The 72,089-nt window shown below is 48.9% G+C and overlaps 1 protein-coding gene and 1 long non-coding RNA gene across 2 annotated transcripts; both read right to left on the bottom strand.

The window, feature by feature from the left end:
- Positions 1-6,001: 6,001 nt before the first annotated feature.
- Positions 6,002-7,763, bottom strand: LOC149440984 (E3 ubiquitin/ISG15 ligase TRIM25-like). The gene has a single exon (XM_089657918.1). The coding sequence runs from the start codon at positions 7,706-7,708 to the stop codon at positions 6,284-6,286; it is 1,425 nt and encodes a 474-aa protein (XP_089514044.1). The 5' UTR covers positions 7,709-7,763; the 3' UTR covers positions 6,002-6,283.
- A 19,510-nt stretch (positions 7,764-27,273) lies between these two features.
- On the bottom strand, positions 27,274-69,925 carry LOC149440983 (uncharacterized). Its single transcript, XR_016307458.1, has 3 exons — positions 69,858-69,925; positions 69,605-69,724; positions 27,274-27,332 (listed from the first exon to the last, which is right to left on the bottom strand). It is a non-coding gene; the product is annotated as an uncharacterized LOC149440983 (long non-coding RNA).
- Positions 69,926-72,089: the final 2,164 nt, after the last annotated feature.

Raw genomic sequence — 72,089 nt, 5'->3', positions numbered from 1 at the left:
AAGAGTTGAAGCTGTTATAGCTGCAAAGGGGGGGCCAACTCAATATTGAACCCTACGGACTAAGACTGGGGGGCCATTAAAGGTCATGTGCGTGGAAAGGGCGGCCAACTCAATATTGAACCCTATGGACTAAGACTGGGATGCCATTAAAGTTCATGTGCGTGGAAAGGCCGGCTGACCAATACTTTTGGCAGTGCAGTATATATATATATATATATATATATATATATATATATATATATATATACACACATATATACAATTTTTTTTTTTTTTTAACATATCCAATTTTTGGTATAAAATTATACAAAATTTTTGGTAACAAAAAAAATGATACCCAATTTTTTTGCTAAAATATAAAAGCCTTAAAATGACAGCTATTCAAGCACAGATCATGCTTGAAAAGATGCATCCTTGACTACACTAGTCATAGAATTGCAGCTTTGACCCCAGAAGTGATGCACAACCAGGGGCAGACAGACAACTCATGGGGGCCCCCGGACAATAGGAAATCATGGGGCCCCTGTGTCCTTGCCCACACTCAAACCACATCCAAAAAAAGCCTATGAAAGTTACCAGGGGCATCTCATGGGGTTCCCTACTGACCCTGTGCCTTCAGGCAGTGCCTGATTGCCTAAATGGTCAGTCCACCCCTGTGCACAATGTCACTCCTGGGGTCATTAGTCACAGAAGGGATGGGGGGGAACAGATGTTCTCACTGCACGAGCATTCTCCTACAGTCCCAGGCTCCCAGGGAGAGCCCAGGAACCACCATGGGTGCCACTGGTGTGAGGGGGGGGGGGAAGTGTAGGGCCCCACAAACGTGATTGGGAAGCTTTAGAGCTGCCCTGATCACTTCTACCACCTTCTCAACCCATGGATCCAAACCTGGTGCTCAGCTATGCGGCTTCCGAAGCCTCTGCAAGACACAATCCACTAAAGAAAAAGTAGGCACTTGGGTAGGTCAATAAAATGTGGTCTTCCTTTAATAATTCACATGAATACAGATGTGGAACAGCCTGTTTTACAGCTACATTCATGTGATTTAATAAAAGACCACAATTTATTGACCTACCTGGGTGCCGACTTTTTTTTCTCAGGCTGTTATAGTTGGTTCTGGGCTCAAGCTAAGGTCTCTTTAGCCACTTACCCGTTTATAAATGTACCTTGGTAGACAAGTGGGGAAATAGCCGTATTCTGTACAACAGGATGACTGATGTAAGCTCAAGCTTTTCTGAAAACATTTTGGAGAGGGCAGAGAGCCAATTATAAAAGCCGGGGATGAGGATTTTGGGAGATCCTGAGCACAAGCAGAATACTCTGACAAATACTCTTAGGCTCCATGCCTACAAATCGCTGCTTCTACAGAGGTTTCGTGTTTTACCTGTTGAAGCAGCTCAGTGTGATCCTCTGTCTCTATCCTTTACCCTCCCTAGCGGGATGATTATGTCCATATTTCTGTGCTCAAAGCGGTACATTTTTTTGCATGGAAATATGTCTTTTTTTATTGTAGGCCTGTAATATTTAGGAATAACTCACTGAAATCTGTCCGAACAAGAGTCTAGTAAACATCCCGGGTATGAAAATTTGAAACACAAAATCATAAATTAATAAATAATCATAAAAAATAATAATAATAATAAATGTAATTCAATAATATAATCAAACCAAAAACACTGAAATGTGAAATAGAGCGCCAAGTTCGCACATCACTGAGCAAAGTCGCAGAATCGTTTTCAGTGTCTGATGATGAATTTCCCCCACGAATCATTATCACTCAATTCTGCAAGTGGTTCTGATTTACTATCGCTGTTCTCTAGCCGGTCTAAAACCGCTTTTGACCTAAAGGGACGCTTTTTGGACGCCATGGACGTTTCTCAGTTTCCAGGCAGAAAGAACAGTAAAAATGCAGGCAGGGCGCCGGACAAAGCACTCGGGACAAAATGTATGTGAAATGGTTTGATACAGGAATGTTATACTATGTGATTTTAGTGATTTTAGTGAATGTCACTTTTTGTCATTTTTAAATTTCCCGCCATTCCGTCCCCCGTACGTCCTGACGTCGCAGGGAACAGAACCCGGAAGACGGATGCCGGCATCGGCCGGAGGACATTACAGGGGACACTGCAGGGGGGACATCGCGGGAGCGCAGGACAAGTGAAGAAGAGATCCCGGAGCAACGCTGCAGTGTATTCCCGAGTGTAGCTCAGGGTTACCGCTTGTGCTGCTGAAAGTTAACCCCGAGCTACACTCTGGAATACCTCCAGGGGGGTTAAAATACACCTGTTCTAAAAATTACAGACCCTTCATTTCTTTGTAAGTGGGCAAACTTACAAAATCTGCAGGGAATCAAATAATTATTTTCCCCTCTGTATATAAATTAAACAAGATTCTAATGCAAAAAAATTACCAGCATGCTGGGCAATATCCACATGTGATAAACACCGATGCTGATCCCTCGATCTTGTGCCAGTACATTCATTCTCTTATTTCCATACAAGATGCTGCAACTTAGAAATGACTTTCAAAAGCCACCCATGTTTGTAGAAACCTCTCCACCCCAAACTGAGTTTTGTAAGGACAGGTGGAGTGTGTGTACAGATCCGACAGCTTCATCTGAGTGCTGAAAATTGAGAGGAAAATGCAGGCTGATTTTTTTTGTATAAATTTATTTTCATTAGATTTTCAGATTTCTGATCATGGTTATCAGCTCACACAATACAAGACGACTGAGCAATCTGTCATCCAATCAGAAGTCAGGAACAACATCTCATTGTGTAAATAAGACTTTGATAGCAATTCCCCAGCCATGTGAGAAGATATAATATATGAACCCAGTGCCTGACACCCTCACAGTGTGGCCAACTACACAACATCATGCTGACTGGCCGAGCTCATGCAGGAGCAGAGCAAGAGAAGATTATGATGCATTATGTCATTGCTTTGCTATGATCTTGTCTACATGCAAAAATTGTCCAGCACTCGATCCTGTTAGCCAGCAAAGGGATCCAATCACAGCCTTGTGCCTGATCATCTGCAAGGGCTAACATTGGTAGTCACAGGGCTGGTACTCAGGGCTAACATTGGTATTCAGAGGGCTGGTACTCAGGGCTAACATTGGTATTCACAGGGCTGGTACTCAGGGCTAACATTGGTATTCAGAGGGCTGGTACTCAGGGATAATATTGGTACTCCCAAGGCTAGTGCTCAGGACTAACATTGGTATTCCCAGTGCTGGTACTCAGGGTGAACATTGGTACCCAAGGCTAACATTGGTATCCCAGTGCTGGTACTCAGTGGCTAACATTGGTATTCCCATGGATGGTGCTCAGGGCTAACACTGGTATTCTCAGTGCTAGGACTCAGGGCCAACATTAGCATTCCCAGTGCTGATATTAAGGGCAAACATTGGTACTCCCACGGCTGGTATTCAGGACCATCATTGGTACTCCCAGAGCTGGTACTCAGGACTAACATTGGTATTCCTATGGCTGGTACTCAAGGCTAATATTACTACTCTCAGGGCTGGTACTCAAGGCTAATATTGGTACTCCCATTGCTGGTATTCAGGGCTAACATTGGTATTCCCATGGATGGTGCTCAGGCTAACTTTGATATTCCCAAGGCTAGTACTCAGGGCTAACATTGGTACTCTCAGTGCTAGTACTCAGGGCTAACATTGGTACTCGCAGTGCTGATACTAAGGGCTAACATTGGTCCTCCCAGAGCTGGTACTCAGGACTAACATTGGTATTCCTAGGGCTGGTACTCAAGGCTAACATTGGTACTCCCAGTGCTAGCACTTGCAGGGCTAACATTGGCAACAATGGTACTCAGACTATGAAAGGGGCACTTGGTGGGAACTTCTGGCAGCTGTTTAGAGCCCCCAACATCAGTCCGGCAGCTGGGCTGCAGCAATAACAGCAAACCTACCATTCAATGTGAAATCTACTAACCTGGATAAAGCGGATAATATGCCAGTGACCAAATGCAATGCTTTACATCCCCATATTATATTATGTCCAAATTTTGGTGACGTTATGCACTAACCCTCACCAGCCACCTCCTATTGGTCCCCGAGGTTGTCCATCAGTGATAAGCCAATAGCTAGTGCAGGAGATGGGGGAAGAGGATGGAGGTCAATTCCCATGAGGAGCCAGACTTTATATACAAATCCTGTAGCATGCATGTAGATGCCCCTTTGGGTGCCTTCATGTTATTCCTGTAGGCAATTTAGTAGCTTTCCAGAATGACAGGTTGCCTTTAATGCTGCTTCTGGTGCTGTAGCAGCCAGCCCCATTATTGGACCCAAGTGCAGGAGGAGCATTGGATGCTATTCCTCATCCAGCACCCTGGACACCTCAGAGATTGGAGACGCACCACTACATACTACATGCAAATGCCTGCAACGGAGACATCTGTGTTTAGTTTAGAGCCTTGCCTTCCCCTTTGGCAGCAATGACCTCTATATAAGGCACTCTCATGGAAGCACAAGGAACAGGACTGGATCTAGCCTGTCTGATGTGGGGGTGCAGTAAAATGTCAGGGGGGCAGAGGGGGCGAGGTTAGCAGGGCAATGTACAGTGGGTCAGCAGGGCAGAGGAGGTGAGGTCAGCAGGGCAGTGCATAGGAACCAGTAGGGCAATGTACAGTGGGTCAGCAGGGCAGAGGATAGGGTCATCAGTTTGTAGGGAAGCATACAGAAGCCATTAGTTTGTAGGTCAGTATACAATGGTTATCAAGGCAGTGTACAGGGTTTAGCAGGGCAGAGGACAGGGGGCAGCAGGGCATGGGGCAGCAGGGCAGTGTGCAGTGGGTCAGCAGGGCAGAAGACTGTGGTCAACAGAGAAGAGGACAGGGGGCAGCAGGGCAGTGTGCAGTGGGTCAGCAGGGCAGAAGACCGTGGTCAACAGAGAAGAGGACAGGGGGCAGCAGGGCAGTGTGCAGTGGGTCAGCAGGGCAGAAGACTGTGGTCAACAGAGAAGAGGACAGGGGGCAGCAGGGCAGTGTGCAGTGGGTCAGCAGGGCAGAAGACCGTGGTCAACAGAGAAGAGGACGGGGCAGCAGGGCAGAGAACAGGGGGCAGTGGGAAGTGGGTCAGCAGGGCAGAGGAAAGGGTCATTAGTTTGTGGGGAAGCATACAGAAGCCACTAGTTTGTAGGTCAGTATACAATGGTTATCAAGGCAGTGTACAGTTTTTAGCAGGGCAGAGAACAGGGGGCAGTGAGAAGTGGGTCAGCAGGGCAGAAGACCATGGTCAGAAGAGAAGAAGACAGGGTCACTGCTGGCAGAGCACTCAGCAGAGATCCTCCTCCCATCCCCGCAGTGAACACAGCCTGGGCACTCAGCCGATCTCCTCCTCCCCACACAGTACATAGCTGAGATCAGATTCCCGTACAGACACAACCTCAATCTGCACAGCGTGTAGCTAGCTATTGATACCAATCTGGGACATTCACAGGTCAGAACTGCAACATAGCAGTCAGCTATACACTGTGCAGATTGAGGCTGTGTCTGTACGGGAATCCGATCTCATCTATGTGCTTTATGCAGGAAGGAGGAGATCGGCTGAGTTCCCTTTGTGTAGTGCGGATAGTGCCAGGACAAGATCACCTAGCAGCTAGGGTGAGTATGACAAACTGCGACCCCGCCCCCTCCCCCCTCTACACTCGGTGAATGAGCGTCATGCCTCAGCACAAATCCCTTATCCCTTCCTCTAAAAAAAAAAACAAAACAAAAAAAGAACAACAATCAGCACGCTTACCCCCGTAGCATAAATTCCTTCTGCAAGCCAATATTCTCCTCAAACAAAAATGCAAAAATTCCTCCTTTCCAATTCAAATTCTCCATTCCAGCAGAAATCTTTCCCCCCCAAATCCCTTGTCCCAGCACAAATCCTCCTCCCTCTCATTTCCTTTATCCAGGACAAATTCTTACTTCCTAATCCCCCTACCCAGGACAAATCCCCCCCCCCCCCCCCCCAGCAGCACAAATCCCCTCTTTTAGCAAAAATCCTCTCCCCTCCCAAATGCACCTCTCCTGGCTCTCTTCTCACTGTCATCTTCATTGTGGACTTCACTGCGCCAGGCTGCTTTCCCCTTGTCCCAGCAATAAGTGCGGGAGTGGGGGAAGGCATTCTGCAGCCAGGCACAATGAGTACCAGCCAGGGGAGGAACAACTGAACTTTGGGGGTGGCACAGCACACCCCAGAACCCCCCTAGATCCAGTCATGACAAGGATGGTTGTGTTGGGTTACTGCTCTTTCTACTAAGAAAACAAAGGTCTAGGTTTCTAGATTGCCAACCCTCAACCAGCACCCTTCATTGCATAGCCAGTATCCAACCCCAAATACGACATGGAGGGGCTCAGTGAAGGTGGTGGTGAAGGTGTGGAGCTGTTGGATCGGGTCAGACAGCTCATAAAAGGAGATCTGTCCATCCTCATAATCCAAACATATTCTGAATCTATTAGAGGAGAACCGGTGGGGTGTGGTGGTGACTTTACCATCATGCATCACGGAATATTGGTTATTGTACAGTTTACGTAAACACCAGGATTTGCTGCTGTCCCCTATATAGGACTGATCACCCCATCTGTCCACACTTTGATAGGCCACCCCGATTCTCCAGTCCCCGGATTCACTGGTCTCCACATCCCAGGAGTGCTGTCCTGCAATGAAACTCTGGGAGCTCAAAACCTGATTATACTGGAACCTGGCCAGAGTTTCTGGGTGATTCTGGTACGCTGCCGACCACCTCAAGGTCTTCAAGTCAGGAGACACACAAACATTATTGGCGGCCGTGTTCAGGTCAAGTGAAATATCCGTGTCTTCACCCACACCATCCCTCTCAATGTCCTGAGTCTCTGAGATCAGACCCTCATACAGATCTTCTACAGCATCATTCTCCCCCTCTGCGTTACCCCAAACATCAGATTCATGATCCAGTAAGACGGTTAGAGAATCGGTCTCGACACACAACTCTGTGACATGGACTATTTTCCTGGTGATATCCATCTTCTTCAACTCCAGCTGCCGGATCAAGTCAGCCATCGCCAGTGAGGCCTGCTGTCCTTTGATGATCCTCATGTGTTCCCACAATTTGTGGATCTTCTTCTCATTCTCCTCCTTGTCCCAAGTCAGTTTCTGTAGGACATCTCTAAGTTTCTCCTTCTTCTTCTCAGAGGCCTCATCCAGCGACTCTACTTGGTGTCCCTGGTGGTCCCCATCCAGCCTGCAGGACACGCAGATACAGATAGAGTCCTGATTGCAGTAATACTTCAGGATTTCCTTGTGATCAGAACATTTCCTGTTCTCCAAGGAAGCCCTGGGTTCAGTTAAGACGTGTTCTGGTGCCGTGCTGTGGACTCGCAGATGATCTTCACACAGAGAAGCCTCACAGTGCAGACAGGATTTGATGGCGGGGGTGGTGGAGTGGAGACAGTAAGTACAGTAGACCCCGGGCACCTCTTTTCCTTGAAAAGATTTGAAATGCATTACCACATTACACAGAGTGATGTTCTTCTGGAGAGTGGGACGATGCTGGAAATGTGTTCTGCACTCGGGGCAGCTGTGAACTTCGAACTGCTGTGTGTTCAGGTAATGTTCAATACAAGCCCGGCAGAAGTTGTGTCCACACGGCAGAGTGACGGGGTCCGTGTACATCTCTAGGCAGATACAGCAGTTCAGCTCATCTCTCACAGACGCCATGGCTGCAAAGCCGGAAGTAATGAAACCGAAAGTGTTCTCTGCAAGCCAGCCAGACTGGTTAGTCCATTGCAGAGAGATGAGGAGGAGCTTTTACACAGAGATGAGGACGAGCTCAGCACAGAGAAGAGGAGAAGCCCAGCACAGAGATGAGGATGAGCCCAGCACAGAGATGAGGACGAGCTCAGCACAGAGAAGAGGAGAAGCCCAGCACAGAGATGAGGATGAGCCCAGCACAGAGATGAGGACGAGCTCAGCACAGAGAAGAGGAAAAGCCCAGCACAGAGATGAGGACGAGCCCAGCACAGAGATGAGGACGAGCCCAGCATAAAGACCAAGATGAGCCCAGCGCAGAGACCAAGATGAGCCCAGCGTAGGGACCAAGATGAGCCCAGTGCAGGGACCAAGATGAGTCCAGTGCAGGGACCAAGATGAGCCCTGCACAGAGAAGAGGAAAAGCCAAGCACAGAGACCAAGATGAGCCCAGCACAAGGACTAAGATGAGCCCAGCACAGAGAAGAGGAGAAGCCCAGCGCAGAGACCAAGATGAGCCAAGTGCAAGGACCAAGGTAAGCCCAGTGCAGGGACCAAGGTGAGCCCAGTGCAGGGACCAAGGTGAGCCCAGTGCAGGGACCAAGGTGAGCCTACAGCAGGGACCAAGATGAGCCCAGTGCGGGACCAAGATGAGCCCAGCACAGGGACCAAGATGAGCCCAGCACAGGAACCAAGATGAGCCCAGCACAGAGAAGAGGAGAAGCCCAGCGCATAGAGCAAGATGAACCCAGTGCAGACAAGATGAGCCCAGCGCAGGGACCAAGATGAGCCCAGTGCAGAGAACAAGTAGGAACCCAGCACAGAGAACAGAACAAGCTCAGAAAGGAGACAATGACAGGCCCAGAAAAGAGACCAAGACGAGCCCGACACGGAGACCAAGATGAGCCCAGCACGGAGACCAAGAGGAGCCCGACACGGAGACCAAGAGGAGCCCGGCACGGAGACCAAGAGGAGCCCGGCACGGAGACCAAGAGGAGCCCGGCACGGAGACCAAGAGGAGCCCGGCACGGAGACCAAGAGGAGCCCGGCACGGAGACCAAGAGGAGCCCGGCACGGAGACCAAGAGGAGCCCGGCACGGAGACCAAGACGAGCCCGGCACGGAGACCAAGACGAGCCCGACACGGAGACCAAGACGAGCCCGACACGGAGACCAAGACGAGCCCGACACGGAGACCAAGAGGAGCCCGGCACGGAGACCAAGAGGAGCCCGGCACGGAGACCAAAACGAACCCGGCACGGAGACCAAAACGAGCCCGGCACGGAGACCAAGATGAACCCAGCACAGAGACCAAGACGAGCCCAGGATGAGCCCTAGACGTGTGTTTGTTTCATTATGATTCGTTTTTGGATAAAATTACAATTTTTGGAAATTTGGATGTATACGAATCTCTAAATGGACATAATAATGAATGTCAATGAATCTGAAAAATTGTTATAACGAAATTAACAAATGCATTTGTTTCATTCGGATGACATCACAGGATGCAATAGTAGTCCGGGTCCATGGGGAAAAAAATTACATTTTCGAATTAGTTTGATAATTCAGATAACGAATGGATCCAAATTTCATTTAATTCATTAATTCGGATGCACATGTCGCCATTCGATATTGTCCAATCAGCTTATGCCATTTCTCTTGGCGAAAATATTGAATCATTCTGATTTGAACCTGGCCGATTTGATAATATGTCGAATATATAACAATCTTCCGGAAAAACTGCAAACTTTTTCAAATCCACCCGGACCAATGAATATATGAAAACAAATGCTGAAGATACAAAATGTATTGGATCAACATAACGGATATGAGGAAATTAAATTCTTCATTGAATGAATGCATCCAATATGAAACAAAATGAACATTGCCGGCGTGCACATGTCTAATGAGCCCAGTCCAGAGACCAGGAGAAGCCCGGCACAGAGACCGGGGTGAGCCCGGCACAGAGACCAGGAGGAGCCCGGCACAGAGACCAGGAGGAGCCCGGCACGGACACCAGGGGTAGCCCGGCACGGACACCAGGGGTAGCCCGGCATGGACACCAGGGTGAGCCCGGCACGGAGACCAGGGTGAGCCCGGCACGAACACAAGGGTGAGCCCTGCGTGGAGACCAGGGGTAGCCCAGAACGGAGACCAGGGGTAGCCCGGCACGGACACCAGGGTGAGTCCGGCACGGAGACCAGGGTGAGCCCGGCACGGAGACCAGGGTGAGCCCGGCACGGAGACCAGGAGGAGCCTGGCACAGAGACCAGGAGGAGCCCGGCACAAAGACCGGGAGAAGCTGAGTACATTCTGAAGCAAAGTATCAGGAAGGATTACTAATTTCCTTTAATACATAGCTCCATCTAGTGACCAAATGTGGTATTCTCTATGTAAAATCAATTAATTATATTCAAACAGCACATGATTTAGTCTGTTTTATGTTCTGTGCCCCCCATTTGCACAGAACAAATGTACATTCACACTCACTGGGAATATAACATAGCAAATACTTTATAAAATCAACCCCTTAAAAAATAATGTATCATCGATACACCCAACCCCCCACACACCCTCTAAATAATAAATATATATATATATTTTTTTTTTTTCCAGGCAAATTTCACCTAAGCAAGTTCAATCAGCAAAATTAAGTGAAACTTCCCTGATGGCAGAAATGTGATTTTATAGTAAAATTAGGAGGAGGCACCTCTGAATACAGTAGGAATAATCAGCAGCGTTTGGCTTCACATAAACAAAGCCATGTTATGCGCCACCATCAGACCCGGGGAGCGAAGGTCACAATCACAGACACCTCTCCTCCCCGCTGTCATTGCACATCAATCAGCACCCTCTCTGCATTTACAGCCAAGGCCGCGCTCTGAGGTTTATATAGCGGCAATCTACCATTCTAAGAGCTCCGTAAACAATTTCTCTGCTCGGTGTTTAAATTGGAATCTTCGCGCTCGGATGGAATCAATCTCTGCTCTATTTGCATTTCCCATTATTCCCAGAGAGCCAGAAAGTGATCACAGACTAAGAGAGCCGACATAAGATACGGCGCAAATTCCCACAGCGGCCAAGATCACAAATTCTCACTGCGTGTTCCCAAAATTCTATATAAATAGGTGACCTAAAGGATTTATCCACCCAAAACGGATTATTATTGTGGGTGGACAGCAGTGAGATGAGCAATGCTCTATCCAGGTTTTAGTACGCCTGATCTTTCTCTATCACATAGAATTAGCTGGAGAGACAAGCAGCTGGCTGGATATGGGGATCAGACTCTAAAATCTCAGAGAAATCAAGGATTCGGGTGCTTCTTGTCTGCATCCACCCATCATTGAAATACCAGATTTAGCTGGAAAACAACCCAAAGCCACTACGCTCATCCACCCGACAGCTTGCGTCTCGCCTCATTCCCGTCAGCCATTCATTTCAGGAGTTCTTCATATTTACAATTGGCTTCAGATAATAAATCTTCCAATTTTTTTAAATCTGAACATCGTGGGAGGCCTGAGAGCGAGAAAGAAAAATCATTATATATTGCAACCTCATTCACTGAGCCACTGAATATCAACACTGAGCCACAGGAGCTTACACTCTAATTTGCCCACCTTACTCACCAGGGCTTTTTTTCAGAGGGAATAAGGAACACAGTTTCGGCACCTCTAGCACTCCATGTATGTAATGGCAAGAGGTGCTGGAGTGTGCTGCCTGCTGGAGGATCTAGGGAGCTGGAGGGGATCTATTTTTGCATGGAGGGTCTATTGATATTAGCTGCTGGAGGATCTAGGGAGCTGGAGGGGATCTATTTTTGCATGGAGGGTCTATTGATATTAGCTGCTGGAGGATCTAGGGAGCTGGAGGGGATCTATTTTTCCATGGAGGGTCTATTGATATTAGCTGCTGGAGGATCTAGGGAGCTGGAGGGGATCTATTTTTGCATGGAGGGTCTATCGTGGTTGGGGAAGTCTATTGTTGCTGGTGGGGGATCTATGTTTGCTGGGAGCAGACCTTGGTGGATCTGCTGTTGAATGAAGAGTCTATTGTTGCTGGCTACTAGAGGGTCTATTCATGCTGGATGTCAGGAGTCTATTGTTGCTGAGGTGGATCTATTGTCGCTGGGGAGTCCATTGTTGCTGGGGGGACCTATTGTTGCTGGCTGTCGGAAGTCTATTGTTGCTGAGGTGGATTTATTGTCACCGAGGAGTCACTTGTTGCTGGGGAGGTTTATTGTTGCTGACTGCTGGGGGATCTATTATTACTGGAGAAAATCTATGTTGATAGAGAGATCGAGAGAGAGGGGTGGGTTTATTGTTGCTGGTGGGGGATTTATGTTTGCTGGGAGTGGACCTTGGTGGATCTGCTGTTGAATGAAGAGTCTATTGTTGCTGGCTAGTAGAGGGTCTATTTATGCTGGCTGTCAGGAGTCTATTGTTGCTGAGGTGGATCTATTGTCGCTGGGGAGTCCATTGTTGCTGGGGGGACCTATTGTTGCTGGCTGTTGGGAGTCTATTGCTGCTGAGGTGGATTTATTGTCACTGGGGAGTCATTTGTTGCTGGGGGGCCTATTGTTCCTCCTGGGTCTCCTACCATATTTCTGGGTCAACAGTGGGGTCCTCCTGGGTCTCCTGCTGGAGAGGTTTATTGTTGCTGACTGCTGGGGGATATATTATTACTGGAGAGAATCTATGTTGATAGAGAGATCGAGAGAGGGGTGGGTCTATTGTTGCTGGTGGGGGATCTATGTTTGCTGGGAGTGGACCTTGGTGGATCTGCTGTTGAATGAAGAGTCTATTGTTGCTGGCTAGTAGATGGTCTATTCATGCTGGCTGTCAGGAGTCTATTGTTGCTGAGGTGGATCTATTGTCGCTGGGGAGTCCATTGTTGCTGGGGGGACCTATTGTTGCTGGCTGTTGGGAGTCTATTACTGCTGAGGTGGATTTATTGTCACTGGGGAGTCACTTGTTGCTGGGGGGCCTATTGTTCCTCCTGGGTCTCCTAATATATTTCTGGGTCAGCAGTGGGGTCCTCCTTTGGTCTCCTACCCTATTTCTGAGTCAGCAGTGGGGTCCTCCTTTGGTCTCCTACCATATTTCTGAGTCAGCAGTGGGGTCCTCCTGGGTCTCCTACTATATTTCTGAGTCAGCAGTGGGGTCCTCCTGGGTCTCCTACCATATATGGCCAATATTTTTGACTGCATCTCAGAGCCATATACATGTATACTAATAATGTGTGAGTATCAGGGTTCACCAGGTACAGGAACACCCCCCCCGGGTATTCCTGCACCTATCCTCTCAGAAAAAAAGCCCTGATACTCACACAATATTTAATACATGTATATGGCTCTGAGATGCAGTCATGGCCAAAAATATTGGCACCCCTGCATTTCTATCTGATAACGCAACACCTAGCCCAGAAAATGTAATTACAAATTAAAAGTGCAATTACAAATGTTTCGCCATTCTCGTGTTTATTTCTTTTGTTTGTATTGGTATGACACAAAAAAGTGGAAAAACAAAAAGCTAAATCTGACACATTCCACCCAAAACTCCAAAAATGGACTGGACACAATTATTGGCATCTTCTCAAAATTATAAGAAATGATTGTATTCCAAGTGCAATTTGTAATTAAACTCACCTGTATCAATTAACAGGCAATATAAAAATCACAGCAGCAACCAGCTAAAAGGGTGAAAAATGGACTTCATCATGTTGTGTGTCTCTGTGTGCCACATGGAGCATGGAGAAGAGAAAGAGCAGCAAAGAATAAAAAAAAAAATAGTGAAAAACATGGATGATCTCAAGGTTACAAGTCCATCTCCAGAGATCTTAATGTTCCTGTGTCCACTGTGCGCAACATTGTCAAGAAGTTTCCAGTCCATGTTACTGTAACTAATCTCCGTGGATGAAAGAGAAAAAAATAACCAAAAATTACAATGAAGGATTGTTCTAATGGTGGCTAAAGAACCTCGATCAACTTCCAGGCAAATTCAAGCTGACCTTCAGGCACCGGGTACACCTGTGTCTGCTCGCACTATACATCACCATCTGAATGAAAAGGGACGCTATGGTAGGAGACCCAGGAAGACCCCACTGCTGACCCAGAAATATGGTAGGAGACCCAGGAGGACCCCACTGCTGACACAGTAATATGGTAGAAGACCCAGGAGGACCCCACTGCTGACACAGTAATATGGTAGAAGACCCAGGAGGACCCCACTGCTGACACAGTAATATGGTAGAAGACCCAGGAGGACACCATTGCTGACCCAGAAATATGGTAGGAGACCCAGGAAGACCCCACTGCTGACCCAGAAATATGGTAGGAGACCCAGGAGGACCCCACTGCTGTCACAGAAATATGGTAGGAGACCCAGAAGAACCCCACTGCTGACACAGTAATATGGTAGAAGACCCAGGAGGACACCATTGCTGACCCAGAAATATGGTAGGAGACCCAGGAGGACCCCACTGCTGACACAGAAATATGGTAGGAGACCCAGGAGAGCCCCACTGCTGACACAGAAATATGGTAGGAGACCCAGGAGGACCCCACTGCTGACCCAGAAATATGGTAGGAGACCCAGGAAGACCCCACTGCTGACCCAGAAATATGGTAGGAGACCCAGGAGGACCCCACTGCTGTCACAGAAATATGGTAGGAGACCCAGAAGGACCCCACTGCTGACACAGAAATATGGTAGGAGACCCAGGAGGACCCCACTGCTGACACAGAAATATGGAAGGAGACCCAGGAGGACCCCACTGCTGACACAGAAATTTGGTAGGAGACCCAGGAAGACCCCACTACTGATCCAAAAATATGGTAGGAGACCCAGGAGGACCCCACTGGTGACCCAGAAATATGGTAGGAGACCCAGGAGGACCCCGCTGCTGATCCAGAAATATGGTAGGAGACCCAGGAGGACCCCACTGCTGACTCAGAAATATGGTAGGAGACCCAGGAGGACCCCACTGCTGACACAGAAATATGGTAGGAGACCCAGGAGGACCCCACTGCTGAAACAGAAATATGGTAGGAGACCCAGGAGGACCCCACTGCTGACACAGAAATATGAAAGGAGACCCAGGAGGACCCCACTGCTGACACAAAAATATGGTAGGAGACCCAGGAAGACCCCACTATTGATCCAAAAATATGGTAGGAGACCCAGGAGGACCCCACTGATGACCCAGAAATATGGGAGGAGACCCAGGAGGACCCCGCTGCTGATCCAGAAATATGGTAGGAGACCCAGGAGGACCCCACTGCTGGCTCAGAAATATGGTAGGAGACCCAGGAGGACCCCACTGCTGAAACAGAAATATGGTAGGAGACCCAGGAGGACCCCACTGCTGAAACAGAAATATGGTAGGAGACCCAGGAGGACCCCACTGCTGACACAGAAATATGGAAGGAGACCCAGGAGGACCCCACTGCTGACACTGAAATATGGAAGGAGACCCAGGAGGACCCCACTGCTGACACTGAAATATGGAAGGAGACCCAGGAGGACCCCACTGCTGACACTGAAATATGGAAGGAGATCCAGGAGGACCCCACCGATGACATAAAAACATAAAAAAGTCAAATTGGAGTTTGCCAAAACTTACTTGAGGAAGCCAAAATCCTTTAGGGTTGGTTAGTAGGGGATCAAATACTTTTTTTACTCACTGAACTGCAACTCAATTTATAACATTTGTATCATGTGTTGTTTCTGGATTTTTTGGTTGATTTTATGTCTCTATCATTTAAAATACATCGATGATAAAAATGATAGACCCTTCATTTCTCTGTAAGTGGGCAAACTTACAAAATCTGTAGGGGATCAAATCATTATTTTTCCCACTGTATGTTGGTGGTTCTGCCAGATGCCTGAACAAAGATGGCGCTGAGCTTCTGGAGAGGAAAGCAGATGAAGGCATTGTCAGGGGGAGGGCTGTGATCTCTGTGAGAGGTAAGACATACCTGGAGGGGGTTACACTGATCTCTGCGTCCAATCACAGCTCCCATTCCCATAGTGGGCCTGACTATATTGGATACAAGAATAGTAAGAGGCGACCCCCCCATCCCCCAATGGAAAGAGACTGGAGTGTAATCACATTATATGCTGATGTCACGGCGTGCTGCTCCAGGTGGCTGTTCTCTAAAATATAAACTCTGAGCCGGGAAATCATTTTACTGAGATTTACAGGAGAGACAGGTGGCCGGGTAATCACCGCGATTATTCATCAGACACGGCGATGACTTCATCACTGCCAGAGAGAATACGCAAGACCGACGATGACAAGTCAAAGGAAATGTCTGCCGCACAGGCCATGGAGGTGTACAGTATATAGGAGTGACATCACCGCTCTCCAGATATAAGTTATATTATACGGGAGTGACATCACCGCCCTCCAGATATAAGATATATTATACGGGAGTGACATCACCGCCCTCCAGATATAAGATATATTATACGGGAGTGACATCACCGCCCTCCGGATATAAGATATATTATACGGGAGTGACATCACCGCCCTCCGGATGTAAGATATATTATACGGGAGTGACATCACCGCTCTCTGGATGTAAGATATATTATACGGGAGTGACATCACCGCCCTCCGGATGTAAGATATATTATACGGGAGTGACATCACCGCTCTCTGGATGTAAGATATATTATACGGGAGTGACATCACCGCTCTCCAGATATAAGATATATTATACGGGAGTGACATCACCGCTCTCCAGATATAAGATATATTGTACAGGAGTGACATCACCGCTCTCCAGATATAAGATATATTGTACAGGAGTGACATCACCGCTCTCCAGATATAAGATATATTATACAGGAGTGACATCACCGCTCTCCAGATATAAGATATATTATACAGGAGTGACATCACCGCCCTCCAGATATAAGATATATTATACAGGAGTGACATCACCGCTCTCCAGATATAAGATATATTATACAGGAGTGACATCACCGCTCTCCAGATATAAGATATATTATACAGGAGTGACATCACCGATCTCCAGATATAAGATATATTATACAGGAGTGACATCACCGCTCTCCAGATATAAGATATATTATACAGGAGTGACATCACCGCTCTCCAGATATAAGATATATTATACAGGAGTGACATCACCGCTCTCCAGATATAAGATATATTATACAGGAGTGACATCACCGCTCTCCAGATATAAGATATACAGGAGTGACATCACCGCTCTCCAGATATAAGTTATATTATACAGGAGTGACATCACCGCTCTCCAGATATAAGCTATATTATACAGGAGTGACATCACTACTCTCCAGATATAAGATATATTACACGCGAGTGACATCACGGCTCTCTGGATATAAGATCTATGATCCTTCTCTCTCTCTATTACATATAGAACACATCAGTAGACTCTGGGTTTGCGTCTTGCATGCTGATCAGCCTGCAATGAATTCCGGGTCCTTCATGCGGCGCGGACGGAGAGGTGGCGGTGATTGAGCGATGTGGCGGGAGGGCGCAGACTGAGGTTGGGCACAATGTCACCTCTCCGGAGGGCGGTGGTGGAGGGTGAAGGAGTCGGATCATTGGGAAGAGCTGAACATTGCCGTGGAGTGATTCTCTCTTCTGGAACACAAATCTCCGCAGAGACAGCAATTCACCAGAACCGGTGTCAGTGGGACGGGTGATGTGTTCAATGGAAACGTCTGAGATCTGAAGAAATACTGAGCAATGGTTTTTCACCTCCTTTGTTGGAGTGTGTGACCCCAAACTCAGGAATATCAGGATGGTGTCACTTACAATTCACTCACGGGAGTCAGTTCACCATTTTCACACAAATAGAGCTTTCTGTTGGTGGGATTTAATCACCGCTGGGTGTTTTATTTTTTGTGCTATAAATGAAAAAAAGAGCAAAAAGTTTGAGGAAATTATAACATTTTGCAAACAGGTCATTTTTATCCTTCACTGATGTGCGTTGATGAGGTTGCACTGATACACAGCACTGATGGGCACTGATGAGGCGGCACTGATGGGCACTGATGAGGCGGCACTGATGGACAACACTGACAGGCTGGACTGATGAGGTGACACTGATAGGCAGCACTGGTGGGCACTGATGATGCTGTACTGATATGAGGCACTGATGGGCACTGATAGGCAGCACTGACTGGCAGCACTGATGGGCATTGATAGGCTGCACTGATGAGGCGGCAATGGTGGGCATTGATGAGGGGGCACTGGTGATGCTGCACCGATATGAAGCAATGATGGGCACTGATAGGCAGCACTGATGGGCACTGTTAGACTGCACTGATGAGGCAGCACTGGTGGGCATTGATGAGGGGGCACTGATGATGCTGCACCGACATGCGGCAGTGATGGGCACTGATAGGCAGCACTAATGGGCACTGATAGACTGCACTGATGAGGTGGCACTGGTGGGCATTGATGAGGGGGCCCTAATGATGCTGCACCAATATGCGACACTGATGGGCACTGATAGGCAGCACTGACTGGCAGCACTGATGGGCATTGATAGGCGGCACTGGTGGGCAATGATGAGGGGGCACTGATGATGCTGCACCAATATGCAACAATGATGGGCACTAATGGACTGCACTGATCGGCAGCACTGATGGGCATTGATGAGGGGGCACTGGTGATGCTGCACCGATATGCAGCAATGATGGGCACTGATAGCCAGCACTGATGAGCATTGATAGGCTGCACTGATAAGGTGGCACTGGTGGGCATTGATGAGGGGGCACTGATGATGCTGCACCGATATGTGGCAATGATGGGCACTGACTGGCAGCACTGACTGGCATAGATTGGCAGCACTGATGGGCAGCACTTAAGAGGATACACAAAATGCTCCTGTCCTTCACTGTCCAATCACAGCCTGAGGGCGGGTCCTGGACCAAACTATATACAGTTGGCCGTCAGGGATCTGTTGGCATAGTCTGTCAGGATGATGTGACATCACAGGACTGGCTGAGCAGAATACAGGTCCTGTGGAAGGAAAACTCATACAGCTACATCACCCATGCACTGCGTGCCGCTATGTACTTGTGCTGGTATAAGGTGGAAGGAAATTAAATGGCCTTTTTGATTGTCTGTCACAAACATTTTCAAATGAAATATATCCAATTCCCAGGCGGTTGAATAATCCCGTCCTTCAGGGAGCCGGAGAGAAGTCCACCTTGGTATAAGGAAAATGTATAGCTGGGACTGGGAGTGATGCGGTACTACCCTGTAAATGCTCACAATGCTTCTCTATAGGAATCATCCAGCAATTGCCCTCTGCGATACAAGTTCCCACAATTTGTCATCCCTGTAATATCCACCCCCATTATTATCATAATCATTATTACTACACACATGGTGTTTATAGGAAGCCTTGAGGAAGAGGCATACGGGGACAGCCATTGCCGAACTTCTCCTGAAAATGCCAGTTTCCTGGCTTTATTTGATTTCCCTTCATTCTGAGTCACTGAACAGGAACAATCATGATGGAGGAAGTAGTGCGGGCTCAGTAATATGTAGAAAAGGAGACTATGTGTGTTTTGTCAGATAGTGGAGAAGGAAGCTATGTTTGATTGGTAAGCTGTACATAGGGTAACAGTGTTTGCCTTCTTAAAAAGTAGAGGAGGAAGCAGTGCTGGTCAGTAAGCTGTATATAAGGTGACAGTAGGTGTCTTGTCAATTTAGTTGGGGAGGAAGCAGCTCTTGACCATTATTCTGTATTTAAGCTGACAGTATACCTATAGTCATATAGTGGAGGAGGAAGCTGTGCTGGTCAGTAAGCTGTATATAAGGTGACAGTGTGTGTCTTGTCATATAGTGGAGGAGGAAGCAATGCTGGCTCAATATGTATATATGTATACAAGGTGACAATGTAACACTGGAGGAGGAAGTAGTGCTGAATCAGTAATTGTATATAAGCTGACAGTATGGGCTTTGTCAGATTGTGGAGGAGGAAGCAGTGCTGGACCAGTAATACGTAGAAAAGATGACAGTGGATGTCTTGTTGGATAGTGAAGGAGGAAGCATTGCAGAATTGGTAAGCTGTATAAAAAGGTGACAGCATAGACCCTGCTAGATAATAGAGGAGAAAGCAGTGCTAATATAGTGATAGTATAATCTAAAGTCCCTAACTCACATTCATATACTAGGGCCAATTTAGACAGGAGCCAATTAACCTACCAGCATGTCTTTGCAGTGTGGGAGGAAACCGGAGTACTCGGAGGAAACCCACGCAGGCACAGGGAGAACATGCAAACTCCAGGCAGGAGGTGCCATAGTTGGGATGTGTATAAAGAGGCTAGTGAGTATCTTGTTGGATAGTGGAGGAGGGAGTGGTGCTGGATCAGTAAGCGGTGTATAAGGTGACAGTGAGTGTCTTGTTGGATAGTGGAGGAGGAAACCATGCTGGATCAGTAAGCGGTGTATAAAAATGGCAGTGAATGTCTTGTTGGATAGTGGAGGAGGAAGCCATGCTAGATCAGTAAGCTGTGTACAAAGATGATGGTGATTGTCTTGTTGGATAGTGGAGAAGGAAGCCATGCTGGATCAGTAAGCTGTGTATAAAGCTGACGGTGATTGTCTTGTTGGATAGTGGAGGAGGAAGTTATGCTTGATCAGTAAGCTGTATATAAGATAACAGTGAGTGTCTTGTTGGATAGTGGAGGAGGAAGCCAGGCTGGATCAGTAAGCTGTGTATAAAGATGATGGTGATTGTCTTGTTGGATAGTGGAGAAGGAAGCCATGCTGGATCAATAAGCTGTGTATAAAGCTGACGGTGATTGTCTTGTTGCATAGTGGAGGAGGAAGTTATGCTTGATCAGTAAGCTGTATATAAGATGACAATGTGTGTCTTGTTGGATAGTGGAGGAGGAATCCATGGTGGATCAGTAAGCGGTGTATAAAGATGACGGCGATTGTCTTGTTGGATATTGGAGGAGGAAGTTGTGCTGGATCAGTAAGCTGCGTATAAAGATAACGGCGATTGTCTTGTTGGATAGTGGAGGGGGAAGCAGTATAAAAAGAAAAAGTGAGTGACTTGTCTGATATTGGAGTAGGAAGTAGTGCTGGTTCAGCAATCTGTACATAACATTGTGATGGATTTGGTAAAATGCCTATTTCGTTTCCTATTGAATATATATATATATACGCTATTTCTATAAGTTTTATAAATATTTACTTTTATACTTTAATACATATGTTGTGTGAATATTTTCTGCCTGCTGGGCTTTGTGGTACTTTAAGAAATCCTTGCTTAAGAAATATTTGCTCACAGGAACAGACCCCCTCCCATCGTGTGATTTGGAAGACAAAAGAATGTTTTTCTCTTTTTAAGATAAGACTGAAGAAGATCACACCTATACCATGACGGAGATTGTTTTCGTGTAAAGTGACCAATCAAAGACTAATATAATGCTTATGCTGTTATCACGTGATGTTCGCATCATTTTTCATATATAAGCTCACGGTTTCATTTCAGTAAATTAGAGAGAAGTTTTCACAGACCAAACGTGTCAGTGTGAGTTTCTTTATGTGCGCACATTCCAAAAGCTGGCCAGCGTCATAAATTTTGGACAGGAACAGATAAGCACTGGATGATTAAGTCCAAGACTAAAACAATTTGGTGCCAAGAAACCCGGGAACTGAATAATGAACCTGCAGCCAGCCGCCATGAAAAGGCGTTCGGTGTCAGTCAAACTGGACAGGCCGGAGAGCTTGATCACCTCTCGGAGCATGGTAAGATATATTTTGCTATCTTACCATTGCTTATCCTGTCTTTGTTGTTGATTCATACCTGTGCCTAGTACGGCTGCTAAAGGTCAATAAAGGCAGGTAACCTTGTATGCCCGGAGTTTATTTAAATATACCTGCATGTGCTTATCTGTTACCTGGGTCTCTGTTGTGTGTTTTTATGTATCAGTCTTGAGGTGGAAGAGGAGTGGACCTACTGAGGGTTTTGACACATAATTTCTCTGGGTGTGTGGTAACCTTGTGTGTTGACCACAACAGAGGAGGTGTCGGATATGCCTCACGGTAGTGTGACAGCGGGTGCCGTAACTGTTTGTGTGGGTTACGATGAGTTACTCAGTGGTCTGTACTCAGAGCCCACCAAGATAGACTGCTATGTTATGTCCTAAATGTGTGTCTGTAAGCTAATGTTTGCCATTCATAACAGAAGGTTGGGGTTTGTTAAGGGTTAAGGAAAGTCTGGACAGCAGCCTGTGAAGTGTCTTAGATTCCTGTTAGGAAGGACAGAGAAGGGGGGAGGAGATGGGTCAGATGCTGATAAGACCCCTAGAAAGGAATGTTAGCATGTGACCTGGTTGCAGAGAGAGAAAAGGAAAAGTATGTGGAATTAAAGATAAGGAGGTATGGCGGAAAAAAAAAAAAGAGAAGAAAGATGTCTTAGTTGACAAACATGTGCTTGAGGACAGCAAGAAGTTTGGTATAATGTAGCCGAAGTTATCCACAAAGAGTAATGGACAGAACAGGTATTGCTACAGGGGAAAAAAAAAAAAAATAAACTGTTTATGTGTACCATTAATGTGTTAAAATATTGAAAAGGATTACTGGCATGTCATATTGTGAAGGAAGTGAAGCAGTTAAAGTTATAGTAAGTAGCGAAAGTTTGTAAGCTGAAGGTCAGGACTGGCATAAATCATTGTAGGAACAGAGAGGAATGTTATGTGATAAAGGTTTGCTGAACGTGACAGACGTTTTGTACAGAACTGGAAAAGTGTTGTATAAAGAAGGATAGTTGGAAGAAATTCAAGAAAATGGCAATTGTATAATGTATTTGTATCACAAAATTGTAATTGGAAGTGTGTGCTAAAACCACCGCCCTATGTTGGAATGTGGGGTGGAGGAGGGGAGGGACAGCCCTGCCCTTTGTCTAACGCCTACTTTATGCCCACCACCCCAGCCCTGCCCAGCCCACTTCCTGAAGGCAGCCATCTTGCTGCTCCTGCTTTGTCCCTTCCTGCCCTGCCCAGTACACTTCCTGATGGCAGCCATCTTGCTGCTCCTGCTTTGTCCCTTCCTGCCCAGCCCAGTACACTTCCTGGAGGCGGCCATATTGGTACACCAAATTAGACAAATGGAAGGCCAACGCCTTGAGTGAGCCGCCTCTACCCAGTGTGTCCGGTCTTACAAGTCAATGGTACATTCTACGTGGCACCGGATGTGCTGAGCAGAATCCCAAGTTGTCAAGTTGTCTATGGTCCACAGGACCCGAAGATATTGGACGTTTAAAAGGTACCCCCAATTATGGTGGAACTGAAGCCTGGAGCTCCCCTACCCAGGAAACCACAGTACCCACTGAAACCAGCGCAATCCAAGGCCACGTCACGGGGGTCCTAGCTCAAGAACATGGAGGGCAAACCAGACCCATTGGGTACTATTCTTGTCATTTGGATCCCGTAGCTAGGGGTGGTCCTTCATCTCTAAGAGCTGTCTTCTCTGCTCAAGCACTATTGGACAGAACTTCAGACCTCGTTTTACCACACCCCGTTTCTTCTGGCACCGCATGACATTGCTGCCATCCTGAATCAAGTACAACCCCGACACCTGTCCACGGCCAGACATCTACGGTTGCAAATCTCCCTCCTCATTCCTGACAATGTGACCCTCCAAAGGTGTCTCACTCTCAACCCAGCCACCCTTCTGCCATTTTTCGAGGGGGGGAGAAGAAGGCGAAGGTGAAGAAGGAGGCAAGTACCACACAGGTTATGCTGTGACCTCGGAATTTGAAATTCTACAAGCAGGAGCATTACCACCAACTTTATCTGCCCAGGAAGCAGAGCTTCAAGCCCTCACTACAGCATGTAAAATGGCAGAAGGTAAAAGAGCCAATATTTACACAGACTCCAGATACGCCTTTGGGATGGCCCATGACTTTGGACCCATATGGAAGGCAAGAGGATTTATGACTGCGGCAGGTACATCCATAAGACATGGAGCAGCCATTGGACGACTGCTGGAAGCACTCCTTCTATCCATTCAAGTGGCTATTCTGAAGGTAAAAGTTCATGGGAAATTAAACTCTTCAGAAGCCAAAGGCAATAATCTGGCAGATTTGGCGGCAAAACGAGCGGCCATGGGACCACCAGAAATGGAAGGAGAGGTGACCGGAGAGTGGGAACCAATGTTCACTTTACAGACCTTACCTGTGGACAGAAACTACTTCAAGGAACTCCAAGAAGCAGCAAGTCCAGAAGAAAAAGAAAGCTGGAGACGGAGAGGAGCTATTCTCAAAGACGGTCTGTTTGAGTGCAACAAGAGGCTTTGTTTACCCAAGAATATGTTTCCAGCTGTAGTCCAGTAGGCACACGGAGCAGCCCATCTGTCAAAGAGCCTCATGAACTCTCTCATCAACAAGTACTATCTAGCGCCTGGAATCACCACATTGACGATCAATTTTTTTGCAGAACATGTGCCATCTGTGCAAAATGCAATCCGGGACGCACAGAGAAGACACCACAGAAACACTTGGCCAAACCCCTATACCCTTTTCATAGGATACAAATTGACCATATCCAGATGCCAAAGAGTGGGCGGTTGAGTACACCCTAGTGGTGTTGGACATGTTTTCCAGTTGGCCAGAGGCCTTTGCTGTAACTAACAGGACTGCTAAAACAACTGCGAAGAAACTCCCCACTGAGGTTGTATGCAGATATGGGCTTCCAGAAGTGATAGAGAGTGACCAGGGCCCCGCTTTCACAGCTTCAGTAACCAAAGAAATATGGGCGGCATTAGGAGTCACTCTGGAGTTCCATACCCCCTATCACCCCCAAAGTAGTGGGAAAATAGAAAGAATGCTAAAAGTAGCCCAAGAGACTGGCATGAGTTGGCCAGACAGTCTGCTTATTGCCCTATTTAGTGTCAGATACACACCAAGAGAGAACACTCCCTATCCCCTTATGAGATTTTGTTTAGCTCAGCCCCCATATTTGGTTGTTATTTTCCACAACAGTTGCAATTACAATTTGATGTGTTAACTGATTATGTGACTGTATTATTACGTGAATTAACCCGTATCCATGTCCAAGTGTTTTCTCCATTCCAGATTCTGAGTCAGATACAGGAACTCACAGCCTATTACCCGGAGATTGGGTATTAGTAAAGACATTTATGAGGAAACATTCCCTTGAGCCAAGATATGATGGTCCATTCCAAGTTCTGCTGACCACAGCCCCTTCTGACAAGGTGGCCAGGAAGAACACTTGGATACACGCCTCCCACTGCAAGAAAGTCCCGAACCCTGAGGGAAAGGCGTCATCTACACCATGACAACTATGTTGTATATCCTTTTTCTAATGAGTCTGATAGAGGCTCAACAGGTGGATATCACCGAAATAGGTGACACCACTATATTTTGGTACAACTCATCCAACACTCATGTAGCTATTTACACCTTTGATTTCTGTAGTATAGATCCCATGTGGTGCTATGACCATAATCTATATGATCTTGACATATTGAGCATGTTCCGATAGTAGTGAGTGAATATACATATGTGTCACGGATAATTACTGGGAACCAAAAGATTAGAACCAGATTGGAAGGGATTTGGACTGGTGAGTGTGCTCTTGCAAAGGCCATTATGCCTCTCCACATCCTAGCAGAGAATATCCCTGACCCAACGCCTGGCCGTAGGAGGAAACAAAAAGCTCCTTCTGGTAGTTTTGACCCACATGTGTATATAGATGCCATTGGAGTCCCAAGGGGGGTGTCTAATAAATTTAAAGCCAGAGACCAAGTAAAGCAGGTTTTGAATCCCTGATTCCCATGATAACTGATAATAAAAATGTAGATTAGATAAATTACATATACTACAACCAACAGAGGTTTGTGAATTACACCAGAGATGCCCTTCAAGGAATCGTTGACCAGCTAGCCACTACATCCTACATGACATTCCAGAATAGAATGGCTCTGGACATGATTTTAGCAGAAAAAGGAGGTGTCTGTAAAATGATAGAAGGAACCGGAACATGTTGTACATATATTCCTGACAATACTGGCCCGAATGGTAAGGTTACTCTGGGTATAAATAAATTGGAAGATCTGTCAGTGGAGCTGAAGAAGAACTCAGGTATCTCAGACCCGTGGGATCAATATTTTAGCTGGATGAGTGGGTGGAAAAAAGTGCTCGCCCAAATAGGGGTAACTGTACTAATAATTCTAGTTCTTTTAGCTCTGATTGTATGTTGTATTCTACCATTTGTAAAGAAGTTAATAAGCAAAGCTGTAGACAACAGAACACCTACCTTCCTGAACCAGGACCAAGAGGATCCCCATATGATGGATGAAGAAAAACCTTACACCCCATTACGGTCCCTCCCCGCCAATAGTAATCTCACAATTTTGTAGGGATAGCATCTGACTTCCTTATGTACAAAGTCTGTGGCAAGGGAGGTGATGAAATAGTCATCACTTGTCTAACGTACAGCACAAAAGAGTTCCAAGGTACATAAGGACAGATGAGCTAGGTTTTATAGGGACAGAGTAAAATAGTCATTTTAAGGGGGGACTGTGATGGATTTGGTAAAATGCCTATTTCGTTTCCTATTGAATATATATATATATATACGCTATTTCTATAAGTTTTATAAATATTTACTTTTATACTTTAATACATATGTTGTGTGAATATTTTCTGCCTGCTGGGCTTTGTGGTACTTTAAGAAATCCTTGCTTAAGAAATATTTGCTCACAGGAACAGACCCCCTCCCATCGTGTGATTTGGAAGACAAAAGAATGTTTTTCTCTTTTTAAGATAAGACTGAAGAAGATCACACCTATACCATGACGGAGATTGTTTTCGTGTAAAGTGACCAATCAAAGACTAATATAATGCTTATGCTGTTATCACGTGATGTTCGCATCATTTTTCATATATAAGCTCACGGTTTCATTTCAATAAATTAGAGAGAAGTTTTCACAGACCAAACGTGTCAGTGTGAGTTTCTTTATGTGCGCACATTCCAAAAGCTGGCCAGCGTCATAAATTTTGGACAGGAACAGATAAGCACTGGATGATTGAGTCCAAGACTAAAACAACATGACAGTGAGTGTTTTCTTAATTAGCGGAGAAGGAAGCGGCGCTGGATCAGAAACTGGTAAGACTCTTTTAGATCAGATCAGAGGTGAGTTCTACGGCTGCATCTGTAGGTTTGAAGTGTTAGAGAATGGCGAACAGCACAAGGGAGGGAATCCGGAGGAAGAAGTGGAGAAGCCGATGAGAATTCCGGACAGGGAGAACGAAGAGGAGACTGGAGCCGTGGCGAGGAGGAAGTCCTGTACACTAGGGGGCAGTATCCTTATATGTAATGTATCATTATAATTGAACCAGATGTCATTTTTCTTCAAATAAAAGTTTATAATCCCGATGTCCGCGGCTCGCCATGAAATATACATATAAATAACACGGAGAACACGGAACCATCGGGAGGGGGAATATTTTAGAATGTAAAACGTCTCATTTATATTCGGTACAATACCTTCATCCTGACCGTCTTCTCTGCCTCCAGCTCTTCTTCCACTTCTTCAATGTGAACCTGCAGGAAACAAATAAATATCGGCATTATTCTTTAATAAGTAATCATTAATATCCCTGCAGGCACAATTGTTTAAGGGACGCAGATAATATCCATCACCAGGGGGAAGAAAAATATGAATCTGCCCAGAAAATGGTGATTGAAGTAATTACAGGGCTGTAAATAATGGATCAGTCCGGAGACAGGGAGTCGGGAGGACAACTCCACCCCAAAATGGAACAATGTATCAAAAATAGAATCACCGCTTAGATACAGTAGATCAGATGAAATGGAATATGTCAGAGATATAGACTTGTATAGTAATAATGTGTGCGAATGTGAGGGGACCAGGGGCAGACTGATAACTCATGGGGCCCCTGGGCAATAGGGGATCATGGGGCCCCTGTGTCCTTGTCCACACTCAAAGCACACCCAAAAAAGCCTATAAAAAAAAGGTACCAGGGGCATTTCATGGGGCCCCCCTGCTGACCCTGTGTTCTCTGTACAGCACTGCGGTATATGTCAGAGCTATATAAATCTAGAATAGTTTGTGACTGTGGGGGGACATTAGAGCGTAAGCTCCTGTGGTGCAGAGTCTGATGTGACTAGCTCAGTGTTCTCTGTACAGCACTGCGGTATATGTCAGAGCTATACAAATCTAGAATAGTGTGTGACTGTATTCCATTAATACATCACAGTGCTGTACAGAGAATACTGAGCCGGTCACATCAGTCTCTGTACCAGAGGAGCTTACACTCTAACAGGGGCGGACTGACAACTCATGGGGCTCCCGGGCAATAGGGGATCATGGGGCCCTTGTGTCCTCGCCCACACTCAAACCATACCCAAAAAAGCCTATGAAAGGTACCAGGGGTATCTTATGGGGCCCCTTACAGACCCCGGGCCCTCGGGCATTGCCTGAGTTTCCAAATGGTCAGTCCGCCCCTGAACTCTAATGTCCCCCACAGTCACAAGTTTTTGTTATTAGAGTATAAATTTTTGTTTAGTAAAAAATCTTACAAACATAATAAAAACATACTTACATATATACAGAATTAACCACTTGGGAGGGCAGAATTTACCCCCCTTCCTGAGCAGGCAATTTTTTGCGATAAGGCACTGCGTTAATTTAACTGACAATTGCGCAGTCATGCAACGCTGCACCCAAATGAAATTTACGTCTTTGCTTTCCCATGAATTGAGCTTTCTTTTGGTGGTATTCGATCACCTGTGTGTTTTTTACTTTTTGTGCTATAAGCAGAATAAGACCGACAATTTTGAGAAAAAAAAACAATATTTGGAACTTTTTGCTATTAAACATGTCCAGTAAAAAAAAAATTTAAAAAATCAAATTTCGTCATACATTTAAGCCAAAATGTATTCTTCTCCATGTCTTTGCTACAAAATATCCCAATATATGTCAATTAATTGGTTACATGGAAGGTATAGAGTTTACAAATGGCGGTATAGATACTGGGAATTTTTTTTTCTACTAGGAATGGCGGTGATCAGCGACTTATAGCGGGACTGCGGCGGACATTCTGACACTTGGGGGGAGGGAACTAACTTGGTGACTGACATCCCCAGTGACACCAATACAGTGATCAGTGCTAAAAAAAAGCACTGACACTGTACTAATGGCACTGGGCAGGAAGGGGTTAATGTGAGGGGCGATCAATGGGTTAACTATGTGCTGGGAGTGTTTTATTGGGGGGCAGGGGGGCTTTACTGTAAGCACACTGCCCTGGATGGCTGTGCTGTGCAGTGTGCTCAAGCTGACAGGGAGGAAGACTGTTTGTAAAAAACAGTCTTCCTCCCCATCGGTGATTGTTGGTAGTCACTGGGCGCTGGCAGGTAATTACTGGCCAGGACCCGGTGATTGACATCAGTGGCCGCTCGCACGCGCCCCCTTCCCGGAAATGAAAAATCACATAAATATACGTGATTTTGCGCTCAGGTGCCGCCTTGTAGCAGTATATCTTAAGTGGTTAAAAAAAATTAATTAATAAAAATAAATAAATATATATTTATATATACATATAAATAAACAAAAATAGCTTACTTCAGCATAAAACAGGAAACAGCTTTTTTTCAGAAAAAAAACAAACAGAACCAATCATATTTTAATATTTTTATGATCTTTATATAATGTATTTCAACAAACCTGACCTCCGCCTAAACACCCCCTCAGGCTAAGAAACGATTACACATTTACCCCATGCATGCAGCCTTTTTTAAAATATTATTATTATTATACAGGATTTATGGCGCCAACAGGTTGCTCAGCGCTTACATTATAACGGGAGAGAATACAACAACAATACAGTTCAATACAAGAGGGATAGGAGGGCCTGATCCTGGGAGCTAACAATCTAGGAGGGAGGGGCTAGTGGTACAAAAGGTAGTAACTGTGGGGGATGGACTGGTTGGAAGAGTAGAAGATTCCATTATTAGCTGAGGACAGGATAGGCTTCCCTGAAGAGATAGGTTTTCAGAGATCGCCTAAAAGTGAGCAGAGTAGACGATAGTCTGATAAATTGGGGTAAAGAGTTCCAGATGATGGGGGAAGCTCTGGAAATCTGATCTTATAAAAATCTAGGGGATGTGAAAGAACAGAAAAAGAAGTTCCACATCCAAAGAATGAAGGACAACAGTTATGGGGACCGAACATTCTTCCACCCTTTTGTCCAGGCCTCCGGCTTCCACCTGTCCTTCTCCAGACCCTGAATCTTCCCAACCTCACCCAGAATGTTGTGCACCACCACCTGGACAGGAAGGACTTTTTTCTGAATGGAAAGCTGACACCGTGTACTCCACGTGTAGTAATGGACTACTAAGCTAACTAGAAAAAGTCTCTCCAAATCAAAATCCCGGTGAGTTTGAAAGGCTCCCTAAGACCACTCCGCGTAACTCAAGCAGGAAAGGAAAGGGATCCCCAGAGCCTCACCCACCTGCTTATAGACTTCTATATTGAAGGGGCACTGAAGCAAGAAATGGTCCATCGTCTCCTCCACTCCACTGCACTCCACCCTTGGACAACCACGGTTTTCTGCAGAGCGATGCTTCAGGTTGCCTTCACATAGAGTCTGCCATGGAACGAGAGCCAGGCCAAATTCCGAAACTTTAAAGGGATTCTCTCCAGATTCATCAAACGCAGACCCTCCCTCATAACCAGGCTTGGGCAATCCCTCAAGGCCAATGGCTCGCTAAAGGCAGATTCAATAACCCTCCTCTCCAGGGCCTTCCTAGGAGGAGAATTTCCTCCGCCGTTACTCGCCACTGCCGAAGCATTTTCAGGCACGGAGTAACATAAGTCGGAGGCTTACCATGTTGGACCCTCAGGCTTTTCACTGGCCCACCATTCTCCCAGCAGAGAAGGTCTAAACCAGGATTGAAAAATACCAACCCACCCAGGCGGTTCCTCTGCCAACATGCTATCAAAATTATGTTTCAATGTTAGATTATGTGCTCCTCTGGTGCAGAAATTGATGTGACTTGTCAGAGCTATATAAATGTATACTAATAATAGAATGTGACAGGGGGGTGGGGGGGATTAAAGTGTAAGCTCCTCTGGTGCCACTATGGGATATGTCAGGCTATTTTAAAAATAATAGGCAATTTTTTCCGCATGTCTGCCTCTTTCCTGAGATTTCTGATGGCACGTTGCCTCCTCTTGGCTCTGGTGGCGGCTCACATGGAAATACCGGCTGCACAGGACAGAAATCTCAGCTCTAATATTTCTCTATAATTTAGGAAATAAACCCTCCGGCGTTCTCTGCGGTTACACTATCAGTGTCCGTTTTGCCGCCCACTGTGGTGGTATTTACTCCTTAATGACAGATGTGTATCCCGCTGTGATCAGAAATGCTGTAGAAGGTTTTATCTCAGCCCCTCACCAGCTCGTTGCTGTCTGTGTAGATTTGGCGATTTACAGATTGCGTTAGCGGATAATCAGGATGGATGGATGGCCGGCGACAGCGCCACATCCGAGAGCTGACAGCCAGGAGATTGCAGAAATGGACTATTACCACCTAGACAGCCCAATATCTCCGACAGACATTTACTGCAATCTACATGGACAGAACAGCCCCTCACTCGGGTCACAATGATACAGGAGAAATCCCTAATATTACATGTTTAGTAACAAGTAATTATCATGGTGTAAAGTGGCACGACCACCAAGATATAACCAGGAGCGCTCTTATAGTTCACAGCAGTGGTTTCCAAACCGCGACCCTTTCCTGGCTTTTATCCAACCCTTGGGACATTATCATCCCCACTGACAGCAACAGTGGGGGCGCTACTGCTACTGATACCAGCAATGGGGCACTATTCCTCCCAATGACACCAATGATGGGGCACTATTCCTCCCATTGACACCAATGATGGACCACAGTTCCTCCCACGGACACCAATGATGGGGCACTATTCCTCCCACTAACACCAATGATGGGGCACTATTCCTCCCACTGACACCAATGATGGGCCGCTATTCCTCCCACTGACACCAATGATGGGCCACTATTCCTCCCACTGACACCAATGATGGCCCGCTATTCCTCCCACTGACACCAATGATGGGCCACTATTCCTCCCACTGACACCAATGATGGGCCACTATTCCTCCCACTGACACCAATGTTGGGGCACTATTCCTCCCACTGACACCAATGATGGGGCACTATTCCTCCCACAGACACCAATGATGGGCCACTATTCTTCCTACAGACACCAATGATGGGGCACTATTCCTCCCACTGGCACCAATGTTGGGGCACTATTCCTCTCACTGGCACAAATGATGGGGCACTATTTCTCCCACTGACACTAATGATGGGCCACTATTCTTCCTACTGACACCAATGATGGGGCACTATTCCTCCCACTGACACTAATGATGGGCCACTATTCCTCCCACTGACACCAATGATGGGGCATTATTCCTCCCACTGACACCAGTGATGGGGCACTATTCCTCCCACTGACACCAATGATGGGGCACTATTCCTGCCACTGACACCAATGATGGGGCACTATTCCTCCCACTGATACCAATGATGGGGCACTATTCTTCCTACTAACACCAATGATGGGGCACAATTACTCTCACTGACGCCAATGATGGGCCACTATTCCTCCCACTGATACCAATGTTGGGGCACTATTCTTCCCACTGACACCAATGATAGGCCACCATTCTTCCCACTGACACCAATGATGGGGCACTATTGCTCTTACGGACACAAATGATGGGGCACTATTCCTCCCACTGATGCCAATGATGGGGCACGATTCCTCTCACTGATGCCAATGATGGGCCACCATTCTTCCCACTGACACCAATGATGGGGCACTATTCCTCTTACTGACACAACTGATGGGGCACGATTCCTTTCACTGATGCCAATGATGGGGCACTATTCTTCTCACTGACGCCAATGATGGGGCACTATTCCTCCCACTGATACCAATGATGGGGCACTATTCCTCCCACTGACACCAGTGATGGGGCACTACTCCTCCTGTAATACCAAAAATGGGGCATTGCTTACTCCCACTGACATCAGGACATTTTCTACTCCCACTGGCCACAGTCTGACCCCCCTACTGAAGGACAGTAAAATAACCGTGTTTAGAAAGTTTGGAGAAACTTGGTTTACAGCAGCAAGGTGAGTGCACTGCTATGGTACACAGACATAGTGCTAGGAAGGCCAAAGATGACAAGGAGCAGGACAAGGGGTTGGCAGGAGGGGCTGCTGCCCTGGTAGCAGTGATAAGAGGTGTGGGGGGGGGGAGGTCTGCTTTGACTGCTACTGATGCCACTCTGTGCTCCAGCATGCCCACTCTCTACCCCACCTGCCCACAGCTGACACAAAGAACACACCATGCGTGTGCAACTACCTTCTACGTTCTAGTTTTTAAGATAAAAATGTAAGGGAACGACACCGTCCGTATGAAAGGAATTCTGAGATTCCTAATCAAAGTTCTTAGGTCACTATGAACCTGAAAGGAAAGTTTTGGATTGCCGCTCAGGTCACTGCAAGCAAATCTGGGGGGCTTGCACTGTGGGTGTCGGCCCGGAGAAAGGAGCTGAGCCCGGCTCTACATATACTGGAAGAAGGAAGTCCCAATTGCCGCACTCTGGAGAAACCCAATGGTCATACAGGAAAAAGTAACTTCAGCCTGGCTCTGTCCAGGCTACGAGACTTCGACGCGTTTCGCTCCACCCCTTCGTCATGTCCTGGGGCAGGGTGAAACACATTGGAGGGCGTGGCCTGGACAGAGCTAGGCTGAGGCTGCTTTTAACTTTATGACCATTGGGTTTCTCTGGGGTTCGGTGATCGGGACTTCCTTCTTCCAAAGCTCTTAGTAACTCTACAAATCTACAGAAATACATTTCAGACATGTCTCATTTGACAGCAACAGTATCATTTATCAGAAAACCTCCACCTCACCATCCTTGAGCTCCAGTGACTTTGCCTAGACTTAGATGATGTCATCAGTTTGCTGCAGGCACGAGAAAGCATTTCCTAAGTCTCCCCACCCCCAATGATCAGACTGTGCAATGTACCTTTCTTGAAAGTCAGAAGGTGAGGCGTCCCTAGGATTGGTGTCACCCGGTGTGGTAACACTTGGTGACACCCCCTCAGAATGGATTGGATCTGCAGATTGAGCATAATGGATCGGACTCTGATCCATTAATCTCAATCCGCAGATCCGATCCATCCTGAGGGGATCGTCGGCTTTCTTTACAACCCTGCAGGATCATCGGCATGCAACCTATACAGGTGACACCGGACCAGGGGCGAAATGACAATTTGGAAACTCGGGCACTGCCCGAGGGCCCAGGGTCAGTAGGGGGCCCCATGGGATGCCCCTGGTACCTTTTTCATAGGCTTTTTTGAGTTTGGGCAAGGACACAGGGGCCCCATGATCCCCTATTGTCCGGAGGCCCCATGAGTTGTCAGTCCGCCCCTGCACTGGACCCGCTCCAAGAAAAGGTAAGTTGTAAAGAAAGCCGACGATCCCCGCAGGATGGATCTGATCCATCCTGCGGGGATTGTCGGCTTGCTTTACAACTTACCTTTTTGTGGAGCGGGTCCGGTGTCACCCGATGCGGACCGCACCCCCCGCACCTGCCTCGAGATGCCACTGAGTGAGAGATTGAAGCAGGGGGCTGATCTGTGTCAGACATCTGGGAAACACATCCAAGAGCTGCACAGGCACCAAGATTTAAATGATTGTGCCATCTGGGAGTTGGTATCTCGGTCCAGAAAGTAGGTGATGATCCTGGATGATGCTCAAAACAAAGATGGCGCTGAGAGAAGAGTAATCAGAGCATTGTCACAGAAAGTTCTGTGATCTCTATGGGAGCTAACTGCACTGACACATTACTTTACATGAAAACTACATCTGATGACAGGTCCACTTTAAGTGACATAAAGAGTTAAAATACTTTGCATTTCATTTTAACATTTTTGTATACAATTGGCCAGCCATCCGGAGTGACAGGAGAAGGCGGCCAGACACCGGGACAAGGCGATCTATACTGGGAGATGGAAGGACGCCATGCATGAATAGAGCTGAAATATGGAACTTGACACACCTAATAACAAATGCCTTCCATCGGCCGTCCAGATCTCATATAAAATGCATCTCCATCAATCCCAAAGACGGCTCATCCCTAAACAAGCCGCTTCGTCAATACTGCGCTCAGAGATGCCGAGCCACGGCCTTTTGCACTCGTTAAAAGGCAATTGCTGAACCAAAGTACAGAAAGGCATTCTGGGACAGCGAAGGGATCAGATACCACATCTGTGGTTGAAGGATTAAAAGTGGAACTCCGGGCCCAACTAACTTTAATATATTCCTCAATAGCCACAAAAGGATATAAATCCACAAGTGCTTGTGCAAACCCAGATATTGCTTTGTAAATGTCATGACATCATCACTGTGCTGTACATGGCAAGAGCTGTGGGAGGGGCTTAGCAAGCTCCACCATCTATAGGCTGCCTGCAGAGAACTACAGGAGGGGGCGAAGATGAGACTGGGTCCAGCACTGAGCAGTTGCCCTGCTGCACAGTAACTACAGGAGGTCACTCATTTGGCATGGGCACCTTGTAATTTTCTCAATAAATACATGGCATTTTTTGATTGGATGAGGTGGGCAGATGTCACGATGTGCACCTTGTCCAATCAGAATGGCAGTCTGTGAATGGTGCTTGTGCTGAGGTAGGTACAATGTAGCAGGGCACGGGACCTGAAAGACTGTGGCCATCATGGTAGTAGTGGTGACTACTACGGTGATTATCCTCTTCCATAATGGTTCCAGAGACATGGCACATGCATACATAGGCCTTGTTTATAGGGGTCAGTAGGGGGCCCCATGAGATGCCCCTGGTACCTTTTTCATAGGCTTTTTTGAGTTTGGGAAAGGACACAGGGGCCCCATGATCCCCTATTGTCCGGGGGCCCCATGAGTTGTCCCTGTTCAGGTCCCCAGCTTTGCTACAGCTGTGGGCTTAAAGAATAGCCACCCAGAGGCTTTGGAACTATACCGGCCAACAAAAGAACAATCTCCCAAGAGCTCCAAACTATTTATCACTAGACAAGTGCGATTTATTTTGTTACGAATCAAAAATCGTAATTCGGAGATTCGAATGTACCCATATTTCCGAATCACAATAGTAACGAATTTCAATGAATCCAAAATAAATTATAACTAGAGATGAGCGAAGTATTCAAAAATTCGATTCGACTGATTCGGCGAATTCGTAGAAAAATTTCGATTCGAGTCGAATATATTCGCTGTGAATTTAACTTAAAAAAGGGTGTTTCTAGGCTTCAGAGAGACTTAATATTAGTGCTGAACACTGTACCTTTAATTTAAATGCCCTTGGAGTCTGCTGGGGAAGAGAAATAATACTGTCAGGCAGTATGACATGCAGATGAGTGCCGTCGATCTTAGAATCACCGCACACTTCACTCATTTGGGCAGTCACGGGGCCAAAACCAGAGTGTGGAGCCACAGTGTGGCGGTGGAGGCAGCAGCAATGGGAGGCCATACAGCACCCTATGACAAAAATGGAAACCACCAGCAGTGTGAGGAGACCTGAAAGTGGCACATGGCAGAGTGTGGCGATAGAGACAGCAGCAATGGGAGGCCGTACAGGGACCCATGACACACTCTGGACCTGGCAGCAGCATGAGGAGGCGGTACAGGGGCCCATGGCAGATTACGGGCCTGGCAGCAGCATGAGGAGTCGGTACGGGGGCCCATGGCAGATTACAGGCCTGGCAGCAGCAATGGGAGGCCGTACAGGGACCCATGACACAATCTGGACGTGGCAGCAGCATGGGGAGGCGGTACAGGGGCCCATGACAGATTACGGGCCTGGCAGCAGCATTTGGAGTCGGTACGGGGGCCCATGACACACTCTGGACCTGGCAGCAGCATGAGGAGGCGGTACAGGGGCGCATGACAGATTACGAGCCTGGCAGCAGCAACTTGGACAGGAGGACGTTCAGTTTCTGCACCGTCTGGTGCGTGCTCGCAAACTGTTGTCTCTTGGAAACGGATTCCAAGAAAGACTGCTGACGGAATCCGTGAAGAGGAGTAGCAGGAGAAGGAGCATCTGAACGAGCGGAATATGCCAACAAGCGACAACAGGGGCCCATGGCAGATTAGGGGCCTGGCAGCAGCTATGGGAGGCCCGTAATCTGCCAGCACCCTATGACAAAAAATGGAACCCACCAGCAGTGTGAGGAGACCTGAAAGTGGCACATGGCAGAGTGTGGCGATGGAGACAGCAGCAATGGGAGGCCGTACAGGGACCCATGACACACTCTGGACCTGGCAGCAGCATGAGGAGGCGGTATATAGGGGCCTATGGCAGATTAGGGGCCTGGCAGCAGCTATGGGAGGCCCGTAATCTGCCAGCACCCTATGTCAAAAAATTCTACACACCAGCAGTGTGTGAGACCTGAAAGTGGCACATGGCAGAGTGTGGCGATGGAGACAGCAGCAATGGGAGGCCGTACAGGGACCCATGAGAGACTCTGGACTTGGCAGCAGCATGAGGAGGCGGTATAGGGGCCCATGGCAGATTAGGGGCCTGGCAGCAGCTATGGGAGGCCCGTAATCTGCCAGCACCCTATGACAAAAAATGGAACACACCAGCAGTGTGAGGAGACCTGAAAGTGGCACATGTTTGGGGCATGATTCATGGCGGATTTAGTCAGTTGTGTCAGGAACTGGTGGTTTGAAATCCAGACTAATCCACGCCTGATTCATTTTCACAAACGTCAGTCTCTCCACACTTTGGGTGGACAGTCGTGTCCTCCGCGGAGTTGCAATACCTCCTGCCGCACTAAACACGCGCTCCGATGCCACGCTACTGGCCGGGCATGACAGCCTTTCAAGGGCAAATTCAGCTAGTTGGGGCCAAAGGTCAAGTTTCGTTGCCCAGTAGTCAAGGGGATTGTCTACCTCGGTTGGCAGGGTGCTGTCCAAGTAGGCCTAAGCCTGTTGTTTGAGGTCCTGCTCCAGGTCCACCTGATGCTGCTGTTGCTGCTGCTGTGGCTGGTTAGTAGTTTCCTCACTGCGCTGGTGAAGAAAGCTACTCATCATCGACTGCAGACTGAGGCAGCCGCTGCTGGTGGAGCTGCCACTGCTCCTACCACCCCACCCCTCCCCTGCTGCCATGGCAGCGGAACGCGAGCGCACAGGGCCCACAGTGTCTGAGGATGGACGTTGGCGCAGACAGGCAGAGACCAGCTGACTACATAGGTGGTTTTTATAGTACGTTATTTTGGCCTCCCTCTCAGCAGGTGTGAAAAAGGCCACCATTTTTGAACGGTAGCGAGGGTCCAACAAGGTGGACAGCCAAAAGTCATCCCTCTGTCTGATGGTTATTATTCGGCTGTCGCTACGCAAGCAAGCGAGCATGCTATGGGCCATTTGTGCCAAGGAATGCGAGGGACTCCCTGCCTCCATCTCCACAGCATACTGCCACGGTGCGTCTGGGTCCTCTGTCTCCTCCTCCTCCTCCTCCTCTACCAGATGCTCCTGCTCCTCCACTCCTGTCCGCTGAGTGGAAAAACCACCCATTTCACTCAATAATTCCTGAGCACCAATGTCCTCCTCTACCTCCTCCTCTTCTTCCTGTCCTGCCCCCACAGGGGTCATGTGGCGTTGAGATCTGTGCGCCACGTCTACCGCACCCTGACCAGCCATTGTTAACAGCATTTGTTCCAGGACGTGCAACAGAGGAATGACGTCGTTCATCCCATAGTCCTGCCGACTCACGAATAGCGTGGCCTCCTCAAAGGGCCTGAGCAAGCGCAGGTGTCACGCATGAGCTGCCAATGGCTGACATCTAAGTTACACAGGGAATACCTTTATCCGCTTTTAACATCAGGAAATCTGTGATGGCCTTTTGCTGTTCGTAAAGGCGGTCTAACATATGTAGGGTTGAATTCCACCTTGTTGCAACGTCACAGCATGAGGAGTCGGTATAGGGGCCCATGGCAGATTAGGGGCCTGGCAGCAGCTATGGGAGGCCCGTAATCTGCCAGCACCCTATGTCAAAAAATTCTACACACCAGCAGTGTGTGAGGAGACCTGAAAGTGGCACATGGCAGAGTGTGGCGATGGAGACAGCAGCAATGGGAGGCCGTACAGGGACCCATGACAGACTCTGGACCTGGCAGCAGCATGAGGAGGCGGTATATAGGGGCCTATGGCAGATTAGGGGCCTGGCAGCAGCTATGGGAGGCCCGTAATCTGCCAGCACCCTATGTCAAAAAATTCTACACACCAGCAGTGTGTGAGGAGACCTGAAAGTGGCACATGGCAGAGTGTGGCGATGGAGACAGCAGCAATGGGAGGCCGTACAGGGACCCATGACAGACTCTGGACCTGGCAGCAGCATGAGGAGGCGGTATATAGGGGCCCATGGCAGATTAGGGGCCTGGCAGCAGCAATGGGAGGCCCGTAATCTGCCAGCACCCTATGTCAAAAAATTCTACACACCAGCAGTGTGAGGAGACCTGAAAGTGGCACATGGCAGAGTGTGGCGATGGAGACAGCAGCAATGGGAGGCCGTACAGGGACCCATGACAGACTCTGGACCTGGCAGCAGCATGAGGAGGCGGTATATAGGGGCCCATGGCAGATTAGGGGCCTGGCAGCAGCAATGGGAGGCCCGTAATCTGCCAGCACCCTATGTCAAAAAATTCTACACACCAGCAGTGTGAGGAGACCTGAAAGTGGCACATGGCAGAGTGTGGCGATGGAGACAGCAGCAATGGGAGGCCGTACAGGGACCCATGACAGACTCTGGACCTGGCAGCAGCATGAGGAGGCGGTATATAGGGGCCTATGGCAGATTAGGGGCCTGGCAGCAGCTATGGGAGGCCCATAATCTGCCAGCACCCTATGTCAAAAAATTCAACACACCAGCAGTGTGAGGAGACCTGAAAGTGGCACATGGCATGAGAGACTCTGGACCTGGCAGCAGCATGAGGAAGCGGTATATAGGGGCCTATGGCAGATTAGGGGCCTGGCAGCAGCTATAGGAGGCCCATAATCTGCCAGCACCCTATGTCAAAAAATTCAACACACCAGCAGTGTGAGGAGACCTGAAAGTGGCACATGGCAGAGTGTGGCGATGGAGACAGCAGCAATGGGAGGCCGTACAGGGACCCATGACAGACTCTGGACCTGGCAGCAGCATGAGGAGGCGGTATATAGGGGCCTATGGCAGATTAGGGGCCTGGCAGCAGCTATAGGAGGCCCATAATCTGCCAGCACCCTATGTCAAAAAATTCAACACACCAGCAGTGTGAGGAGACCTGAAAGTGGCACATGGCAGAGTGTGGCGATGGAGACAGCAGCAATGGGAGGCCGTACAGGGACCCATGACAGACTCTGGACCTGGCAGCAGCATGAGGAGGCGGTATATAGGGGCCTATGGCAGATTAGGGGCCTGGCAGCAGCTATGGGAGGCCCTTAATCTGCCAGCACCCTATGTCAAAAAATTCTACACACCAGCAGTGTGTGAGGAGACCTGAAAGTGGCACATGGCAGAGTGTGGCGATGGAGACAGCAGCAATGGGAGGCCGTACAGGGACCCATGACAGACTCTGGACCTGGCAGCAGCATGAGGAGGCGGTATATAGGGGCCCATGGCAGATTAGGGGCCTGGCAGCAGCAATGGGAGGCCCGTAATCTGCCAGCACCCTATGTCAAAAAATTCTACACACCAGCAGTGTGTGAGGAGACCTGAAAGTGGCACATGGCAGAGTGTGGCGATGGAGACAGGAGCAATGGGAGGCCGTACAGGGACCCATGACAGACTCTGGACCTGGCAGCAGCATGAGGAGGCGGTATATAGGGGCCTATGGCAGATTAGGGGCCTGGCAGCAGCTATGGGAGGCCCGTAATCTGCCAGCACCCTATGTCAAAAAACTGAACACACCAGCAGTGTGTGAGGAGACCTGAAAGTGGCACATGGCAGAGTGTGGTGATGGAGACAGCAGCAATGGGAGGCCGTACAGGGACCCATGAGAGACTCTGGACCTGGCAGCAGCATGAGGAAGCGGTATATAGGGGCCTATGGCAGATTAGGGGCCTGGCAGCAGCAATGGGAGGCCCATAATCTGCCAGCACCCTATGTCAAAAAATTCTACACACCAGCAGTGTGTGAGGAGACCTGAAAGTGGCACATGGCAGAGTGTGGCGATGGAGACAGCAGCAATGGGAGGCCGTACAGGGACCCATGACAGACTCTGGACCTGGCAGCAGCATGAGGAGGCGGTATATAGGGGCCTATGGCAGATTAGGGGCCTGGCAGCAGCTATGGGAGGCCCATAATCTGCCAGCACCCTATGTCAAAAAATTCTACACACCAGCAGTGTGTGAGGAGACCTGAAAGTGGCACATGGCAGAGTGTGGCGATGGAGACAGCAGCAATGGGAGGCCGTACAGGGACCCATGACAGACTCTGGACCTGGCAGCAGCATGAGGAGGCGGTATATAGGGGCCTATGGCAGATTAGGGGCCTGGCAGCAGCTATGGGAGGCCCGTAATCTGCCAGCACCCTATGTCAAAAAATTCTACACACCAGCAGTGTGTGAGGAGACCTGAAAGTGGCACATGGCAGAGTGTGGCAATGGAGACAGCAGCAATGGGAGGCCGTACAGGGACCCATGACAGACTCTGGACCTGGCAGCAGCATGAGGAGGCGGTATATAGGGGCCTATGGCAGATTAGGGGCCTGGCAGCAGCTATGGGAGGCCCATAATCTGCCAGCACCCTATGTCAAAAAATTCTACACACCAGCAGTGTGTGAGGAGACCTGAAAGTGGCACATGGCAGAGTGTGGCGATGGAGACAGCAGCAATGGGAGGCCGTACAGGGACCCATGAGAGACTCTGGACCTGGCAGCAGCATGAGGAAGCGGTATATAGGGGCCTATGGCAGATTAGGGGCCTGGCAGCAGCTATGGGAGGCCCATAATCTGCCAGCACCCTATGTCAAAAAATTCTACACACCAGCAGTGTGTGAGGAGACCTGAAAGTGGCACATGGCAGAGTGTGGCGATGGAGACAGCAGCAATGGGAGGCCGTACAGGGACCCATGAGAGACTCTGGACCTGGCAGCAGCATGAGGAAGCGGTATATAGGGGCCTATGGCAGATTAGGGGCCTGGCAGCAGCAATGGGAGGCCCGTAATCTGCCAGCACCCTATGTCAAAAAATTCTACACACCAGCAGTGTGAGGAGACCTGAAAGTGGCACATGGCAGAGTGTGGCGATGGAGACAGCAGCAATGGGAGGCCGTACAGGGACCCATGACAGACTCTGGACCTGGCAGCAGCATGAGGAGGCGGTATATAGGGGCCCATGGCAGATTAGGGGCCTGGCAGCAGCAATGGGAGGCCCGTAATCTGCCAGCACCCTATGTCAAAAAATTCTACACACCAGCAGTGTGAGGAGACCTGAAAGTGGCACATGGCAGAGTGTGGCGATGGAGACAGCAGCAATGGGAGGCCGTACAGGGACCCATGACAGACTCTGGACCTGGCAGCAGCATGAGGAGGCGGTATATAGGGGCCTATGGCAGATTAGGGGCCTGGCAGCAGCTATGGGAGGCCCATAATCTGCCAGCACCCTATGTCAAAAAATTCAACACACCAGCAGTGTGAGGAGACCTGAAAGTGGCACATGGCATGAGAGACTCTGGACCTGGCAGCAGCATGAGGAAGCGGTATATAGGGGCCTATGGCAGATTAGGGGCCTGGCAGCAGCTATAGGAGGCCCATAATCTGCCAGCACCCTATGTCAAAAAATTCAACACACCAGCAGTGTGAGGAGACCTGAAAGTGGCACATGGCAGAGTGTGGCGATGGAGACAGCAGCAATGGGAGGCCGTACAGGGACCCATGACAGACTCTGGACCTGGCAGCAGCATGAGGAGGCGGTATATAGGGGCCTATGGCAGATTAGGGGCCTGGCAGCAGCTATAGGAGGCCCATAATCTGCCAGCACCCTATGTCAAAAAATTCAACACACCAGCAGTGTGAGGAGACCTGAAAGTGGCACATGGCAGAGTGTGGCGATGGAGACAGCAGCAATGGGAGGCCGTACAGGGACCCATGACAGACTCTGGACCTGGCAGCAGCATGAGGAGGCGGTATATAGGGGCCTATGGCAGATTAGGGGCCTGGCAGCAGCTATGGGAGGCCCTTAATCTGCCAGCACCCTATGTCAAAAAATTCTACACACCAGCAGTGTGTGAGGAGACCTGAAAGTGGCACATGGCAGAGTGTGGCGATGGAGACAGCAGCAATGGGAGGCCGTACAGGGACCCATGACAGACTCTGGACCTGGCAGCAGCATGAGGAGGCGGTATATAGGGGCCCATGGCAGATTAGGGGCCTGGCAGCAGCAATGGGAGGCCCGTAATCTGCCAGCACCCTATGTCAAAAAATTCTACACACCAGCAGTGTGTGAGGAGACCTGAAAGTGGCACATGGCAGAGTGTGGCGATGGAGACAGGAGCAATGGGAGGCCGTACAGGGACCCATGACAGACTCTGGACCTGGCAGCAGCATGAGGAGGCGGTATATAGGGGCCTATGGCAGATTAGGGGCCTGGCAGCAGCTATGGGAGGCCCGTAATCTGCCAGCACCCTATGTCAAAAAACTGAACACACCAGCAGTGTGTGAGGAGACCTGAAAGTGGCACATGGCAGAGTGTGGTGATGGAGACAGCAGCAATGGGAGGCCGTACAGGGACCCATGAGAGACTCTGGACCTGGCAGCAGCATGAGGAAGCGGTATATAGGGGCCTATGGCAGATTAGGGGCCTGGCAGCAGCAATGGGAGGCCCATAATCTGCCAGCACCCTATGTCAAAAAATTCTACACACCAGCAGTGTGTGAGGAGACCTAAAAGTGGCACATGGCAGAGTGTGGCGATGGAGACAGCAGCAATGGGAGGCCGTACAGGGACCCATGACAGACTCTGGACCTGGCAGCAGCATGAGGAGGCGGTATATAGGGGCCTATGGCAGATTAGGGGCCTGGCAGCAGCTATGGGAGGCCCATAATCTGCCAGCACCCTATGTCAAAAAATTCTACACACCAGCAGTGTGTGAGGAGACCTGAAAGTGGCACATGGCAGAGTGTGGCGATGGAGACAGCAGCAATGGGAGGCCGTACAGGGACCCATGACAGACTCTGGACCTGGCAGCAGCATGAGGAGGCGGTATATAGGGGCCTATGGCAGATTAGGGGCCTGGCAGCAGCTATGGGAGGCCCGTAATCTGCCAGCACCCTATGTCAAAAAATTCTACACACCAGCAGTGTGTGAGGAGACCTGAAAGTGGCACATGGCAGAGTGTGGCAATGGAGACAGCAGCAATGGGAGGCCGTACAGGGACCCATGACAGACTCTGGACCTGGCAGCAGCATGAGGAGGCGGTATATAGGGGCCTATGGCAGATTAGGGGCCTGGCAGCAGCTATGGGAGGCCCATAATCTGCCAGCACCCTATGTCAAAAAATTCTACACACCAGCAGTGTGTGAGGAGACCTGAAAGTGGCACATGGCAGAGTGTGGCGATGGAGACAGCAGCAATGGGAGGCCGTACAGGGACCCATGAGAGACTCTGGACCTGGCAGCAGCATGAGGAAGCGGTATATAGGGGCCTATGGCAGATTAGGGGCCTGGCAGCAGCTATGGGAGGCCCATAATCTGCCAGCACCCTATGTCAAAAAATTCTACACACCAGCAGTGTGTGAGGAGACCTGAAAGTGGCACATGGCAGAGTGTGGCGATGGAGACAGCAGCAATGGGAGGCCGTACAGGGACCCATGAGAGACTCTGGACCTGGCAGCAGCATGAGGAAGCGGTATATAGGGGCCTATGGCAGATTAGGGGCCTGGCAGCAGCAATGGGAGGCCCGTAATCTGCCAGCACCCTATGTCAAAAAATTCTACACACCAGCAGTGTGAGGAGACCTGAAAGTGGCACATGGCAGAGTGTGGCGATGGAGACAGCAGCAATGGGAGGCCGTACAGGGACCCATGACAGACTCTGGACCTGGCAGCAGCATGAGGAGGCGGTATATAGGGGCCCATGGCAGATTAGGGGCCTGGCAGCAGCAATGGGAGGCCCGTAATCTGCCAGCACCCTATGTCAAAAAATTCTACACACCAGCAGTGTGAGGAGACCTGAAAGTGGCACATGGCAGAGTGTGGCGATGGAGACAGCAGCAATGGGAGGCCGTACAGGGACCCATGACAGACTCTGGACCTGGCAGCAGCATGAGGAGGCGGTATATAGGGGCCTATGGCAGATTAGGGGCCTGGCAGCAGCTATGGGAGGCCCATAATCTGCCAGCACCCTATGTCAAAAAATTCAACACACCAGCAGTGTGAGGAGACCTGAAAGTGGCACATGGCATGAGAGACTCTGGACCTGGCAGCAGCATGAGGAAGCGGTATATAGGGGCCTATGGCAGATTAGGGGCCTGGCAGCAGCTATAGGAGGCCCATAATCTGCCAGCACCCTATGTCAAAAAATTCAACACACCAGCAGTGTGAGGAGACCTGAAAGTGGCACATGGCAGAGTGTGGCGATGGAGACAGCAGCAATGGGAGGCCGTACAGGGACCCATGACAGACTCTGGACCTGGCAGCAGCATGAGGAGGCGGTATATAGGGGCCTATGGCAGATTAGGGGCCTGGCAGCAGCTATAGGAGGCCCATAATCTGCCAGCACCCTATGTCAAAAAATTCAACACACCAGCAGTGTGAGGAGACCTGAAAGTGGCACATGGCAGAGTGTGGCGATGGAGACAGCAGCAATGGGAGGCCGTACAGGGACCCATGACAGACTCTGGACCTGGCAGCAGCATGAGGAGGCGGTATATAGGGGCCTATGGCAGATTAGGGGCCTGGCAGCAGCTATGGGAGGCCCTTAATCTGCCAGCACCCTATGTCAAAAAATTCTACACACCAGCAGTGTGTGAGGAGACCTGAAAGTGGCACATGGCAGAGTGTGGCGATGGAGACAGCAGCAATGGGAGGCCGTACAGGGACCCATGACAGACTCTGGACCTGGCAGCAGCATGAGGAGGCGGTATATAGGGGCCCATGGCAGATTAGGGGCCTGGCAGCAGCAATGGGAGGCCCGTAATCTGCCAGCACCCTATGTCAAAAAATTCTACACACCAGCAGTGTGTGAGGAGACCTGAAAGTGGCACATGGCAGAGTGTGGCGATGGAGACAGGAGCAATGGGAGGCCGTACAGGGACCCATGACAGACTCTGGACCTGGCAGCAGCATGAGGAGGCGGTATATAGGGGCCTATGGCAGATTAGGGGCCTGGCAGCAGCTATGGGAGGCCCGTAATCTGCCAGCACCCTATGTCAAAAAACTGAACACACCAGCAGTGTGTGAGGAGACCTGAAAGTGGCACATGGCAGAGTGTGGTGATGGAGACAGCAGCAATGGGAGGCCGTACAGGGACCCATGAGAGACTCTGGACCTGGCAGCAGCATGAGGAAGCGGTATATAGGGGCCTATGGCAGATTAGGGGCCTGGCAGCAGCAATGGGAGGCCCATAATCGGCCAGCACCCTATGTCAAAAAATTCTACACACCAGCAGTGTGTGAGGAGACCTGAAAGTGGCACATGGCAGAGTGTGGCGATGGAGACAGCAGCAATGGGAGGCCGTACAGGGACCCATGACAGACTCTGGACCTGGCAGCAGCATGAGGAGGCGGTATATAGGGGCCTATGGCAGATTAGGGGCCTGGCAGCAGCTATGGGAGGCCCATAATCTGCCAGCACCCTATGTCAAAAAATTCTACACACCAGCAGTGTGTGAGGAGACCTGAAAGTGGCACATGGCAGAGTGTGGCGATGGAGACAGCAGCAATGGGAGGCCGTACAGGGACCCATGACAGACTCTGGACCTGGCAGCAGCATGAGGAGGCGGTATATAGGGGCCTATGGCAGATTAGGGGCCTGGCAGCAGCTATGGGAGGCCCGTAATCTGCCAGCACCCTATGTCAAAAAATTCTACACACCAGCAGTGTGTGAGGAGACCTGAAAGTGGCACATGGCAGAGTGTGGCAATGGAGACAGCAGCAATGGGAGGCCGTACAGGGACCCATGACAGACTCTGGACCTGGCAGCAGCATGAGGAGGCGGTATATAGGGGCCTATGGCAGATTAGGGGCCTGGCAGCAGCTATGGGAGGCCCATAATCTGCCAGCACCCTATGTCAAAAAATTCTACACACCAGCAGTGTGTGAGGAGACCTGAAAGTGGCACATGGCAGAGTGTGGCGATGGAGACAGCAGCAATGGGAGGCCGTACAGGGACCCATGAGAGACTCTGGACCTGGCAGCAGCATGAGGAAGCGGTATATAGGGGCCTATGGCAGATTAGGGGCCTGGCAGCAGCTATGGGAGGCCCATAATCTGCCAGCACCCTATGTCAAAAAATTCTACACACCAGCAGTGTGTGAGGAGACCTGAAAGTGGCACATGGCAGAGTGTGGCGATGGAGACAGCAGCAATGGGAGGCCGTACAGGGACCCATGAGAGACTCTGGACCTGGCAGCAGCATGAGGAAGCGGTATATAGGGGCCTATGGCAGATTAGGGGCCTGGCAGCAGCTATGGGAGGCCCATAATCTGCCAGCACCCTATGTCAAAAAATTCTACACACCAGCAGTGTGTGAGGAGACCTGAAAGTGGCACATGGCAGAGTGTGGCGATGGAGACAGCAGCAATGGGAGGCCGTACAGGGACCCATGAGAGACTCTGGACCTGGCAGCAGCATGAGGAAGCGGTATATAGGGGCCTATGGCAGATTAGGGGCCTGGCAGCAGCAATGGGAGGCCCATAATCTGCCAGCACCCTATGTCAAAAAATTCTACACACCAGCAGTGTGTGAGGAGACCTGAAAGTGGCACATGGCAGAGTGTGGCGATGGAGACAGCAGCAATGGGAGGCCGTACAGGGACCCATGAGAGACTCTGGACCTGGCAGCAGCATGAGGAAGCGGTATATAGGGGCCTATGGCAGATTAGGGGCCTGGCAGCAGCAATGGGAGGCCCATAATCTGCCAGCACCCTATGTCAAAAAATTCTACACACCAGCAGTGTGTGAGGAGACCTGAAAGTGGCACATGGCAGAGTGTGGCGATGGAGACAGCAGCAATGGGAGGCCGTACAGGGACCCATGAGAGACTCTGGACCTGGCAGCAGCATGAGGAAGCGGTATATAGGGGCCTATGGCAGATTAGGGGCCTGGCAGCAGCTATAGGAGGCCCATAATCTGCCAGCACCCTATGTCAAAAAATTCAACACACCAGCAGTGTGAGGAGACCTGAAAGTGGCACATGGCAGAGTGTGGCGATGGAGACAGCAGCAATGGGAGGCCGTACAGGGACCCATGACAGACTCTGGACCTGGCAGCAGCATGAGGAAGCGGTATATAGGGGCCTATGGCAGATTAGGGGCCTGGCAGCAGCTATAGGAGGCCCATAATCTGCCAGCACCCTATGTCAAAAAATTCTACACACCAGCAGTGTGTGAGGAGACCTGAAAGTGGCACATGGCAGAGTGTGGCGATGGAGACAGCAGCAATGGGAGGCCGTACAGGGACCCATGAGAGACTCTGGACCTGGCAGCAGCATGAGGAAGCGGTATATAGGGTCCTATGGCAGATTAGGGGCCTGGCAGCAGCTATAGGAGGCCCATAATCTGCCAGCACCCTATGTCAAAAAATTCTACACACCAGCAGTGTGTGAGGAGACCTGAAAGTGGCACATGGCAGAGTGTGGCGATGGAGACAGCAGCAATGGGAGGCCGTACAGGGACCCATGAGAGACTCTGGACCTGGCAGCAGCATGAGGAAGCGGTATATAGGGGCCTATGGCAGATTAGGGGCCTGGCAGCAGCAATGGGAGGCCCATAATCTGCCAGCACCCTATGTCAAAAAATTCTACACACCAGCAGTGTGTGAGGAGACCTGAAAGTGGCACATGGCAGAGTGTGGCGATGGAGACAGCAGCAATGGGAGGCCGTACAGGGACCCATGAGAGACTCTGGACCTGGCAGCAGCATGAGGAAGCGGTATATAGGGGCCTATGGCAGATTAGGGGCCTGGCAGCAGCTATGGGAGGCCCATAATCTGCCAGCACCCTATGTCAAAAAATTCTACACACCAGCAGTGTGTGAGGAGACCTGAAAGTGGCACATGGCAGAGTGTGGCGATGGAGACAGCAGCAATGGGAGGCCGTACAGGGACCCATGAGAGACTCTGGACCTGGCAGCAGCATGAGGAGGCGGTATATAGGGGCCTATGGCAGATTAGGGGCCTGGCAGCAGCTATGGGAGGCCCGTAATCTGCCAGCACCCTATGTCAAAAAATTCTACACACCAGCAGTGTGTGAGGAGACCTCAAAGTGGCACATGTTTGAGGCATGATTCATGGCGGATTTAGTCAGTTGTGTCAGGAACTGGTGGTTTGAAATCCAGACTAATCCACGCCTGATTCATTTTCACAAACGTGAGTCTCTCCACACTTTGGGTGGACAGTCGTGTCCTCCGCGGAGTTACAATACCTCCTGCCGCACTAAACACGCGCTCCGATGCCACGCTACTGGCCGGGCATGACAGCCTTTCAAGGGCAAATTCAGCTAGTTGGGGCCAAAGGTCAAGTTTCGTTGCCCAGTAGTCAAGGGGATTGTCTACCTCGGTTGGCAGGGTGCTGTCCAAGTAGGCCCAAGCCTGTTGTTTGAGGTCCTGCTCCAGGTCCACCTGATGCTGCTGCTGCTGCTGCGGCTGGTTAGTAGTTTCCTCACTGCGCTGGTGAAGAAAGCTACTCATCATCGACTGCAGACTGAGGCAGCTGCTGCTGGTGGAGCTGCCACTGCTCCTACCACCCCACCCCTCCCCTGCTGCCATGGCAGCGGAACGCGAGCGCACAGGGCCCACAGTGTCTGAGGATGGACGTTGGCGCACAAAGGCAGAGACCAGCTGACTACATAGGTGGTTTTTATAGTACGTTATTTTGGCCTCCCTCTCAGCAGGTGTGAAAAAGGCCACCATTTTGGAACGGTAGCGAGGGTCCAACAAGGTGGACAGCCAAAAGTCATCCCTCTGTCTGATGGTTATTATTCGGCTGTCGCTACGCAAGCAACCGAGCATGCTATGGGCCATTTGTGCCAAGGAATGCGAGGGACTCCCTGCCTCCATCTCCACAGCATACTGCCACGGTGCGTCTGGGTCCTCTGTCTCCTCCTCCTCCTCCTCTACCAGATGCTCCTGCTCCTCCACTCCTGTCCGCTGAGTGGAAAAACCACCCATTTCACTCAATAATTCCTGAGCACAAATGTCCTCCTCTACCTCCTCCTCTTCTTCCTGTCCTGCCCCCACAGGGGTCATGTGGCGTTGAGATCTGTGCGCCACGTCTACCGCACCCTGACCAGCCATTGTTAACAGCATTTGTTCAAGGACGTGCAACAGAGGAATGACGTCGTTCATCCCATAGTCCTGCCGACTCACGAATAGCGTGGCCTCCTCAAAGGGCCTGAGCAAGCGGCAGGTGTCACGCATGAGCTGCCAATGGCTGACATCGAAGTTACACAGGGGAGTACCTTTATCCGCTTGTAACATCAGGAAATCGGTGATGGCCTTTCGCTGTTCGTAAAGGCGGTCTAACATGTGTAGGGTTGAATTCCACCTTGTTGCAACGTCGCAGATCAGGCGATGCTGTGGAATTCCGTTCTGCCGCTGCAGCTCAAGGAGGGTGTGCTTTGCGGTGTAGGAATGGCTGAAATGCATGCAAAGTTTACGTGACATTTTAAGGATGTCTTGCAGTGGGATGGTGGATTTTAAGAACCGCTTGACAACCAGATTGAACACGTGAGCCATGCATGGCGCATGGCACAACCTTCCTTGACGCAGAGCAGACACCATGTTCTTTCCGTTGTCGGTCAACATGGTTCCGATTTTCAGTTTGCGCGGAGACAGCCATCTGTCGATTTCTCTGTTCATTACACTCAGAAGTTCCTCCCCTGTGTGACTACGTTCGCCAAGGCATACCAGGTGCAGAACAGCGTGACACCGTTGCGCCCTGCACATGTGATATGCCGGTCGGGTAATGGGACTTGGCACGGGGGTGGCGGCTGAGGACACGGCGGAAGAAGAGGTGGTAGAGGCGGACATCTTTGCCGGACCAAGGACGTGCAAACGTGGAGGCAAAAGCGGCGTGACCTGTCCAAGTTGCTGGTGCGGCTGTGACGGCACCACGTTCACCCAGTGGGCCGTAAATGACATGTACTGTCCCTGACCATAGTTACAGCTCCACACGTCGGCGCTGCCGTGCACTTTGGCAGAGACCGACATGCTCAAAGACTGGCCCACCATGTCTTCTACATGTGAATGCAGGGCTGGCACTGCCTTTTTGGCGAAGAAATGACGGCTTGGCACTCTCCACCGCGGCGCGGCACAAGCCATCATTTCTCTGAAAGGTGCTGAGTCCACCACTTGGAAAGGGAGGGACTGCAGCACCAGCAACTTGGACAGGAGGACGTTCAGCTTTTGCACCGTCGGGTGCGTGCTCGCAAACTGTTGTCTCTTGGAAACGGATTCCAAGAAAGACTGCTGACGGAATCCGTGAAGAGGAGTAGCAGGAGAAGGAGCATCTGAACGAGCGGAAGATGCCAACGAGCGACAACTCCCCTCAGCAGAGGTGTTGGAGCCTTGACTGGCTGATGGAGGGCGATTGACGTCGGGTGACGGAGCAAGTAACGGAGCGGGTGATGGAGCGGGGGCTGGGGCGGGCAGAACCGCCGTATCTTTATCACGGTTTTCCCAGGCCACCAAATGGCGACGCTGCATATGCTGCCGCAACGCTGTAGTCCCAACATGGGCCCCCTGGCCACGCTTGACTTTCTGGCCACATAGTCGACATACGGCTACGTTTACTTCCTCGGGCGGCTTGACGAAAAATTGCCACACCGCCGAGTAGGAAACTTTGCCCCCGATACTCCTCACTGGCTGACTGCTGCTTCCTCCGTGCACACCGGCACCACTACTGGCCGTGGTGGTAGGCTGCAGTGGAGCTGGTGCTCTACTCCGTGGACGTTTGGCTCCACTGACACTGCTGCGACCTGCTGCTGTCTCCTGGGCAACCCACCGACTGTTTTGCTCGCTGCCAAGCTGCCACCCTCTTCTCCTGATGATGCGGAAGAAATTGCCTGATGACGACGAGGCTGCCAAGTGCGATCAACCTCCTCATCATCAAGTAGGGTCTCCGCCTCACTACTAGCCCCCTCGGCTGCGTCTGGGTCAGGAGACAGACCTGTCTCTAGACCGGCTACCGAGCCACTCTCCTCGCCACTACTTCTTCGCCTGGCTGCTGAAAAGGCGGATGTCTCCCCCCGTTCCTGACCGCCCTCTGTTAGCTCTTCCTCACTGTACAGTGGGGCTGAGCCCACAGCATGCGATACTTCGCTTGGTGAGGGAACACCAAAGGACAGGGGCAGGTAGAGGACACGTGATTTCAGTGGGCTTGGTCCCGGGCCATGCCAACTAACGGTTGTGTCTGACGTACCCACCGACCGTTGGCTGTAGGTGTCAGAGGTGACCTGGGAAGAGGAAGACGACCGAGCCAACCAATCGACGACGGCAGGGTTGTCGGTGGAGACACGACCGCTGGATGACACCGGGAGCACTGGCCTCTGGCTGCGAATAGTGCTGCCTCGACCCCTTCCTCTGCTGCCACGTCTGCTCGCTCCTAAAACATTGCCTCCTCTGCCACTCCTCTGCATGTTGTCTGACATACTCTTTAATTAAACGATTATGTGTCCCTGAGTAACAATTCTGTGTCCCTGAGTAACAATTCTGTGTCTGTGCGAGTAACAATTCTGTGGCCCTAAGTAACAGTTCTGTGGCCCTCAGTAACAATTCTGTGTCCCTGATTAACGTTTCTGTGGCCCCAAGTAACAGTTCTGTGGCCCTCAGTAACAATTCTGTGTCTGTGCGAGTAACAATTCTGTGTCTGTGCGAGTAACAATTCTGTGGCCCTAAGTAAAGTTTCTGTGGCCCTAAGTAACAATTCTCTGGCACTCAGTAACAATTCTGTCTGTCCCTGAGTAACAATTCTCTGGCACTCAGTAACAATTCTGTCTGTCCCTGAGTAAAAATTTTGTGGCCCTAAGTAAAGTTTCTGGGGCCCTGAGTAACAATTATCTGGCACTCAGTAACAATTCTGTCTGTCCCTGAGTAACAATTCTCTGGCACTCAGTAACAAGTCTGTCCCTGAGTAAAAATTCTCTGGCCCTAAGTAAAGTTTCTGGGGCCCTGAGTAACAATTATCTGGCACTCAGTAACAATTCTGTCTGTCCCTGAGTAACAATTCTCTGGCACTCAGTAACAATTCTGTCTGTCCCTGAGTAAAAATTCTGTGGCCCTAAGTAAAGTTTCTGTGGCCCTGAGTAACAATTCTCTGGCACTCCGTAACAATTCTGTCTGTCCCTGAGTAACAATTCTCTGGCACTCAGTAACAATTCTGTCTGTCCCTGAGTAAAAATTCTGTGGCCCTAATTAAAGTTTCTGTGGCCCTAAGTAACAATTCTCTGGCACTCAGTAACAATTCTGTCTGTCCCTGAGTAACAATTCTCTGGCACTCGGTAACAATTCTGTCTGTCCCTGAGTAACAATTCTCTGGCACTCAGTAACAATTCTGTCTGTCCCTGAGTAAAAATTCTGTGGCCCTAATTAAAGTTTCTGTGGCCCTAAGTAACAATTCTCTGGCACTCAGTAACAATTCTGTCTGTCCCTGAGTAACAATTCTCTGGCACTCCGTATCAATTCTGTCTGTCCCTGAGTAACAATTCTCTGGCACTCAGTAACAATTCTGTCTGTCCCTGAGTAAAAATTCTGTGGCCCTAAGTAAAGTTTCTGTGGCCCTGAGTAACAATTCTCTGGCACTCCGTAACAATTCTGTCTGTCCCTGAGTAACAATTCTCTGGCACTCAGTAACAATTCTGTCTGTCCCTGAGTAAAAATTCTGTGGCCCTAATTAAAGTTTCTGTGGCCCTAAGTAACAATTCTCTGGCACTCAGTAACAATTCTGTCTGTCCCTGAGTAACAATTCTCTGGCACTCCGTAACAATTCTGTCTGTCCCTGAGTAACAATTCTCTGGCACTCAGTAACAATTCTGTCTGTCCCTGAGTAAAAATTCTGTGGCCCTAATTAAAGTTTCTGTGGCCCTAAGTAACAATTCTCTGGCACTCAGTAACAATTCTGTCTGTCCCTGAGTAACAATTCTCTGGCACTCCGTAACAATTCTGTCTGTCCCTGAGTAACAATTCTCTGGCACTCAGTAACAATTCTGTCTGTCCCTGAGTAAAAATTCTGTGGCCCTAAGTAAAGTTTCTGTGGCCCTGAGTAACAATTCTCTGGCACTCCGTAACAATTCTGTCTGTCCCTGAGTATGAATTCCGTGGCCCTAACTAGCGTTTCTTTGTCCCTAAGTAAAGTTTCTGTGGCCCTCAGTAACAGTTCTGTGTCTGTGCGAGTAACAATTCTGTGTCTGTGCGAGTAACAATTCTGTGGCCCTAAGTAAAGTTTCTGTGGCCCTAAGTAACAATTCTCTGGCACTCCGTAACAATTCTGTCTGTCCCTGAGTAACAATTCTCTGGCACTCAGTAACAATTCTGTCTGTCCCTGAGTAAAAATTCTGTGGCCCTAAGTAAAGTTTCTGTGGCCCTGAGTAACAATTCTCTGGCACTCCGTAACAATTCTGTCTGTCCCTGAGTAACAATTCTCTGGCACTCAGTAACAATTCTGTCTGTCCCTGAGTAAAAATTCTGTGGCCCTAAGTAAAGTTTCTGTGGCCCAGAGTAACAATTCTCTAGCACTCCGTAACAATTCTGTCTGTCCCTGAGTATGAATTCTGTGGCCCTAACTAGCGTTTCTTTGTCCCTAAGTAACAGTTCTGTGGCCCTGAGTAACAATTCTGTGTCTGTGCGAGTAACAATTCTGTGGCCCTAAGTAACAGTTCTGTGGCCCTCAGTAACAGTTCTGTGTCTGTGCGAGTAACAATTCTGTGTCTGTGCGAGTAACAATTCTGTGGCCCTAAGTAACAGTTCTGTGGCCTTCAGTAACAATTCTGTGTCTGTGCGAGTAACAATTCTGTGTCTGTGCGAGTAACAATTCTGTGGCCCTAAGTAAAGTTTCTGTGGCCCTAAGTAACAATTCTCTGGCACTCAGTAACAATTCTGTCTGTCCCTGAGTAACAATTCTCTGGCACTCAGTAACAATTCTGTCTGTCCCTGAGTAAAAATTCTGTGGCCCTAAGTAAAGTTTCTGTGGCCCTGAGTAACAATTCTCTGGCACTCCGTAACAATTCTGTCTGTCCCTGAGTAACAATTCTCTGGCACTCAGTAACAATTCTGTCTGTCCCTGAGTAAAAATTCTGTGGCCCTAAGTAAAGTTTCTGTGGCCCAGAGTAACAATTCTCTGGCACTCCGTAACAATTCTGTCTGTCCCTGAGTATGAATTCTGTGGCCCTAACTAGCGTTTCTTTGTCCCTAAGTAACAGTTCTGTGGCCCTGAGTAACAATTCTGTGTCTGTGCGAGTAACAATTCTGTGGCCCTAAGTAACAGTTCTGTGGCCCTCAGTAACAGTTCTGTGTCTGTGCGAGTAACAATTCTGTGTCTGTGCGAGTAACAATTCTGTGGCCCTAAGTAACAGTTCTGTGGCCTTCAGTAACAATTCTGTGTCTGTGCGAGTAACAATTCTGTGTCTGTGCGAGTAACAATTCTGTGGCCCTAAGTAAAGTTTCTGTGGCCCTAAGTAACAATTCTCTGGCACTCAGTAACAATTCTGTCTGTCCCTGAGTAACAATTCTCTGGCACTCAGTAACAATTCTGTCTGTCCCTGAGTAAAAATTCTGTGGCCCTAAGTAAAGTTTCTGTGGCCCTAAGTAACAATTCTCTGGCACTCAGTAACAATTCTGTCTGTCCCTGAGTAACAATTCTCTGGCACTGAGTAACAATTCTGTCTGTCCCTGAGTAAAAATTCTGTGGCCCTAATTAAAGTTTCTGTGGCCCTAAGTAACAATTCTCTGGCACTCAGTAACAATTCTGTCTGTCCCTGAGTAACAATTCTCTGGCACTCAGTAACAATTCTGTCTGTCCCTGAGTAACAATTCTGTGGCCCTAATAACGTTTCTGTGGCCCTAAGTAACAATTCTCTGGCACTGAGTAACAATTCTGTCTGTCCCTGATTATGAATTCTGTGGCCCTAACTAGCGTTTCTTTGTCCCTAAATAACGATTCTGTGGCCCTCATTAACAAGTCTGTGTCCCTGAGTAATGGTTCTCTGTCCCTAAGTAACTTTTCTCTGTCCCCAATTATCGTTTCTGTGGCCCTAACTCTGTCCCTGTCCCTAGTACAGAGCGGTCTGCCTCTGTTCAATAACTGCAGGCAAATGAAGAATTCCAAAATGGCCGCTATTTATAGCTCGACCATTACACAGTGCTGGCTGGCTGGCTGCTGATAGGCTGATGCGATCACATGTAGTTGAGGAATGCATTATGGGTCAGCGCGCCTTGTCTGCGCGCCTTCCCAGACATCCCCGCTCCGTCGCCGCACATGTCAGCCGCCATTTTCTGAAAAATTTCGATTCGCGCGTCCGAATTAGGCTATTTTTCGGATTCGGCACGAATCGAAATTTTTCCGATATTCGACTCGAATTCCACTTCGGATACTTCGATTCGCTCATCTCTAATTATAACAAATGAATTCTACAAATTTGAAAATAAATTTGAATTTAAAATAAAAAAATGAATTCAAAATGGAAACAAACACAGTAAGGTATAAAAGTGAAATAAGATTATGATTCCTACTTAGGCTACTGAATAGAATAAAACAGAATAGAACAAAATAATTAATAGAAGAGAGAAGAATAAAACAGAATGCAATAGAATCAAATCGGAGAATAGCATGGAAAATAAATAGAACAAAATAGAATGGAATAAAACAGAAAAGGATAGAAAATAAAAGATTAGAATAGAAAAATAAAATAGATTAGAGTAGAATAAAATAGAATAGGAAATCAAAGAATAGAAAAGAATAGAATATAAAAGAATAGAATAAAATAGAACAGAATGCAAAAATACAATAGAACAGAAAAGAATAAAATAGAATAGAAGAGAACAGAACAGAACAGAACATAAAACAATAGAATGGAAAAGAAAATAATAGAATAGAAAAAAATAGAATAGAACAAATATATCTCAATGACAAAAGACACCTTCTCCAGACCAGGACAGTGCCCTCCAGCAAAATCTTCTCAGGGCCCTCAGTTCAGCACCTTCTGAGGCTCAAACTGCAATCCTTGTCTCAGTATAGCTGTCTCCCAGGGGAAGTAGCCCCAGGAGAACTGGAGCCCTCCCTGAAGAGGAATAAACAGGGGTGGACTGACCATTTAGGTACTCGGGCACTGCCCGAGGGCCCGGGGTCAGTAGGGGGCCCCATGAGATGCCCCTGGTATCTTTCATAGGCTTTTTTGGGTGTGGTTTAAGTGTGGGCGAGGACACAGGGGCCCCATGATTTCCTATTGCCCGGGAGCCCCATGAGTTGTCAGTCCGCCCCTGGGAATGAACACTCAGAAAAGGCCTCCCAAACATTTATCACCTCCACAGCCACCTTCTGGGGATTGGCTGAGGCATGATACATATTCATAGCTGGATATTTGACTCTCCCTGCCCTGTATTCTGGAAGCTTCTTCTAGAAGCAGGTAAGAGAAATCAAATCACCCAGCACTAGGAAACCAGACCAAAACAATAGATTACTGCTTCAATGACTAGAGTGAGGCCAAAAAACTAAAAAAAACCTACCAGCCTTACTAGAGGAGGGCGCTACACATGAAAATATGTGAATGGAGCCTCAGGAATTTTCATTCTCATGGCATTTGAAGACAATAAATTGTGTTGATTAAAACTTGGCCTCCAGGTAATCGATGAGCTCTGATGGATATCTGTGTAGGACGTACAGGAGATCAAGAGACGACAAACGATCCATCTTTGGTTGAGAACATACGAGGGGGAAGCCTCAACCTCAAGAAGGAATATTATCAGCACTGGACAAAATATTAGCAACCAGACTTCTAAAAGAGCCAATAGCATTACCAAGCATAAGGAGCAGTAGAATTTGGGTGCATTGTATGTCTGTGGCACTTCTTCCTGCTTTCTGCCTTGTCCCATGTTCACTAATGGATGGCGGTGACTGGATACAGGCCAAAATTTTTTCGACAGGCTCCTTCAACAGAAGGGTCATAGTTATACTGCTCAGCTGAACCAGCAGGCATCAGCCAAAACCCGAACAGTATTTGGCCAGCATTCAGCACTGCATGCCATGTACAAGTCCATAAAGCTGCCCTCTCCCCTTTAGTCCCAACGTTGCTAACTGCAAAGGTTATTCAGCTGCTGAAAACAGAATTTCATTCTTCAGTGAAGACAATTTTGCAGCTTGCAGAAAAGCAGATCTTAAGTCTACAACCTAATATCATATTTGCTGGGGTCACTAACCTGTAGAGGTATAGAGGATTCTGTTTGGGTCTTGAATTTCACAAATCTTGCCTGAAGTTCGAACTTTGCAGAGATCTCTATTGAAGTGTATGGTGTGGGGGGTCCATCTTGTTATTTAATTCTGGCCATTTGTAGGGCTAATAAGCAGGCTATTGTAAAGCAAAAAAAAGCCAGGTACTACCTCAAGGGACATGTAGCAATGCCAAAATTTTAAATTGTAAAAAAAATTAAAAGTTAAAAAAAATAAAATATGGTCTACAGTCACTGGTGGCTGATCTTTAGGCCCATGTTGTAGGTTTGCCTTTCAGGTTTAAGGATGAGGTTTGGGTTGGCCACTACCGTTGGTTCCTGAAGTTTGCAAATTTTGACCTTTTGGGCAAAAAAAATGTTACCAATTTACCATCAGAAATAAAGAACAACCTATAATGCGTGGCATAACCTTTGCCACCAGTCTGCAGAGTCACAACAGTCAATAATTTGAAGGAGTGGATAACCCAGCCCCAAGGCAAAGGCTTTGCACAATATTATAGGTTATTCATTGTTCCTGGTGGTGAATCTGCAATGCTTTTTTGCCCAAAAGTTTGAATATCACAAACTTCATGAACCAATGGTAGCTGCAAACTCCATTTCCATCCCTAATCCTGAAAGGCAAACTTAAAACATGGGCATTCAGTTCAGCCACCAGTGACTGCAGATGATATTTTCTCTCTGGTCCTCCTGAGCTCCCCCGGAGGTCCCGATACAAATAATGTCACTCTGAACGGTAAAGTACACTGCTCCAAAAAATTAAAGGAACACTTTTTAATCCAAGTCTAGCATCAAGTCAATTAAACTCCTGGGATATTGATCTGGTCAGGTACAGTGGGGATCGAAAGTTTGGGCACCCCAGCTAAAAATTTGTATTAATGTGCATAAAGAAGCCAAGGAAAGATGGAAAAATCTCCAAAAGGCATCAAATTACAGATTAGACATTCTTATAATATGTCAACAAAAGTTAGATTTTATTTCCATCATTTACACTTTCAAAATAACAGAAAACAAAAAAATGGCGTCTGCAAAAGTTTGGGCACCCTGCAGAGTTAATATCTTGTACTGCCCCCTTTGGCAAGTATCACAGCTTGTAAACGCTTTTTGTAGCCAGCCAAGAGTCTTTCAATTCTTCTTTGAGGTATCTTTGCCCATTCTTCCTTACAAAAGTCTTCCAGTTCTTTGAGATTTCTGGACTGTCTGTCACACACTGCTCTTTTAAGGTCTATCCATAGATTTTCAATTATGTTGAGGTCAGGAGATTGTGAAGGCCATGGCAAAACCTTCAGTTTATGCCTCTTGATGTAATCCCCCGTGGATTTCAAAGTGTGTTTAGGATCATTATCCATTTGTAGAAGCCATCCTCTCTTTAACTTCAGCTTTTTCACAGACGGCATCAAGTTACCATCCAAAATTTGCTGAAATTTTATTGAATCCATTTTTCCTTCTACTTGTGAGATGTTCCCTGTGCCACTGGCTGCAACACAACCCCAAAGCATGATTGATCCAACCCCATGCTTAACAGTTGGGCAGAGGTTCTTTTCATTAAATTCTGTGCCCCTTCTTCTCCAAACGTACCTTTGCTTATTCCGGCCAAAAAGTTCAATTTTAACCTCATCGTCCACAGAACTTGTTTCCAAAATGCATCAGGCTTGTCTATATGTTCATTTGTAAAGTTCAAACGATGATTTTTGTGGTGAGGACGTAGAAGAGGTTTTCTTCTGATGACTCTTCCATGAAGACCATATTTGTACAAGTATCTCTTTATAGTGGAATTGTGTACCACAACTCCAGTGTCTGCCAGATCTTTCTGGAGGGATCATGCAGTCAAACGTGGGTTTTGAATTGTTTTTCTCACAATCCTGCGAGCTGTTCTGTCTGATATTTTTCTTGGTCTTCCTGATCTTGCTTTAACTTCCACTGTTCCTGATGACTGCCATTTCTTAATTACATTCCGAACAGAGGATATTGACATCTGAAAACACTTTGCTATCTTCTTATAGCCTTCTCCAGCTTTGTGAGCGTCAACTATTTTCAGTTTCAGTTTTCTAGACAACTGCTTAGAAGAACCCATTGTGCTGATTGTTGGGGCAAGGTCAGATGAGTCTGGGCATTTAAAACCTTTGAGATTGACATCACCTGGTCTTCCCAGACGATGATTGAGAACAATCCATGACACTGGCAGGTCTCAGCTTTGCAAAGGGGGCAGTGCATGCTATAAATTCTGCAGGGTGCCCAAACTTTTGCAGACACCATTTTTTTGTTTTCTGTTATTTTGAAAGTGTAAATGATGGAAATAAAATCTAACTTTTGTTGACATATTCTAAGAATGTCTAATCTGTAATTTGATGCCCTTTGGAGATTTTTCCATCTTTCCTTGGCTTCTTTGTGCACATTAATACAAATTTTTAGCTGGGGTGCCCAAACTTTCGATCCCCACTGTAAGTAGCAGAGGGGGGTGTGAATCAGTTTCAGCTGCTTTGGTGTTAAATTAAAAACAGGTGCACTAGATGGGCAACAATGAGACGACCCCCAATACAGGAAGGGTTTTACAGGTGGAGGCTACTGACATTTTTTTCCATACTCATCTTTACTGACTGTTTTTCACTAGTTTTGCATTTGGCTAGGGTCAGTGTCACTACTGGTAGCATGAGGCGATACCTGGACCCTACAGGTGTTGTACAGGCAGTTCAACTTCTAAAGGATGGCACATCAATACATGCCATTGCCAGAAGGTTTGCTGTGTCTCCCAGCACAGTCTCAAGAGCATGTAGGAGATTCCAGGAGACAGGCAGTTATTCTAGGACAGCTGGATGAGGCCATAGAAGGTCCTTAACCCATCAGCAGGACCGGTATCTGCTCCTTTGTGCCAGGAGGAAAAGGATGAGCACTGCCAGAGCCCTATAAAATGACCTCCAGCAGGCCACTGGTGTGAATGTCTCTGACCAAACAATCAGAAACAGACTTCATGAGGGTGGCCTGAGGGCCCGACGTCCTCTAGTGGGCCCTGTTCTCACTGCCCGGCACCATAGAGCTTGATTGGCATTTGCCATTAATCACCACTCCTGGCACCCAGTGCTTTTCACAGATGAGAGCAGGTTCACCCTGAGCACATGTGACAAACATGAAAGGGTCTGGAGAAGCCGTAGAGAACGTTACGCTACCTGTAACATCATTCAGCATGACCGTTTTGGTGGTGGGTCAGTGATGGTCTGGGGAGGCATATCCATGGAGGGACGCACAGACCTCTACAGGCTAGACAATGGCACCCTGACTGCCATTAGGTATCAGAATGAAATCCTTGGACCCATTGTCAGATCCCACGCTGGTGCAGTGGGTCCTGGGTTCCTCCTGGTGCACGACAATGCCTGGCCTCATGTGCCGAGAGTATGCAGGCAGTTCCTGGAGGATGAAGGAATTGATACCATTGAATGACCCCCACGCTCACCTGACCTAAATCCAGAAGAACATTTCTGGGATATCATGTTTCGGTCCATCCAACGCTGCCAGGTTGCACCTCAGCCTGTCCAGGAGCTCAGTGTAAGGGACCGCCCGGCGGTACCACTAGCACTCCACTGATCGGATGTTCCCAGCGCACGGAGTCTAAGCCCCAGAGTACTTGTTCACCAGGGCCCCTGATGGTGGGGATGGACTTGGAGTACCCCAGGACCAGGTCGTGACTACTGAGGACACCCGTCAGTGGTCGGGGTATTCGCCAGGGGCTCCCAAGGGAGAGAGCCAGGTATGAGGAGGTCTGGAGACCCCGTTGAGAGGGACGGATGGATGGATGGCTGAGCAAGTGCAAGGTCATACAAGCCGGGTCGGTAACTATGGGGACGGTGCGGTACAGAGCCGTGCCAGACCTAGCTGCATAGGTTCCGGAACATCTCCTGGTGGTGGGTTCTGGATGCTTTGTCGGGTTGGTGGGCTGGGGCCTAGGAATGGACCCCAGGTATTTCCGCGACCCTGGCCGGACCTCTCAAGCCTGCGTTCCCGCAGTCTTCGGTCAATCTTAATTGTCAGGGCAATAAGGTCTTCTAGAGACTCGGGAACCTCCACCCGGGCCAGCTCATCTTTCTAGGGATCGGAGAGCCCCATACGGAACTGGTGCAATAGAGCGAACTCGTTCCAGCGTGTGTCCCCCATCCACCGCCTGAAATCAGAGGCGTATTCCTCTGCCGCCCGCCGGCCCTGCCGGAGCGCATATAAGGTCGCTTCGGCAGAGGCTGCCCGCTGTGGGTCATCATACAAGATGGCCATTGCTTCAAAAAAACTATTGACCGATCCCAGATGAGGATCATTGTTTCCCCTTAGCCGGTGGGCCCAATCCTGGGGTTCACCCTGTAATAGTGAAATAATGAATCCTACCTTCACATTTTCGGTCAGGAAGGTACGGGGTTTGTAGCTCAAAGAACAAGAGACAGGAATCACGGAATGACCGGAAGCGTGTGCGGTCCCCGTGAAAACGCTCCGGTAAGGGTACTCGGGGTTCCGCCATAGGGAGCGGGGCGGAAGCCCCTGAAGCTGGCTCCTGAGCTACCAGGGCCGGGGGTGCAGAAACCGGGGCCTGTGGGGCAGGGTCAGAAATAGAGCCAGTCTGGAGGCGATTCTCCAGCTGCATGCATCTGTCCTGCAGGGCCGTTACGGCCTGCGTCAAATTAGCTAGGTGCCTGCAAATTTCCTCTAGCGGGGAGGGCCCTCCTCTAGGCTCAGTCATGGCCTTTTGGTACTGTAAGGGACCGCCCGGCGGTACCACTAGCACTCCACTGATCGGATGTTCCCAGCGCACGGAGTCTAAGCCCCAGAGTACTTGTTCACCAGGGCCCCTGATGGTGGGGATGGACTTGGAGTACCCCAGGACCAGGTCGTGACTACTGAGGACACCCGTCAGTGGTAGGGGTATTCGCCAGGGGCTCCCACGGGAGAGAGCCAGGTATGAGGAGGTCTGGAGACCCCGTTGAGAGGGACGGATGGATGGATGGCTGAGCAAGTGCAAGGTCATACAAGCCGGGTCGGTAACTATGGGGACGGTGCGGTACAGAGCAGCGGGCAAAGAATAGTCGGGTCACACGCCAGGTCAGCAACAGCAGGTCAGATCCAATAGGGGGCATTCAGGAGAGAGGTCAGGCAAGCGAGGGTCAAGAACAGGAGAAAACAGCAAGGTCAGGGCACAATCCGGGTCAGCAACTTACTTTAAACAGGTTCACAGGTTCACAGGATTCAAGAGACCAAAAGGCACTGAATGACAGCTCAGGGCCGTTTAAGTATCCCGCCCTGCGCTGTCATTGGTGCCAGGCGCGCGCCCATGGTCTCTACTGCGCATGCGCGAACCTGGTTGCCGCGGTCGGCCAAGTCCCGGCGCCCGCGTACAGGGAGGTGTACTGCGCCTGCGCCGAGCCCAGCGGCGCAGCGATCTCCGACATTGCCCCCCCCTACGGGCAACCTCCGGATGCCCACCCGATCTCTCCACCACGCGTGATCACGAAGAAACTCCCGGACTAGTCTAGGTGCGTGGACATTATGAGCCGGTTCCCAGGAATTGTCCTCAGGACCATAGCCCTTCCACTTAATTAGGAATTGGGTCTGGCCCCCCCTTCTTCGGCACGTAAGGATCGTTTCCACCTCAAATTCCTCTTGTCCTTCGACCGTTATGGCCTCTGGGGGTCTGGATTCTCGTTCTGGGAAGGCATCTGGGATTACTGGCTTCAGCAGGGATACATGGAAGACTGGATGAATTCTGAACGTGTCCGGAAGGATAAGCTCATATGCCACTTCGTTGACCATCCGCTTTACCTGAAAAGGCCCCACAAATTTAGGTCCCAATTTTTTCCAGGGACAAAGCATCTTTAAGTTGGTTGTGGCCAACCACACCTTCTGCCCAGGCCGCAACGCCAAATCCCCTCTTCGTTTCTTGTTAAACTCCTTCTTATTGTCCTCTTGGGCCCGAGCGATGGCTTCCTGGAGTAATTTGTTATTGGCGGAGAAGAAGGTCAACGCATCCTGCGTTGCTGGAACTGGGCATTCAGAGACCAAATCAGGGAGAAAGACAGGGTGAAACCCATAATTCGAAAAGAATGGGGACTGCCCCGTTGCCGAATGGCTTGCGTTGTTATAAGCGAACTCCGCCAGGGGTAAGAGTGACAACCAGTCATCCTGCAGGAAAGACGTGTAGCAACGCAAGTATTGCTCCAGGGTCTGGTTCGTCCTCTCGGTCTGACCGTTGGTCTGAGGGTGGAACGCGGAGGAGAGGGACAACTTGATGTCCAGGGCCTTGCACAGAGCCCTCCAAAACTTAGATGTAAACTGGACCCCTCGATCAGAGACAATGTCCTCAGGTACTCCATGAAGTCTAACGATCTCCCGGATAAATATTCGCGCCGTCTTGGCTGCTGACGGAGTCTTCCTTAGTGGCACGAAGTGAGCCATTTTGGATAGGCGATCAATGACCACCAGAATTGCTGTGTGGTCTTGCGACGGTGGGAGCTCGACTATGAAGTCCATCGCGATCCTCTGCCAAGGCCGTTCGGGAATCGGCAAAGGTCGCAACAGCCCCCAGGCTTTGCTCCTCGATGGTTTGCTCTTCTGGCAGATGGTACAGGATCTCACGTAGCGCTTGCAATCCTTAGCCATGTTTGGCCACCAAAAAGAGCGCCGGAGAAGCTCCAGAGTCTTGACTGGGCCAAAGTGACCTGCCAGCGGGTGATCGTGGCAATGCCCCAAAACCAGGGTCCGGACTTCCTCAGGTACCACGATTGAATCTTCCTTCCACAGGAACCCCCCTTGTTCTGGAGGGATACCCCAACTGGGGTTGGTGTGGCCGTAGATGCTTCTATTAACTTGGAGCGAAGGTCCGTCTGGAGCGCCAAGAAGTTCCCTGAAGACAAGATAGTGTCGGGTACCAGTTCTTCTTCGGAGTCCTCATACATACGAGATAGCGCGTCGGGCTTTGTATTTTTAGATCCGGGCCTGTAAGTAATGTGAAAATTAAATCTGGAAAAGAACAGGGCCCATCTTGCCTGCCGTGGGCGTAGACGCTTGGCAGTCCTCAGATATTCCAGATTCTTGTGGTCTGTGAAAATCAATATGGGGTGTGAGGCACCTTCCAGCAGGTACCTCCATTCCTCTAGCGCTGCTTTGATAGCCAGCAGCTCCTGATCACCGATATCGTAATTCTTCTCCGCTGAGGTGAGTTTCCTCGAGAAGAATGCTACGGGATGGAGTAACTCTTTGGTGCCTTTCCGCTGAGACAGGATGGATCCTACCGCATTCTCCGATGCATCTACCTCCAAGATGTAGGGCAGGGCCGCGTCCGGGTGGCCCAGGATGGGTGCCGAGGTAAATAGCTTCTTCAGAGCTTCGAAAGCTTCTTGAGCCTCCGGTGTCCATTTGAACCGGGTTCCAAGTTTGGTTAGTTGAGTAATGGGGGAGACCAGACCCGAGAAGTTCTTGATGAACTTCCGATAAAAGTTAGCGAACCCTATAAACCGTTGGACACCTTTTTTGTCCGTGGGTTCAGGCCAATCTAAAATTGCAGAGACCTTCTGGGGGTCCATTGCGACCCCCGCAGTGGAGATAATCAGGCCTAGAAACGTGATGCTAGATTGCTCGAAGCAACATTTCTCCGCCTTAGCATATAACCCATTCTGCCGCAACCGCCCCAATACCTTTGCCACATGTATCCTATGATCCTCTAGAGAGGGTGAAAAAATTAGTATGTCGTCCAAGTAGACGATAACAAAGACATCCAAAAAATCCCTGAAGATGTCGTTCACGAAATGTTGGAAGGTGGCTGGTGCATTGCACAGCCCAAATGGCATGACCAGGTATTCAAAGTGGCCAAACCGGGTACGGAAATCCGTTTTCCACTCGTCCCCCTCTCTTATGCGTACCAGGTTATAGGCCCCCCTTAAATCAAGCTTTGTGAATATAACCGCAGCCTTTAGGCTCTGAAACAGTTCTGGTACCAATGGCAATGGGTAACGATTTTTGATCGTGACCCTGTTCAGCTCCCGGTAGTCGATACAAGGTCTCAGGGTTTTGTCTTTTTTCTCCACGAAGAAGATTCCCGCTCCTGCTGGAGAAGTGGAGGGGCGGATGAATCCCTTCTGGAGGCTGTCCTCGATATATTCCTTTAGGGCCCCCAATTCAAGCTCAGATAGGGGGAAAATTCGCCCAAAAGGGATTTCAGAGCCTGGTAACAGGTCGATTGGACAGTCATACGGGCGGTGGGGGGGCAGGGTATCGGCCCCCCGCTTACTGAACACGTCCAGGAACCCATGATAGGCTGCGGGAATAACCTGTTTCAAATCGGAGTCTCCTTCGGAGCAAAGGAGAACTCGGGGCCCTGCGGGGCCTGAAGTGCGACAATGTTCCCGACAGTATGGGGAAGGGAACGAGATTGACCCGGTTTCCCAGTCAATCTGGGGGTTGTGGGCCCGTAACCATGGGAGCCCCAGAATGACTGGGAAAAGAGGTGATGCAATAGCGTCCAGGCGGAGGAATTCCTGGTGCTGGTTGGCAATGATAGTGGCAATGGGGGGAGTTTCCTGATTAACTACCCCCGATTTTATCTGGGAACCATCGGCCAAAAAGATGTTGAAGCCCTTCTGTCTGTGTTGGAGAGGGATACCCTGCTGGTGAGCAAAATCTAAATCCAGGAAACAGCTGCATGCCCCCGAATCAACTATGGCTGTCACCTCCACGGTCTTTTCTGGAAGCTGAAAGGAGAGGGGCACTACTAAGTATTGCGAAGGACAGGTATTGCTAATAGACAAGGAAGAAAAACGGGTGCACTTACTCATTTTCTGAGGGCAGGATCGCACCATATGACAGCTTCACCGCAGTAAAGGCAGAGGTTCTGGGCTCGTCTGCGCTGGCGTTCCTCCGGTGATAATTTAGGCCGTGCCAGACCTAGCTGCATAGGTTCCGGAACATCTCCTGGTGGTGGGTTCTGGATGCTTTGTCGGGTTGGTGGGCTGGGGCCTAGGAATGGACCCCAGGTATTTCCGCGACCCTGGCCGGACCTCTCAAGCCTGCGTTCCCGCAGTCTTCGGTCAGTCTTAATTGTCAGGGCAATAAGGTCTTCTAGAGACTCGGGAACCTCCACCCAGCCAGCTCATCTTTCAAGGGATCGGAGAGCCCCATACGGAACTGGTGCAATAGAGCGAACTCGTTCCAGCGTGTGTCCCCCATCCACCGCCTGAAATCAGAGGCGTATTCCTCTGCCGCCCGCCGGCCCTGCCGGAGCGCATATAAGGTCGCTTCGGCAGAGGCTGCCCGCTGTGGGTCATCATACAAGATGGCCATTGCTTCAAAAAAACTATTGACCGATCCCAGATGAGGATCATTGTTTCCCCTTAGCCGGTGGGCCCAATCCTGGGGTTCACCCTGTAATAGTGAAATAATGAATCCTACCTTCACATTTTCGGTCAGGAAGGTACGGGGTTGTAGCTCAAAGAACAAGAGACAGGAATCACGGAATGACCGGAAGCGTGTGCGGTCCCCGTGAAAACGCTCCGGTAAGGGTACTCGGGGTTCCGCCATAGGGAGCGGGGCGGAAGCCCCTGAGACTGGCTCCTGAGCTACCAGGGCCGGGGGTGCAGAAACCGGGGCCTGTGGGGCAGGGTCAGAAATAGAGCCAGTCTGGAGGCGATTCTCCAGCTGCATGCATCTGTCCTGCAGGGCCGTTACGGCCTGCGTCAAATTAGCTAGGTGCCTGCAAATTTCCTCTAGCGGGGAGGGCCCTCCTCTAGGCTCAGTCATGGCCTTTTGGTACTGTAAGGGACCGCCCGGCGGTACCACTAGCACTCCACTGATCGGATGTTCCCAGCGCACGGAGTCTAAGCCCCAGAGTACTTGTTCACCAGGGCCCCTGATGGTGGGGATGGACTTGGAGTACCCCAGGACCAGGTCGTGACTACTGAGGACACCCGTCAGTGGTAGGGGTATTCGCCAGGGGCTCCCACGGGAGAGAGCCAGGTATGAGGAGGTCTGGAGACCCCGTTGAGAGGGACGGATGGATGGATGGCTGAGCAAGTGCAAGGTCATACAAGCCGGGTCGGTAACTATGGGGACGGTGCGGTACAGAGCAGCGGGCAAAGAATAGTCGGGTCACACGCCAGGTCAGCAACAGCAGGTCAGATCCAATAGGGGGCATTCAGGAGAGAGGTCAGGCAAGCGAGGGTCAAGAACAGGAGAAAACAGCAAGGTCAGGGCACAATCCGGGTCAGCAACTTACTTTAAACAGGTTCACAGGTTCACAGGATTCAAGAGACCAAAAGGCACTGAATGACAGCTCAGGGCCGCTTAAATATCCCGCCCTGCGCTGTCATTGGTGCCAGGCGCGCGCCCGTGGTCTCTACTGCGCATGCGCGAACCTGGTTGCCGCGGTCGGCCAAGTCCCGGCGCCCGCGTACAGGGAGGTGTACTGCGCCTGCGCCGAGCCCAGCGGCGCGGCGATCTCCGACACTCAGTGATACCTTGGTCCAGATCTGTGAGGAAATACCGCAAGACACCATCCGTCGTCTCATTAGGAGCCTGTCAGGCACGTGGGGCCATACAAACTACTGAGGACCATTTTGAGTTTCTGAAATAAAATTTCAGCAAAATGTACTCGCCTGCTGAATCATGTTTTCACTTTGATTTTCAGGGTGTCTTTGAATTCAGTCCTCTGTAGGTCAATCATTTTCATTTTCATCAAACGATGGAGCATCCTTACATTCCTAACACATTACCCCGTCCATATCAGTATAGAGATCCAGCAGGAGATTTTTCCCTATTGAGATCTGATGTGTTTTAAAAATGTTCCTTTAATTTTTTTGAGCAGTGTATATCCACCCAAATGCCAGGACTCTCATGCATAGTCTGGGTTGGGGTTCACTAGGATACTCTTGGGCAGCAGAGGGGATAGTACAAAGTTTTCACCAGGCATTCTCAACAAGGGTTTGGGGGAAGAGAATTTTGGAAAGGACCTGGACTGTATTCCTGCGGCTCCTACAGGAGTAGCACTACAATTGTGTAACTGGGTAAAGTGAGATCTATAGGAATCAGATATCTCCCTGCCAGGTATCAATATAATATCAGTCAGTAAAGATGCAGCTTCATACAAATAAAACTGAGACTACAAAGAAAGGTCACCTCTCTCTCCCTCCCGACTCCTCGCTCACTCAGCCGAGATACTGTATATCCAAGTAATATAGAACCAGCATTCATCATCCTCTCGCTTCCTAGAATTTCCATCAGGGCCATGAACACAACCTGTAAATGTGGAATATACAAACAGGCCACGTTCATCTCCTGAAAGGTGGAGCAGACAACACAGAAAAGACAAAACATGCAGAGAAGGTACAGATCAATACTTCCTCTAATTCCAAAATATAGATTTACTTACCAAATGCTCTTTGTTTTTCCTCTGTAAGTCAGAACATAATGAACATTCCTCTTCCAGCTTCATTCTCAGAACGCTGATCTTCAGATCCTTCCTAGAAAAGGGCAAAAAAAAAAATCAGTTTTATTTACCTGACAATTACAACATGACTAGTGCACCCGAGATAGGTTCATCCAGACCCCACTACACCACCATTACACTTCCATACCAATCCCCTTTACTTACTATACTTACAGAAAACACAACACCAATTTTGGAGTAAATGGCCAGCACGGCCTTTTATTAACCAATCAAGTTTAAACACATCAACCATTCCTTATAACAGAAAACATAAAGAGTTGTCATTGGTCTTTGAAGGCACCACCAAAAACGATCCGAAATGCACCTGCGGACAACCATATTCCACTAGGCCTCCAGCCGCAACCAACCAGCTCGGAGACAACCATACTGTCCGCAGTGCAGCACCACCACCTTCCAGTTAACCCTCGGTTAACTGGGAATGTTCCCGGGCACACCATACCAACGATGGGTCCCACACCATTTTGTACCTCCAAGATAAGAACCGCCTCCAAAGACCAACCACCGCCCAGGAACCAAAATCACCCCCCCCCCCAGGAGGAACACAACATTCACCAAACAGGGCGGGCGGGAGGGAAGCTCTCTTTCCCACGTCCAGCTCCCAACTGACGCCCCTCCCCAGAACACTCCACCCTAAAGTGCAGGAGACCCCACCTACACTCTCCTCTACCAACCAGATCCCCCAGCTATCCTTTACCAACCCTAAAGCTAACATTAACCCTTACACATCTTCCTTCCCACTCTGGGCCTAGTCATGCCTGCCCTGCGCTAATTCTTTTCTTCTTTTTCCGCTGCGGGCATTTCTTTCAGTGAGAAACAGTGTGCGTGTAGTGGGGGGGTGTAAAAAAGAAAGAAACGGGGGACTAAAGAAAGATAACATGGAGAACTAAAGAAGAAACATACAGGGGACTAAAGAAGAAATATACAAGGAACTAAAAAAAGAATTGTGTCAAGGGAAACGAAAGAAGACACAGATTGATAAACGAAGAAACTTGAGGACAAAATAGGAAGGATGCAGGGAATTAAGGGGGGGGGGGTTAAAGCACAGGAAACAAAAGAAAGAAGACACAAGGAATTAAATAAGGAACATGCATAGAACTAATGAGGGAAGATGCTGGGGGCTAAAAGAAGAAGAGAGACATTGGGCGATAAAGAAGGAAAACACGGGACTAAGGAAGAGAGACACAGGAGGAAACAAAAGAAGGAAGAAAAGGAGGACACAGGTGACTAAGGAGGGAAAAAGCACAGGGAACTAAAGAAGGAACACAGGAACACACAGCAGATTAAAATAAGAAAGGTGCCAGGAATTTAAGAAAGAAGACACCAGGGTAGGGTGGATTTGATTTAAATCAAACTGATTTAAATCATGATTTAAATCACTAGTCAGTAAGGCTTGATATAAATCCTAGTTTTCTACATAAAAACTAATTCTTGCTGGTATAACTTTAATATGCAAGTAGATGAAGATTTTTAGAATAACAACTTTTCATATTAGTTTTTTTATCCCCAGTTTAATAGGTTAATCATTCATATTTGGACAACTTTTCTGTTGTACTTAGGAAGGAGAAAAATAATCATTACCTTAATAATAACAATTTAAATAGATTTATTCAACTGAAACAATAACATTCCAGCATATGTGATTTGCTTAAACATCCATGTTTGGTAACTAATTTGGCTAAACAAAATATATATATTTTAAGAAACTTAGACTGTCAGCCCCTTCCTCCTCACACTTAGTTTCACTTTCTTCTTGTGCAGATCTACTCCACTCCAAACAATCAGAAAAATATTGTTTCTATTCTATTCACTGAACTTCTTGAAACTTAGCAGTGAAGGGGTTGATTCTGTATTCATAGGTTTGTAGAAGTTAGGATGAAGGTCTTTTTCTTAACTCTGTTCATGTTATAACATTTTTGCTGTGAAGAAGAGGCATGTGATCTCCGCTGAGTCAAATTCAGTTTTGAGAACTGCAAAAGTAAACCAAGCATCTGTGATAATATCTTGTAGGCAGAGAAACTGCCCAATAATCTTACAAAAACCTCTGGAAGAGCATGACATTGTGAATGGATTCATGGGATTTATTTACCAAAAAATTAAACATATACAGCCTTATTCTACATAATTAAAAAACGAATCTTTAATTCATGATGGAAT

The sequence above is a fragment of the Staurois parvus genome, unplaced genomic scaffold (genome assembly GCF_062004578.1).
Source record: "Staurois parvus isolate SC_StPar_1 unplaced genomic scaffold, SC_StPar_1.0 ptg001041l, whole genome shotgun sequence".
Classification (NCBI taxonomy): domain Eukaryota; kingdom Metazoa; phylum Chordata; class Amphibia; order Anura; family Ranidae; genus Staurois; species Staurois parvus.
This window is presented reverse-complemented; position numbering and strand designations above follow the sequence as displayed.

Bases quoted from the DNA above. Each gene is read 5' to 3' on its own strand.
- LOC149440984 (XM_089657918.1), bottom strand. From the start codon at position 7,708: ATGGCGTCTGTGAGAGATGAGCTGAACTGCTGTATCTGCCTAGAGATG.